Raw genomic sequence first — 71,872 nt, forward strand, 5'->3', positions numbered from 1 at the left:
ACAAATTGTCATAAAAGACAATTCCATAATAAGCTTCTAAATAAAATTATGTTATCTTCTGTAACAGATACAAGTTAAGATGGCGGATCCCAACGGAGAAAATAGCCATACAAACGAAGATGACTACGATAATGCGCAAGTGCATCTGACAGGCGCACAGCTAAAGGCTCTGATTGACAACGCTGTTCAGGCAGCTCTGGATCGTCAATACACTGAGTCTCATAGCAGAACTGTATCAAAACCACCCTCCAAACCAAAGTCACAATCCAAACCACTCTCAAAACCCAAGAAAGATGACGATAATCACTCGTCCGCTGAGAATAGTATTCGTCGTGATCGAGAATATACTGATGCATCCGGTGCCAAGGGTTGCACCTACAAGTACTTCGTGTCTTGTAAACCCCGGGAATTCACAGGGGAAAAGGGTGCTGTTGATTGTATCACCTGGCTGGATGAGATGGACACTATTGCGGACATCAGTGGGTGTGCGGAGAAGGATGTGGTGAAGTTTGTGTCACAATCATTTAAGGGCGAGGCCCTAGCATGGTGGAGAGCGTTGGTACAGGCATCCGGTAAGTCTGCTCTATACAAGATGACATGGGAGGAATTTATTGCTCTCATTAAGGAAAACTACTGTCCTCAGCATGAGGTAGAGAAGATTGAGTCTGATTTTGTGTCACTGGTGATGACAAACCTGGACTGCCAGGCCTATTTGACGAGCTTCAATACGATGTCTCGCCTGGCCCCGTACCTTGTGACACCAGAGTCCAGAAGAATCGCCCGTTTCATTGGGGGCTTAGAGCCTGCGATAAAGGCTAGTGTGAAGGCCTCTCGGCCGACGACCTTCAGGTCAGTAACTGACCTCTCCTTGTCTCTCACTTTAGATGCTGTCCGTCTGAGGACGCTAAGGAGCAAGGAGGCGGAAAAGAGGAAACGTGAGGACGACACCTCACGTAGGTCAGGAAAGAAACACCGTGGAAACGGTGAAGGCAAGAGAGGGACTGAAGCAAAGAAAGATGGGCAAGCTGGAGAAAGGCCCAAATGCAAAATCTGCCAGAAACCCCATTCTGGAAAATGTAGGTTTGGGTCGAATTCACAGTCCCAGCCAAAGTCTTTTGCCTGTGGACTATGCAAGTCTAAGGACCATAAGACGGTGGACTGCAAGAAAATCAAGGATGCAACATGCTATGGTTGCAACGAAAAGGGGCATATCAAGAGTAACTGTCCTAAGAATGCCAGGAAACCGGAAGAGAACAAGAAGACGAATGCGAGAGTCTTCCGTATGGATGCAAAGGAGGCTGTGCTGAACGACAATGTACTTACAGGTACTTTTCTCGTAAATAATATATTTGCAAGAGTACTTTTCGATTCAGGCGCTGATAAATCCTTTGTAGACCAAAAATTTTGCAAACTATTAAATATGCCTATCAGAACCCTAGATGTGAAATACGAGGTAGAGTTAGCAGACGGCACGATAGAAACCGTCTCCACTGTTCTAGAGGGATGTGAAATATCCATTAAGGACCATTCTTTTCCTCTATCTCTACTTCCTTTCAAACTAGCGGGTTTTGACATTGTTCTGGGAATGGACTGGTTATCCCGCAATCAGGCCCAAATCATTTGCAACAGAAGGCATATAGTGCTAAAGACTCCGAGTGGTGAATCGCTTACCGTTCGAGGTGACACGCAGTATGGATTCCCCGAGGACGTATCTATGCTCAAGGCTTCTAGATGCTTGAACAGAGGCTGTGTCATTTACATGGCTCAGGTGATAATTGAAGAGCCCAAGCCGAAGATAGAAGACCTTCCTGTTATTTCTGAATATTCCGAGGTTTTCCCCGAAGAACTACCTGGTTTACCACCAGATAGACAAGTGGAATTCAGAATAGATATCATACCTGGAGCAGCTCCTATAGCTAGAGCGCCTTACAGGCTTGCTCCGACGGAAACGAAGGAATTAAGGACCCAGTTGGATGAACTGTTGGCAAAAGGTTTTATCAGACCTAGTTCGTCTCCCTGGGGAGCACCTATCCTATTTTTAAAGAAGAAGGACGGATCGATGCCGTTGTGCATCGATTACCGTGAGCTGAACAAAGTTACCATAAAGAATAGATTTCCTTTGCCAAGGATCGACGATCTGTTCGATCAGCTGCAAGGAGCGAGCTACTTTTCGAAGATCGACTTAAGGTCGGGCTATCATCAGCTAAAGGTCAGAGATGAAGACGTGCACAAGACAGCATTTAGGACTCGCTACGGTCATTACGAGTTCCTAGTGATGCCTTTTGGGCTCACAAATGGACCGGCTGCGTTCATGGATCTCATGAATCGCATTTGCAAGCTGTACTTGGACAAATTTATTATAGTCTTCATCGACGATATCCTCATATATTCAAAGAACCAAGCTAACCACGAGAAACACCTCCGTTGTATTCTCGAATTGCTACAGCGTGAGAAACTCTACGCCAAATTCTCTAAATGCGAATTCTGGCTACGAGAGGTTCAATTTTTGGGTCACGTTGTAAGTGAGCGTGGTATCCAGGTGGATCCTGCTAAGGTGGAGGCAGTCATGAACTGGCAAGAGCCAAAGACGCCTACCGAAATTCGTAGTTTCCTGGGGTTAGCAGGATACTACAGGAGATTTATTGAGAATTTTTCGAGGATTGTTGCGCCCTTAACCTCCCTAACCAAGAAGAAAGAAAAGTTCATTTGGGGCCCAAAGCAGCAAGAGTCCTTCGAAATACTGAAGCAGAAGCTAAGCAACGCACCTGTGTTGACACTACCGGAAGGTACAGATGAATTCGTAGTTTACTGCGATGCGTCGCACACAGGCATGCGGTGTGTGCTTATGCAAAAAGGCAAGGTTATTGCCTATGCTTCAAGACAATTAAAGGTGCACGAAAAGAATTACACCACCCATGATTTGGAGTTGGGTGCCGTTGTATTTGCATTGAAATTGTGGAGGCATTACCTCTATGGTATTAAATTTGTGATTTATTCTGATCACAAAAGCCTTCAACATCTGTTCAACCAGAAAGAGTTGAACATGAGGCAACGCCGTTGGATGGAAACATTGAATGATTATGATTGTGAGATCAGGTACCATCCCGGCAAAGTGAATGTAGTCGCTGATGCCCTGAGCAGGAAAGAAAGGGTAAAACCTATTCGAATCAATGCCAAGAGCATTGAAGTCAAGAACAATTTGATTGAGAGGATATTAGCTGCACAGCGAGAGGCTGTGTTGGAAGCTAATTATCCTAAGGAAAAGTTAGGAGTAACTGAAGAACAGTTGACTCTTAGCAAGGATGGAATCCTTAGATTAAACGGACGAATATGGGTTCCGATTTATGGAGGACTACGAGATGTTATCCTCCAGGAAGCCCATAGTTCCAAATATTCGGTCCATCCGGGAGCAGATAAAATGTATCAAGACTTAAAGGCAAACTATTGGTGGATAGGCTTGAAAAAGTCTGTAGCTGCCCATGTAGCAAAGTGCTTGACTTGTGCTCAAGTCAAAGCCGAGCACCAAAAGCCGTCTGGCTTGCTACAACAGCCTGAACTTCCCGATTGGAAGTGGGAATGCGTAACTATGGACTTCATAACCAAGTTACCCAAAACAAGGAAAGGAAACGACACAATATGGGTCATAGTCGATAGGCTGACTAAATCGGCTCATTTTCTACCCATCAAGGAGACGTATAGCTCCGATATGCTAGCCCAACTTTATGTTGATAAGATTGTAGCCTTACACGGCATACCTGTGTCTATTATCTCCGACAGGGATAGTAGATACACGTCTCATTTCTGGAAGAGTTTCCAGCAATCTTTGGGCACGCGTTTGAACTTCAGTACGGCTTACCACCCACAGACGGACGGTCAGAGTAAGCGTACTATCCAAACATTAGAAAACATGCTTCGTGCATGTGCGATCGATTTAGGTGGTAACTGGGATAAGAACCTACCCCTAATCGAATTCTCCTACAATAACAGCTACCATACCAGCATAAAGGTTGCGCCTTTCGAGGCATTATACGGTAGGAAATGTAGATCGCCTGTTTGTTGGGCGGAAGTGGGAGAGGTCCAATTATCAGGACCGGAGATAGTTTTTCAGACAACGGACAAGATTGTCCAGATTCGGGAACGTCTCAAGGCTGCCAGAGATAGGCAGAAAAGTTACGCTGATCCGAAGCGTAAGGATTTTCACTTCGAAGTGGGTGAAAAAGTATTGCTTAAAGTATCACCCTGGAAAGGGGTGATGCGTTTCGGCAAGAAAGGCAAACTGAGTCCGAGATACATAGGACCTTTTGAGGTCATTGAACGTGTCGGGTCAGTTGCCTATAAGTTGAACTTGCCTGAAGAGCTCAATGGAATTCACAATGTGTTCCACATCTGCAATCTCAAGAAGTGCTTCGCCGATGAATCATTGGTGATCCCACACACAGATGTGCATATAGATGAGAGCTTAAAGTTTGTAGAGAAGCCTTTGTCGATTGAAGATCGACAGGTGAAAAAGCTTCGAAGAAAACACGTACCGATTGTAAAGGTCAAATGGGATGCTCGTAGAGGTCCCGAATATACGTGGGAAGTCGAAGCCACAATGAAAGAAAAATACCCTTATTTATTTGAGTAAATCTCGGGTCGAGATTTATTTTAAGGGGGTGAGGATGTAACACCTCGAATTTTTGTGTCCAATGATGTGTTAACACGTGTCATTTGTTTACACGTGGCATTGATATTAAATAAAGGACTAATATTGACAAACCTTGAAAGTATATAAATTCGAGGGTTATAAATGTCAAACAAGGGTAAATATACTGTATAGTAACCCTAAGTGGTGCTTGTACCTTCAAACGAATAAATCATGGATCGTACGGAAGCGAAACGCGGAAGAAAGTGAGAGATTACAAGCTACAGGGGTTAACTGTGTCAACATGTTTAATTATACCTCTGAGTGACCCTTTAATGCTCCCGAGGCTTTGTAACAGTATTATACGCTCACTAGAATATACTGTATAAATTCCGCGAAGTTCCGTTTTAAAACGAGAAAGTTATGATCGAATTCGTATGAGAAGGGTTAAAAGCGTCAACAATGAAAGTTAAGGCTTTCCGAATAATTAATAAACTAACCGGGGACTTAACAATGCGGGTAAATAACTCGAGGCCCTTAGTTGTAAATAATCGAGGGCCAAATCGCAAAGTTACCCCTTCAAAACCGAAAGGTCAGGTTAATAATTACGAAAGATTTCGTTATTAATTACCAGGATTTCGTCATGATTACAAAAGATTTAAAAAAAAAAAAAACCTGAAAATCTAACCTCTCGCGACCCGCGTTATGTTCTGGGTTAAGTGAAGGAGGGCCGCGAGCCCCCTAAGATACGCGCCTGATTTTTAAACATCAGGCGGCCCGCGTACAAAATGCATGGATCCTCCATGCGGGCCGCGTGGGACGCCCAGATGCAGAAACTTTGGATTTTCATGACTTTTGAGCTAGTGAACGATCAAAAAACCAATAAATGAGGCATGGGCGCCCCCTACTCGACCCATAGCACCATGGGACACCTGCCCATCATCCATGATCAGTGGTAGACCAATGTGTAATGATCCTAAGGCAAATTGAACACTATAAATAGGCATGTTTGGCTCATAACCAACACACACCTCAAACACTCAACTACTGATCATTCTAAGAGCTCTCAAGCTTTCTTCTCTGTTCTTAAGTCTTGCCTTAAGCTTCTGTAAGTATACCATACCTTCCATAGTTCTGTTTTTGCTTAGTTTAGCTTATAAACCCAACCGTCGTAACTAACGGTTGGCATGGCGATAATTCACGAATGTTCCAGTGAATTGTCGAATCAAAAGTAGTTATGAGTTGGTATTCATGTGGGTAATAAACCCCTAAAAGGGTTTCCCCTGATCACCACTCTAACTATGTCAAATGTCGAGTCAAACGTGCACACAAAAAGTCAACAGAAAGCTATATTAGCGATTCTTGTATAAATTGTAATGCAGATGATATGAAACCTGTTTTGACACTTATAAAACATGATATTAAGTATATAAACTTGTCTACGCTCGTTTGAATCGACCATTTGCTATATTGACCCGGTTCGGAGCCGAATGTCGCAAAAGTTTGACTTTTGCATTGACTTCAGTTCTGACCCGTTTTAGTGAGGTATAGATATGCCTTAGGACTCTCTTAGGACCAGGTTACATGATGGTATAACCCTCTGTGACCGGTTCATTGTTTGTCCGAGTCTTTTACGCATTTCCGTTAATCGCCTAAAAGTTGACCGTAACGGCCTTTTTAAAATAAAATGAGTATTTCGGACGCGTGAACGGACCATAACCTTGCTTACTAAATTATAAGCATGTCCTTAAAGTTTCACGTCAATCCGAGGTTTAGAATGAGAGTTATGCTAAAAAGCGCAATTAAAGTAAACTTTTGTAATAAACGGCGCAATTAGCATAACGCCTATCTAAACCAAGATTTCGTCACCAAAACTTTTACCCACTGTTGTAAAATAATATTTTTGGAATTTTAAAGATTTTTAATAATTTTTACCTTGCTCATAACCTGCGGTTATGGCTGCGGTTCGGTAAATACCGAATATGCCCTTTTCGGCCAAAACTTGAGTTCTACAAGGTCTTTTGACCCGATTCCAGTTGCTACTGATTTTAAATAATAAATAAAGTATTTTAAACTTTATAAACTGTTCGGGAAACTCAGATTTCCTGTAGAACTCGAAAAGCTCTTTAAAAGTCTTTAAAATGACCGAAAAACCCCTACGGGGCATAATATTAACTTAAACTCGTTACGGGCATCACGGAAGGTATCCTACTGATACCACAACCTCTTTTAGGCATATTAACTTAGGAAACAAGCGTAGGACTCCTACGGTTACCCGTTGCGCCTATTGCGCGCACGATTCGGCTTATGAAACTAGTTTTCATAAATTAGCCGATATGGGTCAAACCATATTATTTTGACCCCGAAATCCAGAGTGTGAACCTTAAACCCATATAAAACAAGTCTCTGAACTTGTTGGGTCAGAATCACACTCCATTCTCGGTTTTCGCCTTTTCGCGCGATTAAATCGTATTTATATTTCGGAACCAACCGGTCTAGGCTACGGCCAATATAAAGACCCGTTAGGATTCTAATAGGTAAATTAAAACCTTCGTTCCAGAATAGGAGCCCCAGTAAAAGCTATCTGTGACGTAATCCATTAAGGAATATACTTGCAAAGGTATATACTTTAACTTATTTTCCCAAGTTATAAAAGAGTTTGTGCCTCGTGCATTCAAATCAATTTTAATAAACATTTTCAAATGTGTCAGTTGAACGTATTTACCAGTGTAAACTGACGTATTTTCCCCAAAAGATTAAGTGCAGGTACTACACGAAATTTGGCTGGTAATAGCTTCCTAGCATCACGAATAGTCTCGCAAACTTGATGCTGTATCTGATTGAACAATACTTTATTTTATTTATGATCCCCTGTGGATACAATTCGACTTCTGTAATACACTTGATATTACATTCAAAAGGTTGAATTATATTTATCTTTATGCTTCCACTGTGCATTCATATAATTGTGTGGTTTGACTATATTGTTGCCAACTACGTCACGGTAGTCCCCCACCGGGCCCACCGGTGAGACACGTGGAAATCGGGGTGTGACAGTTATTGTGGATTTAGAATGTCTTAATTGAGCTTGGTGTTAATTGTAAGTTGCCATTGAAACTCTTTTGTGATAGTAAAGCTGCAATCTCAATATCTTTAAATCCGGTATTCCATGAAATGACCAAACACATTTTGATTGACTTGCATTTCTTGAGAGAAACAATTGCAAGTGGTTGATTTCTCCAGAAAAGGTTGACTCAGAAGGTCAACTGACTTATATTTTTACTATTTGGCTCATTTCTACACAACATGAGTTCTTGTGTAAAAGTCTGGGGTTAGTTGATATGTACAACATATGAATGAAGAGGGGGGTGTTAAAATATAACAAGTGTTATATATTTCATTCATATGATAAGTTATTATTTGTTGTTTTATAAGTTTTCATGAGCTTGTGTAGGTTACAATACTTGAGGGGTTTATGTGTACAAGTCCGAAAGTTATAAGGACTGGGATCATTTGTGGACAATTATGAAGGGCCTGGTTGTAGCATTCTTAGTGAGCTGATATAAAAGTGAACCTTAGGGTTTTATTGTTCTCACGTGTTTGTCTCACTTTGTCTCTAGTTGTTAGGGTTTGTTGGATAGTTTATGGTTAATCCTGAGTGATCGTGATTCGTTCTTGTATTGGTTGTTAATGATCAACTGATATTACAATTAGTTGATCCTGTTGAATATTTGCTCATTACAAATCTTGCATTTTGTAAGATCTAGGGTTTCTAGGGGGGGAGCTTTGGTTTAGGTTAATAAGATTTTGTCACGATTTGTCACTATTTCTCTTTGTTCTGTGTTGATATTACCATTCTTAACATATTTATTTCTCTTTATTTATCATACACATCGATTATAGCTATGGTGGATTTGAAAAACCAACTTTTGTAATTTAAATAAGGTTTATTCAAGAGTGATGGTTTCTAGACCACCCCTAAAATTTGTGTACATCCCTCAATATGAAACGTATGGCCCAATACGCTTCCCATAGGATTTAAAGGCATTAAATGCGACACCAATAGGAATCGTACAAGGCAATATGCTTCCTATTTGTACGATGTACCTACTCTCTGACATGCAGGTAGTTCAGAACTGAAAAGGTCTGAAAATTGACCCCAATAGGAAGCGTATAGGGCAATATGATTCCCATAGGAAGCGTATAGGGCAATATGATTCCCATAGGAAGCGTATAGGGCAATACGGTTCCTCTGTCAGTAAAGTATAGGAAGCCTATTGGCAATACGGTCCCCTGTCACTAAAGTCTAGGAAGCGTATAGGGTAATACGGTTCCCCTGGTCCCCTAATCCGTTACTGATCTTATCCCTATATACATATACACCTATCTAGGGTTGTTCAATTTGCTCAACGCTCGAGACTCGTTTGATGCTCAATCGAAAAATGTTCGAAATTTGCTCGTTCGATTTAGCTCGATTGAAAAAAGCGCTTGGTTCGGTTTGAAATGAACTGAGCATCAGCAAAGGTCCGCTCAGTTTGGTTCGACTCGGATGGCTCGAATTATTTTGTATGTATGTATGTATGTATGTATGTATGTATGTATGTATGTATGTATGTATGTATGTATGTATGTATGTATGTATGTATGTATGTATGTATGTATGTATGTATGTATGTATGTATGTATGTGTGTGTGTGTGTATGTATGTATGTATGTATTAATAAAATAACTAAAGGCGCATATTAATGACGTTTGGTCCAAGATCCAACTAGAGCCCATTTAATTATAGAATTGAAGGCTGATACCAATAGTCCATTGCCTAATAATCTAGTGTAATTGTGTCAAAATGTTAAAACACCGAAATGTGAAGTGTCGATATCGAGTGTCATTTCATCATTCAATTTAGAAGTACATTATCCTAATTAAAACCGCATCAACTATCATAATTTCAATTCTCCTTCGCCAAGACGCCAACTCCCTAAGGTTTTGCTTCAATCGGTTCATACGTATTCAAACTTCTCACAGATCAAAGGTCTGCTTCAATCAATCGACGATTCATCTTTCCGCTCAGATGATCTCGGTAGCACCAATTGAGTGTTTTTTCTATTCCTTGTTACTTGTGTTCTAATTGGAGGAAAACTTAGGGACGAAAATTGCACTTTACTGTAAAAACTAACAACCCCGTCATCACTTTTCTATTTGTTATGCGACGCTCGATATTTACTCGAAGTTCGTTCGAAAAATACTCAGATTGAAAGGCGCTCGTTTGACTTTGGACCAGATGCATGATGACAAGGGGTGGCTGATGACTGGCATGGGTGAAAACCCCGTCGTCACTTTTCTATATGGGTATATCGGTTCCACCCCGTCCACCGCCACGAGTTTATCCGGACCGGGGCCCGTTCTTTACGCAGCAGCCCGACCTATCCATGCTATCCTTTACCCAGCCCATCTCGTCCATGCAGGTATGTTATCTTATTTTTATTTCATTTATCTACGAGCAATTAAATGTTATGTAATGGGTATTTTGTTTAAATTCTTATAGGCTTACGATCCGTTCTATACACAGCCCGACCTTTCCATGCCGCATTTTCCTCAGTCCGGCCAGTATTTGTAATATTTGTTTAATTTGGATATGTTTTTTTTTTATAAGTTATAATGTATGGATATGTTTAGTTTGTTTGGATTGTTTAATTTCAATACGTCTTTTATAAAATTTATAACAAAAAAGAACCAACATCATTTTTTAACAAAAAAAACCCAACTGAATTAATTTAAAAATAATTAAAGTTCAAAGAGATACTAAGAACAATATGTTGCTCTTGCAAAAAAAATAAAATAAAATAAAAATCCTACAGGGAACGTATGACCCTATATGATTCCCCTGGTCTCTTGAAAAAAAAATTCCTTTAGGGAGCGTATGACCCTATATGATTCCCCTCGTCCCCTAGTTATTAGCTGACCAACATCTGAAAAGTTTCTACTTCAAGTACACATATAGGAAGTGTATAGCTTAATACGCTTGGACCCATAGGAACCGTATTGCCTTATACGATTCCTATAGGGGTCTTAGGGATGTACAAATAAAATGGAAGGATGTATGAATAACCAAAGCCTTATTAAGTAAACTGCCAAAATGGTCCCTGAGGTTTGTTCACTTTTGCCACTTTAATCGAAAAGTCAAAACTTTTGAATCTGGTTCCTATGGTTTCGATTTTGTTGCAATTTTCATCCAAAAGCAAAATCTTGTCATATTTTTCAGTTAACATTCAGTTTTTTTTTTTTTTTTTTTTTTTTGTCTTTTTCATTCCTTTTAATGAAGGGCAAAATGACCAGATTTTTTAGTTTGTTATAATAAAACGTTAAAAGATCATTTTGCTCTTCATGAAAAGGAAGAAAAAAGACAAAAAATCTGGATATTAATGGAAAAATCCAACTAGATTTTGATTTTGGATGAAAATGACAACAAAATTAAATCCACAAGGACCTAGATTCAAATGATTTAAGTTTTAGACTAAAGTAACAAAAATGATCACATTTCATCCAACATTTACGCACTCTGAATTATTCAAAGTCAATGGTAAAATTCTTAGTTTGGTATAAACAAATTAAAGGTATGAGGATTATAAAAAGGAAAATGACGGCAGAGCGCCGAAAAATGTACGAACGTTAAATATACAAAATTTGCTTATGCCATAACATACGTGCCTTGAAAGTCAAGATTTTGCTACTTTCATTCTTATAAAAATTAAATTTGTGACATTTTATAATGTTAGTTCCTTCTAGATTGTTTTTAAATTAATGGTTAATTAATAGATAAATGAGATTCATGTGACATATACCATTCGACAAAATGATAAGTTTTCTATACAAGAATGGATGCCTTTATGGAAGAGTTAGGTTAAGAGTTAAGACAAAATAATTTATTATCATTTCGAACTTGAAGTCCTAAAAAATGATTGAAATGTTATCGATTTAAATAAAGACGTGTTTGTACATAAGCTTCTTTTTATGTGTACTAAACATGACAAAACAATATTATGCATTTATTTTAACTTATCTTCCGATGTTATTGATGGGTTTCCAACAAGTAACGAAAGAGATTAAAAATTAATATGATAACAATTTGTCTTTATAAGGTATATTAGTGTTGGAATGGTATCACCAACGTAATGAATTTGGAGAAGGTAAGTGTAATCGATTGAAGGGTAACCCCAAATTCCCTTAGGACTAAAGTTAGGGGTGTGTAAAATTATCTGTATCCGAAAATCCGATACGAAATATCCGATATTTGAATCCGAAATATCCGAAAATTCGGATATCCGAAATTTCATCCGAATTTTCGGATTCGGGTTCGGATAGTGATTTGAAAATTTTCGGATATCCGAAAATATCCGAAGTATCCGAAAAATATCCGAAATATCAGAAAAATATCCGAAATATCCGAAACTATCCGAAAAATATCCAAAAACTTATATCCGGATATCCGAAACTATCCGGTTCCGAATATAAAAAATAATAAAAATTAAAAATTAAATTAAAAATTGGATATTTGGATATCCGATTCACTATCCGATCGGGTATCCAAAATTTCTTATATCCGAATTTTGGATATCCGAAATTTCGGATACGGATTCGGGTAGTGAAATCTGGTATCTGAAAATTTCGAATCCAAAATTCAGATATCCGGTTTTGAACAACCTATCTGGAGCTTACAGTTGTAATCAACTTCATCTCTTGATGGTGTTAATTTTCTTAATATCCTAGTGACGATGTTTAATATCCTAGAACTGCTTCGTTTTTACTAAGCATCATCTCCCCCCCACCAACCCTAACTCTCATTTATTATTGCATCATGACACTTATTCTCACATTAGAGTTTGGTCACAAGAAGATCTCCTAATCAATGACGAGATATATGTGTGCTATTAAGCTTGATAAAATACCACTTATACTATATGTGTCTTATGTATTAGAACCACTGGTTGCGTAACTCCATCATGGTAGAGTCTGATCATAACTCCATCACCCGTAGTGCTGCCTAACTCCCTCACTAGTTGTGTAAAGGCGTAACACCACTTATATTATGTGTCGTATGTATTAGAATCAATATGTTTACAAAATGTATTTTCAAGAGAAAAATGTGTCTTCTCAATTAAAATTAGAAATTATGGGTTTTAATTTAGTTTGAAAAATATAAAGTGAACTTTGTATTTCTTTTATTTATTATAGAATATATTATAATTAAGCTGATGAATGTATATTAGGATAATAGTTCATAAGGACAGAAACCTAATTGTTTTGACAGGGTTCTACTTTGATAAAGGACACTGGTCCATTGTGGTACATGGTTTCAAGTAAACCAATGGCTACAATTCTTTGGTTTCTTTTTGAATCTATCAAATCAGGTTTATAATCATTTTTAAAATTATTATTTAAATCATCTCCAACTTTTTTAATCTAACGCATGATTTAACGATGGTTAAAAACCTTGTATAAAAATATATAACAAAGCATAACGTACATTTCAAAATCTGTTTGTAACATATATATACATGTAGTACTATGGTAGTTTCCTTAACACCATTAGTATAAGGTTTTTTGAGAATAATCAAAACTGTTGTAACTAATTTTTTTGTCAATCAGATCTGTCCACATACCATCTCCTCCAAAGGTTATGTTTTCGTCTCGCTGCCCTTTTTTATTTGGAGGGCGGCTCTTACAACGTTTCCTCGTGTAGTAATTCCCACCTTAATTCACGTAGAAGCAACCCTTTAACGTGTGATAAAGCATATACGTTTGAAAAAAAAAACAGCAGAATTCTGAGGATCTTACCAGCTTTCCTTTGCTATCTACAACTGGAAGGCGGCGATATTTGGTTTCAAGTAACAATCTGACAACATAAAATTCTTCTGTAAGGTTGTTTTTAGAATAAAAATAGTTACATGATCGGAACATAAATATTAGTTATAGAGGGAGGTAGGATGAACCTAGCAGCATCCTCAAGATTAGTATTTTCGCGAACCACTAATGGCGCGGGTGTCATTAAATCACCAACTACCTTCCCATCGGTTTTACTGAGCAATTTTTGTGCCTCGTTAAACGTCTGCAATGGATTTAGCGATAGAATGGTGGAACTAGATATGATATTAAACTATACTTCAACAAGCCGACGGATAGATGGTAGATACTTACCTTCCAGGTGCTATCAACGTCCGGGAACATGCTGGTATCAGATCGCGTGGAGCCTAAAGAATATATTGGAATATCAAGATATATTACAATAATTTACAGCAAGTAGTGAGTGGTTATAAAGTTTGATATGATCAACTGTTCAAGAATATAAATGCACATAGGGAATAACCGAATAAACGTTAACAGTCTTAGGATTCAGGTCCAAATACGTAAGTGTCACATATCTACTAAAGCAATATTAATTTTGTACTTCAAGTTATGGCTTACCCGATACAGAGTCCAGTGCTAGTAAGTCGTAATCAGAAACGAGTCCAACCTGCAGCAAAACGAACCTTTTAATACTTCACAAGGAACATTATGTGTATTGGATAGGGAAAAAAACTTACCAAATTCCAGTCATCGTCGATTACAGGAAAGCCACTTATTTTGTGTTTTACAAGAGCTTCCAGAGCTGCAGATGAAAATCAGTTAGAAGAGCCGAGGAAACTGAAACGATCGATGCTATTGTTCTTAATAGAGTAATACCTTCATCTACTGGTGTTGTGGGCTTGACCACATGTAACTCGTCTTTTCTAGTCATAAAATCACCCACGTTTAGAGCTCCGTTTCTTGGCTGGAAACAAGAATGAAACTTGTCAAAGATAACGACGAAAAGAAAATTGACGAAACTTTTTGAGATCAAATAGGATTCATTTATGTCTCTAACCACCATATAGCCAGACATTTTGTATGTTGTGAGAATGTGAGTGCAATTAATAAATATAACACATACACCTTCTTGATGTATTGCAAGGTATTGCCAAGTACAAGGTTGTTTATAAGAATAGTAAAAAAATAAACTCTATTTTGATTTTTGATAGTGATTATGCTTTAGAAGTACATTTGGTGATGCATTTATGATGAACCAGCAGCCCCTTCATGAACTCCAAAAGAGTAATCAAGTATAGCATTGTCAATAAGGGAAGTTTTGCAAAAGCTACAATATGTATTGGTCACAAAAGATTATAGTTTTCGTGTTGATAATGGATCAAGGATTACACGAAAAGTGGAAAGATTTGGAAAATGCTAAAATCGGGGGAGAATCGCCAGTGAAAAAATTGGGGCTTTAATGGGTGAAATTCGGGTTAGACAGTTGGAACAAACTGTCTATGGCCGTTTGCCACATGATCCTGCTAGTCCACTGCTTTTGGGCTATGTAATTCCACTCATAGCCCAATTTATGTTTTTTTTACGTGTGGGCCCTTTCTGCCCTTGGTTTCTCTATGTCGACTGTTTGTTTTTGCAGACATAAATTGTCTGCAAGCTGATTTCACATGTTTTCATGTCTGCAACTGAAGATGTGGTCTGAAGCTTTTCAAGCTGAAAATATAAGACTGTTTGTTTTTAAAAATTGATAGTGTCTGTACAAACTACATGATCTTTGTTTTATTTTCCAAATCAAAACATCCTAAACCAATTACCTCCAAAATGTTTTAAGTTTAGAACATCCTAAACCAATTACCTCCTCTTTGCCTTCTCTCTTGATCCGGTCACCGGAGCCGGTTCCGGCCGGCACTCTGGCGCCTTTTCCGGCAAACACACCCACCCGCAAAACACCCTCCTTCTTTCCTATAACACAAATTTAATAAAACCCAAACCAGTTATCTAAAGCTCGATGTGGGGAAGATGATCATCAGCGCGCTAAAGAAGAAGCCCTATGCTGATTCAATGTGTTTATGTAAACGAATAACCATTAATTTGCAGGGCCCCTTATGTAAAGAAGATCAGAAGAGTGTCGTGAAGCATTCCAGGTGTTTGGTGTTCAACACACCCACCCGCAAAACACCCTCCTTCTTCTCGCGACGGTGGTGGTGGCCGACTGAGGCGACGGCCAGCGCCGGTGACCTTATGGCAGTGGTGGTGGTCCAGTTTTGGTTCAAATTTGAGTTCAGAACGTATATGAGGGAGGAGGGTTTTTTGTGAAGATGTTTGAAGAAATGGTGTCATAGCTTTTTTTTAAACTGAAAAAAGCTTAAAGGAAAAAAAAACAAACAGTCTTCAAGAGTAACGTCTGCACGCCTGCAGACATCAGCTCCTTTGAAGATGTTTGAAGAAAAAATAAACACAAAAATTTAAGTTTCGCTTCTTAAGAAGGATTCATCGATCAAATCTATTGCAAAAGGAAAGACGAAGTGTTGCCCTAAATATTTACTGTATTCCTAGATGGTTAATTATAAATCTATTAATGTTTGATTTTATTAAAGGGGTAGGCTAAATATACCCTCTTATTACTTTTTATACCCCTTTCTATAAAATCAAATTAAAACTTTTAATATTTACCCCCATACAAATCATCATTTTAAAAACTATTCTTTTTGTTACAAAACAAATTCAAAAGTGTAAAAAAAGATTACTGACATTTTTTTAAATATTTATTTTTTAATTTTTATTTAAATCATAGTTTTTAAAAGTTTTCATATATTGTTACTAAAGACACTTTCTCAAATAGTATTTTGATTATGTTTTTTATTGAACATCTTTACAAATAAATATTAACATTTTTCTTATAAAAATAATAAAAAAGGTTTTGAACTTTCTTTTTGAAAAAAAGTCTATATTATGTTTTTTCCTCGTCTAGTTTGTATTCTAAAGGTCTTACTTTTATATTTTTTAATACTTTTGACGTGTTTATAAAATAATTAAAACTAATTTAAGACTTGGATCGAAGTGAACACTTTTCTAAAGGAAAACAAATGGATATGGTTGATTCACAAATATTTTTTTTCTTATTCATTTAAAAAATATATCAAACTGGTTGATTTCAAAAATATATGTGGATTTTCTTGTAATCAAAAGTAGGTCATTCGAAACCAAAAGTCACGTAAAAGCATAACCTTAATTACGAATAATCATCGGTTTTCGACCACGCATCAGATACCCACTTCAAGTCATTCCAAAATAAAATAAAAACATTTTAAAATATTAAAAATAATAAATATATAAGACATTTAAAATACAAACTAGACGAGGAAAAAAATATAATGTAGACTTTTTCAAAAAGAAAATTCAAAACTTTTTTTATTATTGTTTTTATATGAAAAACGTTATTAGAAATTTGTAAAGATGTTCAATAAAAGAAAACATAATCAAAATACTATTTGAGAAAGTGTAAAAAATATCTGAAAACCTTTTAAAAAAATATGGTTTTTTAAATAAACATAAAAATAAACATTTTTTTTAAAAAACGTCTATAATATATTTTTACACTTTTGAATTTGTTTTGTAACAAAAAAGAATACTTTAAAAAATATGACTTGTTTAGGGGGTAAACATGACAAGTGTAAATGTGATTTTATGGAAAGGGGGTATAAAAAGTAACAAGTGGGGGTACGTTTAGTAGCCCCCTTATTAAATTCCATTGTGTGGGAAACATGATTTGGGTCATTAATGCCACATAGGATCATTATTGGATTGTTATATCATCCCCTTGCATCATCCACCATGATTGGCATGGATTAAACCATGGCAACCATGAGCCTTCTTTCTTTTTTAATGTTTCCTTTTCCTTTTCACAAAAATAAATTAAAATAAGAAAATAGTGGTTTGGGTCATGACCACACCCTTAGTGTAGTGATTTTGGATGATGGATTAGAAATGAGTGACATGGCGCTGATGTGAAGGGTCATGATAACCATTAGGGTCATGACCACACCCTATAGCCTAACTATAAATCTATTGTTCGATTTCATTAGTTAATTGCCTTTTAATTAAAAACAACTTAACTAACTCTTCATGCGTTAGTTAGTTGTTTAGTAAATGTTACACATTGACTCTCTAAGTATTACAACTTGACATTTCTTAACTATTCTACTATCGACATGTAACATGTATGCGGCTGATAACTGTTTAAACATGCTGGTGCCCAAGCTTATGCTACCGTTAAGCCTAAATATTTACACTAACGAGCACATACAAACATACGAAACTAAAACCCGACGAACAGGTTTAACAAATGTTCACATGTAAAAAATAAACGACACTAAATAATCGAGAAAAGATGTACCGGCAAGGTAGCTGAGGCGGCTGCGTAAATGAGGGTAGGTCTACGACTAGGTGAAAGTGATGGATGGGATGGTAGTTGGTGGTGGTAGAAGACGGTGGCGTAACGGAATTGGGGATGTAGAAGTTGAAGAAATGAGGCCATGGTTGACGTAAAAATATCTAGTTTGGCTTCTGGCCAAGAAGCCCAATGGAATTGGAAATATTGTGAATGTGGCTTTTGTTATCTTGCATTTGTTTATGTACTCGTTTGTTTGTTTGATATAACGGAAATATCTTGACGTCCGTGTAGATATCACAGCTATTTGTGTGAATATCGTGTTGGTTTATTATGATTTTTTTTTTATTTTTTTTTAATTTTATTTATTTATTTTTTTTTTTTTTTGTGGACTATGTTAATCGGGTTTCTTTTATGGGCTTTTTACTCTAGCAAGTCGTGATTTAAAAAGGGCAAAAGAAGGACCGCGTGAATATGGAGAATACGTATCAAATAAGGCAAAAGATGTTCATATGATGAAAAGAATGTCTAAGAATGTTCATATAATGGTCTGTCATGTTTGTTTGAACTTTGAATCATAACTTGTAATTATAATAAATAAAAGAGTAAAGTACACTTTCAATCCCTGAGGTTTACACCCGCTCTCAGGTTCAGTCTCTATTTCAAAAAAATCAACACTCCAGTCGTATTCAATTGTTCACAATTAAAACCCTGGCACTAACAACCGTTAGTTGACCGTTTATTTATTTAATGGTGAGAAGGGTAATATGGTCATTTCACCAAAAGTTGACTACTTTCACTTCTTTTTACCTTCCATCTTCCTTTACAAGCTACAATACACTACCTCTCTCTTTCCCAAAGTCTCCTCGGCACCCACCACAACTCCGGTAACTCCACCTTCTCCATGTTGTTGGTATGGCATTGTGTTAATTATACTCCAAATCGTTGAATTTCTTCTTGTGTGCATTGTATATAATCTGAAATTTGGTATTTCTTTCATGGATTTGTAGTTGGAATTAGGGTTCAGGTCACCCGACGCCTTGTCCGGATCCAATACCGGATTGTGTTGCGGACGGGAAGAGGGTTCAGGATTGAACTCTGTTTTAGCCGTCGAGCATGAACACGGGGGGTAGCATGAGTGTACATAGGATGCCTAACTACTAGCTTACGTATAATAATGTAAAAGGGTTATTTTGGCCACTGATCATTTTTGGGTTTTTGAAGTTAATGATCAGGATTACCCTTGTATTGTTATCTAATATCGGATATTAAACTGTGTTTTGTTTGAAGTTAATACTTAAGTGTTAATGAACCTTATTAAATTGTGTTTTGTTTGAAGTTGATATTTAAGTGTTAATGAACCTTATTAAACTGTGTTTTGTTTGAAGTTATTAAACTAATTTTAAGATCAAATGTCTCTGCCTTTGACTGTTACTTCACTATCTTTAATGTTGATATTTATGTGTTAAGAATCAATTGTAGCTTAGGGTCAAATGACACATTAGGATCAACTGAAGGTTAAGATCAACTGAAGCTTAGGGTCATTAGGATTAACTGAAGCTTAGGGTCAAATGACAGCTGCACTGCTGTACATTAGGATCAATTCACAGCTGTACTGCTGCACATTAAGGTTCAATTCACAGTTGCACTGTTGCACATTAAGTTGATGGTATTGTTTGTTTGATGTGCTTAGGATGTTTGATGCACATAAGGCTTTGGCAGGTTTATAGGATAATTTAAATTGATGGTATTGTTTGTTTGATAAGGGTGTAAGGAGCATATGACTAATGCATATTACATTCAGTTGAATAGCTGCTGCACATTAAGTATTGAATGTACATAAGCCTTTGAAAATGGAATGCACAATTGAACTTGCTTATAAGTTGAACAGGTTGTGTCGCAGCCCCCGACCCTGCCCCGGAAGCGGGCGTCGCGCGAGCGAACTGGTGGTATCGGTGTTTATTAAATTTTCAGCGGAATTAACTCCTCAGGATCGTAGTTAGGAAATAATTTCAGAGTTTGCAAAACACCAAACTTTTATATTAAATAAATGGGCTAAAACCCATATTTCATTGATATTGTGTTTATAAGGATAAACCCTAATTTGCTGAACTTATAACTACTTCTTTTATTCAGGTAATTTATAGCCACTTTATTTAAGCCTTCAGTGCTCCATGGCTGGCTTCTTAATAGCTTCACATCAAATTACCTGAAACGCATTTTAAAAATATTTTATCAGCAAAAAATACTAGCGAGTTCATTCCATTTTATAAAATGACACATTGTTATAACTTTACAGCATTAAGAGTTTTTACATTTGTTTATATCTAAAAATTTCTTAAACAGTATTGCTAAAGGGGCACAATTCCCCTGTGCTTGTGGTCATGCTACTATTGGCTAACTCTTTATCCAATAGTAACGAGTGTCAAGTAATGTATACAAAATCGCACATACAGATAGTAATTGCAGAATACAAAAACTTAATCACTCTAATTATAACTGATAAACATTTAGGGTTTTGTAAAGCATTTTAAATAAAATGGCTCCGAATAAGGTTACCAAAAAGGAGAATGACTCACTTTGTAAATTTAGGTTTTACTACAGGTTTCCTGGTAATATTTTCTAATAATTTTCTTGAGTTCCTATTAAAAATATACAATGCACACGTGTTAGTATAATAACCCAATTCAACTTTATCAATACGTCACGAGACAGAACCCCAAAGTAGTTTACAAAGCATAACCTTTATCAGGCAGCGCCTTGGCATCCGTTGTTGGGTTCAAGATCAATCGGACAGGGTATCGAATCAGTGATCAAGGATTAAAACACTTACAACGGGGCATAGCTTCGTGATTTTGGGGTATAATTTTCGTTTTAGAAGTTAAAGAGAAAGAAAAAGACTGAATGAATTGGAAAGGCAGAGTGAAGCTCTATTTATACTTGATTTTTTATTCCCTCGCGCCCTGCGACAGCCTAAGGCTGTGCCCGTCGCGGACCGCCACACCCTCTAGCTAGGGTTTAGCCTTGACTAGTCACGAGTATAGGTCCGCCACGTGTACGACACGTGTCACTAGAAGTGTCCGGCAAGCTATAGCCCTTCGCGCCCCGCAAAGGGTTCCTCTTCAGTCTGTTGCAGGCCGCGACAGGCTTATAAATCCTATTTTATTTACTTTTCAATTCAAATAACGTTACACGAGTTCGATTTTTCAATTACGGGGTGTTTTAGGGCATTTTTGATGGTTGTTATATCCTCCCTACCTTGTTTTAAATCTCGTCCTCGATATTCACTGGAATAGGAATGGATACTTCCTTTTCATTTCAGATTCTAGCTCCCATGTGTATTCTAGCCCTCTCTTTGAATCCTATTTTACTTTGACCAGAACTAATATCTTTTGTTTGAGATTCTTGATCTTTCTATCTTCAATTTGTATTGGCTTTTCTACAAACTTAAGCTTTTCATTTACCTTTGTCGTGAAGATGTATCACCAATGATTCATCAGCTAAGCATTTCTTTAGGTTACATACATGAAATGTACTCCTGCCATTTCTTCTGGTAACTATAGCTGATAAGTTATTGGCCCTATTCGTTTGATAATTTCAAAAGGTCCAACATACCTTGGGCTGAGGTTTCCTCTCTTACCAAATCTAACAACTCCTTTCCATGGTTAGACCTTCAATAGTACCTTGTCTCTAACTTGAAACTCTAGCGGTTTACATCTGTTATCTGCATAACTCTTTTGACGGTCTAGTGCTGCTTTCAATCTTTCCTTGACTTGAGTAATTTTGTCAGTTGTTTCTTGCACAATTTCAGGACCTAACAGTTGATTTTCTCCGATTTCTGCCCAACATACTGGTGTTCGGCATTTCCGTCCATAGAGTGCTTCAAATGGCGCAGCATTCATACTTGTTTGATAGCTATTATTGTAAGAAAATTCTATTAAAGGTAAGTGTTCATCCCAATTTCCTCGGAAATCTATCACACAGGCTCTAAGCATATCTTCCATAGTTTGAATTGTCCTTTCACTTTTTCATCTGTTTGAGGATGATAGGCTGTACTTAGATTTAGTCGGGTTCCCATTTCTTTTTGGAAACTTGTCCAGAAATGAGAGGTAAAACGACTATCTCTGTCAGACACAATAGATACAGGAATCCCATGTAATAAAACTATTTCATTCACATACAGCTTATTGTTCCATACTGAAAGTTTCTTTCATCAATAAGAAATGAGCAGATTTAGTCAATCTGTCTACAATCACCCAGATTGTGTCATTATCTTTTCGTGTCTTGGGTAATTTGGTAACAAAGTCCATTGTTATCAATTCCCATTTCCAAATTGGCATTTCCAATTGCTGCAGTAATCCTGAAGGTTTCTGATGTTCAGCTTTAACCTGTGAACAGGTTAAACATTTAGCAACATAATTTGCTATATCCTTTTTCAATCATATCCACCATAAATTTTTCCTTAAATCTTGATACATCTTGTCACTTCCAGGATGCATCGTATACTTAGATTTACGAGCTTCTTCTAGAATTCGGCTTCGTAGGTTTCCTTGGATAGGTACCCAAATTCTTTTCTTATGGAATATCCAAATTCCAACTGCTCCTTTTTCTAATTCTTTAATCATTCCTTTCAACTTTTCTTATGGAATATCCAAATTCCTTGGTAGGAGTAAGTTCCATGCCGCTCTCGAGTGTTTCACAAAAATAGATTTTCGGCCAAGTGTTGAGTGATCTCCCGTGAGGTATGTGAACTTGTATATAAATGGAATTTTAAAAAGGCATGTTATGCCCTAATAAGTAATTTATCTTATGTAATGTTTTAAATAAATCATGACGAATAGGATTGTAAATAAAATAAAAATAAAACCTAATAAAAATCTTGGAATCCCGACACTCTATGACAAGCCCAAAAACCTTCTCTTCTATCCATTCCATTTGGGAGTGAAAAGCCACATTATAAAGAGTTTTGCTTGAGGACAAGCAAAGATTCAAGTGTGGGGGTATTTGATGTGTACAAAATGCAACATATAAATTACATCAATTATGGCAAAAAACTAACCCCTTTTTTAGTACTAATGTTGGAAAAAGTGTGTTTTTGTCTTCCTTTTGTATTTTCAGGATTAAATGAGCTCAAATTAACAAAAGAAGCAAAAAGACAGCTAAATCTAACATAAATACAAGAAAAGAAATAAACGTGGCATGCCTGACCCCTCGACAGCATCTTCCCAAGCAAAAACAAGATAACAGAAGACTGAACACGCCACGTACTCAATGAGCATGGGGGCGTGCCCAAGTGTCAGCAGAAAAGACAAAGTTGTAGAAGCTTCTATCACCCACCACGGGAGCATGCCCAGCGGACACGGGGCCGTGGTCAACTCTAAGATTCGCAGAATCTGAGGAAATCTTGATAGTACAGATACGCTTCTGCACACGGGGTCGTGCCAAGCGGACACGGGGGCGTGGTCAACTAATGCAGACAAACTACAAGTAATGAAGAAAGAGAAGAGGGATGGATACGGGGCCGTGCCCAATGGACACGGGGCCGTGCCCGAGCTTCTGTTCAGGCTATAAATAGGGGTGCTTGGCTCACTTGCAAATCATCATTTGGCACACCACCTCTCTCACACTTCACACACATTCCACCACCACAACACCATCATCCACCACCACAACACCATCATCCACCACCATCATCCATCATCCATCATAGAGTGTGTGAGTAGTCTCGGGATCCAAGATTGATCGTAAGAGTTCTTGACAATCAAAGGCCATGTTTGCCTAAGTCTCTTACATCACTTGGTGAAGACAAGCATTTAGTGTAATACTTTTTATTTTTTAATCTTTTCGCACTTTTTATTTGGTTATGTATTAATGACTTTAATAACTAATTTTATATGTTGAAGGTGATTCTTCCTTATCATTTGTTTGTGGTGTCTTGGCATTATTTTACTGTCTATATAAAATAAAAGATTTTCACCATTCATATCTCCACGGTCTATATGGAGATATGTTGGCTACCTGGTCGGGGGTTAAGGGAATGGTTTGGTAAGAGTCTTGCCATTGTTCAGTGTATAGATCCTGCAAGGACCTGGGTCAAATTTAGTAGGACCTCCTTCAATACCAAAAGGTATTAGATGGTGGGGGTCCAAACTCTTTGATCCCCTCATATGTAAACTACTATTAAAAATTTAACCCGGCTACTTAGGACTGTATCCCTGCTGACTCAGACTACTTAGCCGAGGGTAACGTCACCTTCAAAAGAGGGGTCTGCCACAATATGCATTAATAACTTAATAAATTATCTTTCAATAATCCAACCCTTTAGGATTGTATCCTTGCTGACTCAAACTACTAGGTTGAGGGTAACGCCACCTTCAAAAGAGGGGCCTACTACAATAACTAAGATAATCTCTTAAAAAGTGCAAAAGTGCGGAAATAATCAAAGGTTGCACTAAAGGCGAGTCGGATCCAAGTGATTCATCTTATCTATCTATTCTTATTTTATTTTTATTTTCAGCATTTTAGTTTTTATTTTCTAGTTTAAAACCTTTTTCCTAAATTTTTTATTTGATTAGACGTTGAGGATAAACCGGTATTAAAAGCTCTTGTGTCCTTGGACGACCTCGGTATCTTACCAACGCTATACTACGCTCACGATGGGTGCACTTGCCCAGATGTGCATTTGGTGTTAGTAAATATCGTGTTTTATAAATTTAAAACTTGACTAAAGTGGTTAAAAAGGGCTAAAAATATACATAAAAATATAGTACACCACACACACATCAGTAAACCAGATAAACGAAGATTGTTTAACACATCATGAGGAAACAATGCCATATTAAGCTTTGATTCTTCCTCCGATTGGCATAAACTATCTAAACTAAAATAAATCTTTTCTTCACCGGGCAGACTCTCTAACAACTCTTTATTTATTGAATCCACTACTTCATTAGTTGGAGCAATAATCGCTCTTTGTTGAAAATACGTTAAATCCCACAAAAACTTATTCATGTCCCGATATATAAATGAAATGAGAGAAGAAATAGGATTGACTTGGTCATGAATAAGTAAATCATCTGGTATTTCAATATCAATCTCACCATCATTTTCTTCACCAAGCAGACCATCACCAAGCTTTAAAATCCATTCTCCAAATTCCTTTATTTCTTTCAAATCTGCTTCCTGACAACCAACTCTTAATCTCATATTCTCAGTTAGCTTTAGTACTTGACAGTGCCGCCATATATAAGAAGAATTCAAAGAAGCATTGACTATCATTGTTCTGGTACCTTTAGGGATGACCGGAAGAATTTGTCTAAAATCACCACCAAATAGATTGACCTTTCCCCCAAACGGCTTCGATTGCATGTTCGATTGACTGGAACGTGATATGTCTCTCATTGTTCTATCAAGAGCCTCGAAACAATGCTTGTGAGTCGTAGGTGCTTCATCCCAAATAATCAATGTTTCTCTTTTAATTAAATCACCTAACTCAGTATTAGGCTCTATCGAACATATTGAATTCTCATTAATGTTGATTGGAATTACAAACCTTGAATGAGTAGTTCTACCACCATCCAGCAAAAGTGAAGCAATTCCACTGGATGCAACATTCAATACAACTTCACCTTTTGATCGTAATGCAGCTGAGAATGTCTTCCAAAGAAACGTCTTTCCAGTTCCACCATAACCATATACAAAAAACACACCTCCATCACCTTTTTCAATCGCTTCCATAACAATTTTATATATCCTTTCCTGTTCGGCAGTTAAACACTTTACATAACGATCATGTTCACTTTGAAGAGCTAGTCTCTCATACGATAATTCTTTCATTATCAATCGATTGTTCGACGATGAAACATAATTGTTCGGAACACTTGGCATATCATCAAAATTTCTCACTGTACTTCCATTGGTAAGTAGCAACTTTTCAATTTCAGATAGACAGATATTTTCAAGTTCTTCTTGTTGAAGATCCAAATCTAAAACAAATGTTGAAAAAAGTATTAGTTTTTTCCCAATAACAGAGCTATTGCATAATTTTAATGTAGTTGTATATAACTTTAATAAAATAATAACATTACCTGCAATACCAGTTATCTTTCGTTGCTGATACAGAATGTCTTCACATAACATGGACTTCATTTCCGACCAAAAAACACCAGGACGAGATATCAAGTTTGACAGCAACAACATTACAAAAAGGTCCTCAAGAAATCTCCGGTTGACCATGTGCTAACTTCTTTGACAGCATTAACATATTCTTTATCATCATCCAACAGCCCCCGTGCAAAACATGCATCTTTAAATGTTTGAAAAACCTGCCCATCAACTGTTTTTATATCTTCAAAACAGGTTGGTCCCTTAATATGATTCAGTAAAATCCTTAGGTAATAACAATCACCAAGTGATGGTGGGACATAATTTATCCTCCTAATTGATCCATACGGATGCTTTCTTCGATTCCATTTGCGATTTTTAGCATTCGATATATAATATCCCGTAAACTGAACATACCTCAATGTCCTAGAAAATTCATCGACTTTATTACAATTCATCCACTCTGTAAACCTTTTCATTTTCTCAGTTGGATCAGTAACAATATCACACAAATTATCATGATCGTTATACACAATACTCTGACCATCTTCACAATGAAAAGGTAATACTTCAACAGCTGGATATCTATAATGTATATCATACATGAATATTCTCCAAGCAGCTTCACAAGCAGAGATATATCTACAATCAAGGTATGCTTTTATCTCATCTACAGCTACATTCTGTTCCGTATCATTCTTGGTGCTATTGGCTTGAAAAACAGAAGCAGTGACTCTATCAGGCCCCTTATTAATATATTTAAACAAATATTTGATAGAACCTGACTGGTTGCACCATTCAACGTTAACGTGGCACTGATACTTTCTGAGCAGGAGAGCCTTGTAAGGAACTACAAATCTATTATCAAGTGTCACACCATTCTTTACTACTGTATTACTTGTTTGATGGCGACGATAGACAAGATATCCTTCAGAATCAACACAAGTCTCATCAACATATTTTTTGGGAAACTTTTTAAAACATTTTTGCTGAACCATACATGGACAAAGTGGGTTGTCTGTACCACATGGTCCATGAATCATAAATTGCTTGACAAGCTCATATAATTCAGGATCTCTTTCTTTATCTGGTATCTCAGCACTAATAACACAATTAATATCAGATGCATTTGGAAATTTACTTTCAGCACCCAAGAACAAACATATGTGAGCATGTGGGAGACCACGCTTCTGAAATTCCGTTGTATACATAACTGAAATTTTTGAACAGTGGGCTGTTAGATAAATATAATTAGATGTTCAAAGTAAAAAATATAACTAAAGGGTACCTGCTTGTATATCACCAAAGAATTTATGTTTCTTGAAATCTTTTATAAGATGATCCAATTTACACTTGAATAATCTAGAGATAATATCCGGTCTGTTTTCAGCATTAAGAGCTTTATCGTGCAAACACCTGTAAATCTCAGGCCAGTTTGGATTACAAGTCACCATTATGAATAAATCGGGATATCTAACAGACTTGCAAATTGCCATAGCATCCAAGTACTTTTGCATCATATATCTAGAACCACCGGTAAATGATGAAGGTAAAAGTATAGGTTGACCACAACTTGAGGCATTATTCTCTCCACTTTCAACAGTAGCATTCAAGTTCTTAAGATTTTGCACTCTAAGTTTAGGCTATTGTGTCCTTATATAATTCAACCTGGCAGATTCTATCATCGTGTATCCATCAACCAAAAACTGCTGAAATAGTTTTTTCGCATTAACTAACAATGAAAACTGATTCTGTCTATCTTGAATTTTGTAACAAAAGAATTCTCTAATTGTAAGATTGGTTCTAAGTACCTCATCATCAATCGCAATCCCTCTATGTTTAATACCAACTCTATAACCATCTTCCGCATATGGGAAAATAAGTGGATATTGCAAAGCAAGGTAAGAGGGATGAAGCTCATTAATTCTTTGAAGACCACCAGACTTCTTTCTAACAACAATGTCCCGTTTATCAAATGCTCCATCAAAATCACCATGTATTAACGCAACAATTTCTGATGTTGTTGGCAAATTGTGAACTCTTCCATCCTTATCTCTTGTTCCAATAAGCTTCAAGCTTACATCTTGAAACTCATTTTCTTGAAAACAATCTCTTACCATTCTGAAGGACTGGACAAGAGGATTGCAAGAATCCAACATATCTTTAAGACCCTCTATGGTTGTACTATCAAGCTGGTTGTTTCTTGTAGTTTTGCATTCTATCTGAGAACTGCCATAAATATAAAATGTTAAAATTTAAATTCGTTTCAAATGATAATGAATGTAAATATACTGAAAAGCAAAATATATATTCTTAAATGCCACAATTATCATAAAGAAATTACCTTACTGCTTTTTGACGATTTACAACTTCGTTTTGTGAATCATATATGTAAAGCTGGGAGAATTTAGGTTCTTCCCCAACGTCCGGAAGTAGACTACCCATTCGATGATAATTCTGACCTTGTAGTCTAAATACATAAGGACCTTTACCTCTCTGATAACTTTTGTCAACCTTCCCACCAAGATATCTGAAGGAAAACATCATGTTATATGCTCGAATATTTTCCATGAAATTGTGAGACTGTGAGGTATGACTTTTATATAAATGACGTAGTAATGGAGGAGGTGTAGGCGGTCGTGGTAGCTCAACATCTCCATTTGAACAACAAAGAGAATAGGATGTTTTCTTACGTTTTTGATTTCCCCTAAACATTTCATCTTCCCAAAACATTGCATCACATTTAGAACACATAAAGATGGCATCTCCATGATCAATATAATCTACAGACTTAGTAAATTTATAAGTCAACATAAGTTTTCTACATATTGAAAACTTAACAGGAATTTACATTCGTATCTTATACATTTAGAAATTCCATGAATCTTCTTAACCACAAAATCTGGTAACATCTTATCACTCATTTGTAATTCAATTTTAGATATTCCACCTATATTGAAGCTTGTAAAATAAGATACATATAACAATTCATAAAACCTAAGATTAAACAAATCTTTTGTTTCATAAAATTTAAAACATACAATTTGTAATATCTGATAATGGAGTCCTCTCAACAAAATTGGATATTTGCTTAGTACTTCCAAAAGGAGTGTGATGAACATTCCTTCTTTCGACATTGTTGGTTGAACCTTGTAAAATAGAACATATGTAAGGATTCCAAAAACATAACATATACATACATATTTCTTTTAAATTTTGTTTACAAAACTATAACACATACCACTTGAAGTATTTGAAAATGGAATCATTTCAACAGAATCAGATGTTGATGCAGGATGACAACCTCTTTTGTTTCTCTTTTGTTGAAGAACATACTTCCTTTTTTCTCTTTCTTCAGCACACATTTGACGTTGAATTGCTTGAAGGTCAACTTCATACTTACTTGAAATTGTGTTATCTGTATACATATTTTAAAATACTTGAATGAAAAAGATTGTTGACAACTCGAGAAAAGAACTTTGAAAGTATTGTGAAAATTATTTGAAATTACCAAAAAAATATCTATAGTAAGTATACCTTTTACTTGTGTAGATGAGTGAAACAAATTACTACTAATAGGAGTAGCATAAACAGGAAGATGATACACATTCCTTCTCTCAACATTGGTGGTTGAAACTTGTAAAATAGAACATATGTAAGGATTCCAAAAACATAACATATACATACATATTTCTTTTAAGTTTTGTTTGTAAAACTATAACACATACCATTTGAAGTATTTGAAAATCGAATCCTTTCAACAGTATCAGATGTTGATGCAGGATGACAACCTCTGTTGTTTCTCTTTTGTGAACATACTTCCTTTTTTTCTCTTTCTTCAGCACAACTTTGACGTTGACTTGCTTGAAGGTCAACTTCATACTTACTTGAAATTGTGTTATCTGTATCCATAATTTAAAATACTTGAATGAAGAAGATAGTTGACCACTCAAGGAAAGAACCTTGAACATATTGTGAAATTTTTTTGAAATTACCAAAAAATATCTGCAGTAAGTATACCTTTTACTTCAGAAGATGAGTGAAACAAATTACTGCTAATATTTGGAGTAGCATAAGCAGGAAAATGATACACATTCCTTCTCTCAACATTGGTTGTTGAAACTTGTAAAATACGAAACATGTGTAAGGATTCCCAAAAGATAACATATAAATATATATTTCTTGTAAAATTTTGTTTACAAACCTACAAGACATACCACTTGGAGTGTTTAATAATGAAATCCTTTTAACAGAATCGGATTTCGATGTACGATGAAAACCACTCTTCTTTCGCTTTTGTTGCAGAACACGCTTCTTTTTTTTCCTTGCTTCAGCACAGACTTGACTTTGACTTGGTTGAAAGAACAGTTCATACTTACTTGAAATTCTATTATCTGTAGCCATAATTTCAAATATCTGAATGAAGAAGATTGTTGAGTACTCAAGAAAAAGACTTTCAAAGTATTTTGAAAATGGTTTGAATTATTTGAAAATGATTTGAATTATTTGAAAACGAAAGCTATATTATTAGGGGGTAAAATGTAAGTTCCTTATCTCAATGGCGGTAAAATGTAATTTATTATTCCAATGGCGGTTTACCTTGTTACATAGAGGCAGATAGAAACATACTTTATCTTTTTAACGACTCTTCAAATCCCCTTTACAAAATTGTTTGTCTGATCTCATAAAAAGTGCTTCAAGTTTTAATCACCGATGTCCATTTCAATATTGAATCACTCCACTTGAATTCTTCTTACTTTTGACATCATCAACAACTTCGATCAAGGTATAATAATATTTATTAAAATTTGTATATACATTAGTTTCATATGCACATGATTAACAACTGTTGTGAAGACTGTTCTCAATGTATTGCATGTTTTAGATGATATATCAATTTAATTTTACAAGCTTTTTTATTTTTTATAATGTTTCCGATTTGAAGTTTTGTTCGATATGGTGTTACATTTGGATTCTTGAAAGCAATCGATAAGGTATATTTTGTGGTTTTTCTTACTTGATATTAAAGAATATGATTAAATGACAAATCTTTTATTTATAGACTTGCAAAAAAAAAAGTTATTGACAGTGGTACTCGATTCTACAGATTTTAGAAGAATCTTTATTTATTGTTATACTCTAGATAAATCGATAAATATTAAATGCGTTATCTGAATGACATAGATATGTTAAACATTGTTGGTTCACATTTATTATCACAGTCTTTATAAATACTGAAGTATCTGATAAAATACATTGTCTCATTTTTTCTTTGATTTTTAACCAGAAACATAATATCTTGGAAGATGCCGTTTTATAAATATTTGGATTCTCTTAATTCCAAAATCTTGGTAAGATTATTACACTAAAACCATTTTCTACAGTTTTATCATTAACAATTAATTCACATATAACACTTGCCAATACTTAAATACTTGAACTCAACAGATAATACCACAAAACTTTGCAAACAATCATTTACTCAAAGAAGTTCCTGGTAACGTTGGTGTTATAGAGTGTGTAAACGGTATGAGATGGGATTACCGATTCTCAAAACACAATGGAACTTTTGCTCTAAAAGAAGGATGGTCTTCAGTTGTCTCTGACCTTTCATTGAAAGAAGGATGTCTGATGGTATTTAAAAAAACTACACCATATACAACATATCTGCTGACACCTTTTGAAAAAGTTCATCATTAACCAACAAAACTCCCAATGATTTCTATGTTCACATCAATATCGTTTGAGAGGAAGTTTGGATGTATGGATTCATTCTCCCACAATTTTACTGATGTTTGTAAGGACGTGTTGGTAAGTTTTGGTATTTTAATCCAATACTTAAATGTTACTATAGTAAATAGTGATATAGTTGTTAATTTTACTGTACCTATGTTGATTTCATAATTTTATATGTTTTTGTTCAGCTAATACCCAAGGAGTTAGTCAACGTCATTATTGGAGTTGGTAAACTTAAAGAGACATTTAAGATCTGTGTGAATCAGTGGGACGCTTTTGATGTACTACTTCAACGTGATCCTCTTCGGGATTGTTACTTTATAACCGTTGGATGGGAAAAGGTTGTACACTACATGGGTATGCAAACAGGAATTGTACTTGTTTTAAGATACGTAGCGGATTACATCTTTCTGCTTACTGCCTTTGATTTGAATGGATGTGAGATTGTTGCACCAAAATCCAATGACAGTCCGATAGACGATACTTCCTCACCCAATTTGGAAGTTCCTCATCACCAGTCGGATGTTGAAGAATCCAATGACACATATTCTGATAGTGATGATGTTGTATCGAATGAATCATCCGATGATATCGACGACGAAGATTTTGATGCCGCTGTCTCAGATTATGAAGCTGATCCTAATGGATACCCCTTACAATTCGTATGGTACTGCAGCAAACATTTTGTAAGTTTATTCTGTTAATATATTATTCCTCATTCTTTGGATATTAAATGTTTGTTACAATTAAGCTGTTTTTTGTTACTTTACTTAAATACATTATGTATTTCTTATTAATTATTGGTATTTTATATTTATATTTAGGCGTCTGAATGTGAAAGTAGCTTCTTTATCAAGGATTCATAGAACATTGAAGATGACAGTTGAAAATCTGAATGGAGTTGACACTGTAATTGACTTTCGACGGGAGAAGCATGGCAAGGGATTTAGATACGCGGCTTGTCAATTCACCAAGAAGTTCACGAAGCCCAATGGTATCTACAGAAATATGAGATGCAAATTTGTCTACTCTGAAGAAAAAGCCAAGCTGATCTTAAAGAAAGTCTACAGATAGTTGTGGTTGTTGGTATTATCTCATTTGAGATAAATTATGGGATGGTGATGTATCAAACTTCTATATTTGAAAACTTACGACTTACGAATATTTAAATTATAATCATGTATGCTTATCTTGTTATTTATATTAACTTAAACCTTTGTTGTACATTCTCCATATATTTTAATTGGCTCTTCATGATACATTAAAACTTAAATTATATTCTGTAAATTTATGCACTCAACCTCTATTTAGATAAAGTCTGACAAACCAAAAGCTCTGTCAAACAGAAAATCTGTTCAAGCAAAGTCTGTTGTTCCGAACAACTTTTGCTGATAAACACAAAGACTGTTATAGCAAATAACCTCTGCTAATAAACACAACCTCTGCTGCTGAATATGAATACAAAAGCATCATAAAGCTAACATCTGATGTTACTTAAAAGGCTTTTCTTAAAAGGCTTCAACAAATTTACGGGTGATCATTGTCATAACCTCTCTGATACAAACATCTGACTACAAACAAATTTATGCACTCAACCTCTATTCAGATAAAGTCTGTTGTTAAACACAAAGACTGTTATAGCAAATAACCTCTGCTGATAAAACGACCTCTGCTAATAAACACAAAGAATGTTATAGCAAATAACCTCTGTTGATAAAACAACCTCTGCTGCTGAATATGAATACAAAAGCATCATAAAGCTAACATCTGCTGTTGAAACAAAAGTCTGCCAAACATAACATCTGTTGATCATTTCACAGTATAAATTGCTAACATCTGCTGTGACTTAACAGATGATGCAGTTCAACAGAGGATTTCAAACATCTGTTTACACACGCCTCATGATGAACATCTGCTAATAAACACCGAGACGGTTCAAGCAAAGGTTTGCCAAAGAGAACCTCCACTATGGACTAACAGATGATGCAGTTCAACAGAGAATGTTTAACAGTAGTGCTTTAACAGACCATGATCAACAGATGATAATATAATAACAATAATATTCAAACTGTAGCAATTACATTTTCATAAATCTAACAACCATCATCGAAGTTGTAACAAAATCTAAACACCGATACACTAAACACTATTACATAAGAAAAACTGATACATAAACTGATACATAAATACTGATGTTGAATCCGCTGTAGATACTGAACCACTGTTGTGACTGAGCAGTGGTTTTCCTTTGGTTGATCAGGCCTTAGGTACATAAGTGCCTGTCTTTAACAGCTTTGTCTTCAACAGTGTCCATCTATTCAATTGAGAGGAATCATTACATTACATCCCTGTTGAAAAACAGAATCAATATATTTAGGGGAAAATGGGATTGAAAGATGATAACCCAACAGTGGAGGATCTCATTCAACAGCTCCGATAAATTCAATGGTATTCTCAAACAATGCTTCCTAGATTTTTAAAGACCGACAAAGACCAACAAATGTCCACAGTGATGCTTCTTTAGACATTTGTTGGTCTTCAAAAATATAGGAAACATTATTTGAGAATACAATTGAATTTATCGGAAATGTAGAATGAGATCCTCAACTGTTGGGTTATCATCTTTCAACCCCATTTTCCCTAAATATATCAATTCTGATTTTCAGACCTCCCAAAGCCACCTATCCGCCTCCAAAGAGATCGAGACAGCTTGAAGCACAAGCTGGACTTGCTGTCATTCCACCAGTTGAGTATTTAATCCCAATATATACCAACTGAAAATCAATCTACTGGTAATCACATGGTACACCAATGCAAGCATCTGAATAAACAATAACAAATCAAAGACCAAATCAAAAGCTACAAACATATCAAACAAATTTCATAGAATCATGATTTATTTTAAACACATATACATCTATTTTTAAACACAAACAGACATTACCTCTTCATCAATAAAGTTGAGATCCATTTTATAACCTTGATCACATTCGGAAGCTCGACCAACAAACTCAAGACTTCCACACCAAACAACAAATCCAGCAAGATCTACCTGAAGAACATTTAGCATACAAACTTTCAGTTCATGATAAAAAGAAAAAAATCAAAAAAATATCTATTTTTAAACTACCGTTCGTCTGCATAATATTCAAATCGATATTAAACATGATGAATAAACAGACATCACCAGCTTTTCTAATTTGCATTGGGATTTCTCCTTTTACAAACATATCAAAATCAATCTACTCGTAATCACATGGTACACCAATGCAAGCATCTGAATAAACAATAACAAATCAAAGACAAAATCAAAAGCTACAAACATATCAATCAAATTTCATAGAATCATAAAAGAAATTAGATCACGGATTCTTACCAGATTTAGCGAGAGAAGAATCGATGGAATCATTGGAGAAGATGACGATTTGAAGAAACTTCAATCTGGAAAACACGTAACAAAGCTCAAGAAACCACGAAGAAGAAGGAGAACTGATTACAAAGTGTATTAACAATTACCAAGAAAATAACAATTATGTGATTTATTTAAAACACATATACATCTATTTTTAAACACAAACAGGCATTACCTCTTCATCAATAAAGTTGAGATCCATTTTATAACATTGATCACATTCGGAAGCTCGGCCAACGAACTCAAGACTTCAACACCAAATAATAAATCCAACAAGATCTACCTGAAGAACATTTAGCATACAAACCTTCAGTTTGTGATAAAAAGAAAAAATCAAAAAATATCTATTTTTAAACTACCATTGGTTTGCATAATATTCAAATCGATGTTAAATGTAACTTCTCTGTCGTCTTCATCCTCTTCTCTGTATCTACAGTATTAGAGATAGAGAGTTGAGAGAGAGTGGACAGAGAGATTGAAATGGGTTTTTGAAATTATGATCGAGTTTGGATTTGGGTTTGAATTTATATTTGAGAGAGAGAAGAATTGAAGCTCTGATGACATTAAATGCAAATTACATATCCCTGTGAAGTTTTAAATTTCAAATTACCCTCTCATTTTAATGAGACATCAGTGGTTTGAAATTTGAATGAACATCAGTGGTTTCATAATTGAATTTGGGCCAGACCTTTGAAATTGAAAAGTGGGGCAGTGGTTTGGATGATAGATCTTTGAATTATGATGCCACTATGCTTCCTCTATGGCTGTCAGCTCATCGCAGATGACATAAGAAAAGCCTTGTTGGACATGCTCTCTAGCTGACACATCAGCTTTTCTTATATCACTTGGATTTCTCCTTTTATAGAAAGTATAGATAAATAAATAATAAATTAATATTAAATCTTATCATACTTTAATAAAATATTTTCCTCAAATCTAAATTGTTAGTTTAATATTTTTTTAAAACAAATACCTCTCATTCCTACTTATCTTATAATAAATATATAAATAATAAATTAATATTAAATGTTATCCTAATTTATTAAAAATATAACTTTTTATTAATTGGTATATAAAATTATATTTATTCAACTGGTGTAAAACACGGGGTTTTTAAAAATATAACTTTTTTATTATTTACTTTACAAAGTTACATTTATATAACACGTGTAATACATGAAGTTTTTAAAGATATAACTTTTTATCATTTGCTAAGTAAAATTAGATTTATTCAACACGTGTAATACACGAGGTTTTTAAGGATGCATTTTTTTATTACTTGGTAGATTTTTCAACCCGACTATACACGGGTTTTTTAAAGATACGACGTTTTTAGTATTTAATATACAAATTACATTTATCTAATATGTGTAATACACATAGTTTTTAAAGATATAACTCTTTTTAGATCTATTCAACACGTGTAGCATACGGGCTTTTTAAGGATGTAATATTTTTATGATTTGGTAGATTTATTCAACCCGATTATATACGGGTTTTTTAAAGATACGACGTTTTTAATATTTAGTATACAAAAATAGATTTATTTAATCTGTGTAATACACATGATTTTTAAATATATAACAATTTATATATATATATATATATATATATATATATATATATATATATATATATATATATATATATATATATATATATAATTACATTTATTTAACCCGTACGATATACGGTGTTCATGAAGATATAACTTTTTATTATTTAATATATAAAATTAAATTTATTCAGCCCGTGTAATATACGAGGTTCTAACCTAGTTATATTTTATACAGGATCCTTTCTCTATATATCACATAAAAATATTTATCAGCAACCATATGTCCATCCTATAATTTCTTTTATAGGCCGATAAGAACAAAGAGAGTATAACTTACTTTTTCTATAAGCCGATAAACAGAACCTTTGAATTATATTACTTTTTATAATTTGCATGTAAAATCATATCTAACAGTAATGATGATTGATGAAAGCTACACTTCTAAATGCCCATCAAGCCCCAACCTTTTTATGCGTCGACTGAACTCAGTGGCCCAACTTGCTCTTTAACTCTCGACAGTCGGCCCTATTATTTTAATAACTGGAAAATCTTGGTGATAGTTGGAATCCATAAAGAAAGTTGTGGCTTGGTGTCATTTTGTCGTGTGCCCAATTATTTAAATGTCAATAGTGAATAGCCCTACAAAAAAAGTTATTTTTCCGCATCCTTTATTTATTTATTATATACTTTTTGTGCATATTATGTTAATTCAGTTAAAGAAAATGTGATTTCATTTTTCTAACAAAATGAATATTTATTATAGTTAGTTAGTTAGCTTATATAACTATAAAGAATCTAATAGTTATTATAACTCTGAACGTACATAATGCACGGTTACATATGTGCATGAAGACGAAAGTTGATTAGGGAATTATATATAAAAAAAAAGATAAAAGAGTAAGGGAACAGTCTTAATCTTTCAAAAATTTTGATCCAATGACTCTTGATTCAAGTTTATTAAGTTAAAAGGGAAAAAGAAGGAAATCTAAATGTAAGTTTATTAAGTCAATTTTGTTGATCGATAAAAAAAACTGGTAGATACTCAGAAAATATAGTTGAAATGAGTTTTTTTTAAATGTGTTTTCTTACTAACTTTGGACACAAATAATTATATGTAATAACGATTAATATAATTATTATTTACCGAGTTTGTGTTCTATTATGTGAGAGATTCACAACAAACCAAACCTTGTTCAAAACAGAGCTAAGATGATTGTTCAGGTAGAATCATATCTAACAAGTAGAGTTATATCTAACAATAATGTTGCACTTCTAAGTGGCCCACCAAGCCCCCACCTTATTTGTGGGTTGAACTAACTGGCCCAACTTGCTCTTTCATTTTCGGGCCTCGGCCCTAAAATACTGATTTCTTTTTTTAATCTAGACAACATAATTTCAAATCTAGACAACATAATAAAATTTTGGCACTCTAACGGATGATAGTTGAAACCCATAAAGAAACAATTATTTGTTTTTTTTTTCTTTTTTTTTTTTAACGGCAAATTTGGATCACTGACGGGCCACTGGAGTATCATCGTGTCACCAGCAGAACCACCCGATCATATCCATCTCCACTAGGCAATAATGCCTATACACCAATTCAGGAGGAAACCCAATAAATCTGGGAAAACCTCCCTTTGTGGGAATCGAACCCATGACCAATGGTCATAAGCTTTATCCCACCACCAAGATACCACTAGGCTATAATGCCATGGGTAATTATTTGTTAATAGCCACACAAAGGAACAACAATTGTTTATAGTTGTGTTGTTCCCTCGAGCTTTATGGTTAGAGGGTCCGTTTTATTGAAATGATGTCTTTCAAAAAAAATAGCCCTACAAAAATTATTCTTCCTTATCCATTTTCATAAATTTTATTTTAGTTTATTTTATTTTATTACTATAGAAAACCAACGAGGTATCCACCCAATCAAATCTTGTCACATGTTTTTTTTTCTTTTAATAACATATTTATTTATCATTTAACTTTTTTAAGATAAAAATCTAAATATGCAGTTATGTTATATAAATTTTTATTGCAAACGTAGTTTTCTTCAAAATAAAATATTTTTTGTATAAAAAACTACACCGAGTACCTATACCGTTTATATGCAGTTATGTTATATAAATTTTTATCATTTAAATTTTTAATAACATATTTATTTATCATTTAACTTCGGTGGTCAATGTTTGACGTGCTAACTCCATTGTCCGGTGTTCCATCACCTCTTGGTGACCTGACGTATTTTATGGTTTGGTGATGGTAATGATTCGAAGTATGTCCGACATTAACTCTTCAGGTTGTATATTTTTGCAATCTTGTATTTTGATTCGAAGACTCTGGATTCGAGTTTATTTATTTGAGTTAAATGCTTGGTTGGTCCCTGTGGTTTGCAAAAATTTCACTCTTGGTCCTAGTGGTTTACTAATTACACGCGTGGTCCCAAAACTTGTCAAAAATGAACTCGGTTGGTCCCCAGCCCTAACATCAGTTAAATTTCTCAGTTAATTATGTGTGAAATGACTATATTACCCTTGAACAATTAAAAGAAAAAAAATATATATAAAGCCCACTGATCATCATTATCTTCAACCTCTGTCCCTCAAAAAACTCAAACACCACCACCTCCTCCACCATCACAACCCACAACAACCTGCAACTACCTCCACCACCACCATATTCTTCTTCCTCTTTTTCAAACTATTCCCCAATTATGAACAACCAATTTCCCCAATTATGATTTTAATGTGTCCAACTATGAACAACCAATTTCCCCAATTTCAAACTATAAACAACCAATTCATCAACAATTTCCCCGATTTCAAACTATGAACAACCAATTCAACAACAAATTCAATTCATACATGTTTATATACCTAACAAACTACCAGTCATAATTATTATACATGTTCATCACCGAATTTCGGTGGGGTACTGACTCAAATCTATGGCATTGTTATCGTCTTTCTTGCGAGAATTGGAGCAGAAATTGTGACGAATGAAGGCAGAATGAGGTAACCCTAACCTGTAGTGATGATTGGGGTGGTGGAGTCTTCTGTATATCCGATTGGCTAAGTGGATTGCTTTGGTAAGATAAGGCATTGGTGAGATAAGGTTATGTGTGTGGATTTAGGGGTTTTGTTGGTGGTGATCGGAAGCATAGGTGACGGCAACGATGGTGGTTTAGTTGCAAGATTCTTCTTTGTTTTGCCATAACGATGAAGAAAGAAACAGGGGACATTATCATCATTAATTTAAGATATATATGGTGATGGTGGATGTAGTTGCAGGTTGTGGTGGGTTGTGATGGTGGAGGAGTTGGTGGTGTTTGAGTTTTTTGAGGGACAGAGGTTGAAGATGATGATGATCAGTGGGCTTTATATATTTTTTTATTTCTTTTAGTTGTTCAAGGGTAATATAGTCATTTCACACATAATTAACTGAGAAATTTAACTGATGTTAGGGCTGGGGACCAACCGAGTTCATTTTTGACAAGTTTTGGGACCACACGTGTAATTAGTAAACCACTAGGACCAAAAGTGAAATTTTTGCAAACCACAGGGACCAACCAAGCATTTAACTCTATTTATTTTCAGGGCAAAAGATTAACTTTCACGTTTGCTAACTTACATGCTCTCTTGCTTATTAGTATTTTGCTCTATGGATTAGTATATGTGAAGGGATCTATGTGAAGGGATCAATTTCAGTTTTAAAAGATTAAATCAACTGTGGTGTTAGATGTTGAGGTTAGGTTGATTGTGGCAAGATAAAAAAAAACTTTCACTACTCTCACATTATTATATCTTATTCAAATACCCTTTTTTACTCTCTCTCTCTCTCTCTCTCTCTCTCTCTCTCTCTCTAGTGCTGTAGCTAATTCGTTAAGTATCCCGCCTGGGGAGTACGTTCGCAAGAATGAAACTCAAAGGAATTGACGGGGGCCCGCACAAGCGGTGGAGCATGTGGTTTAATTCGATGCAAAGCGAAGAACCTTACCAGGGCTTGACATGCCGCGAATCCTCTTGAAAGAGAGGGGTGCCTTCGGGAACGCGGACACAGGTGGTGCATGGCTGTCGTCAGCTCGTGTCGTAAGGTGTTGGGTTAAGTCCCGCAACGAGCGCAACCCTCGTGTTTAGTTGCCATCATTGAGTTTGGAACCCTGAACAGACTGCCGGTGATAAGCCGGAGGAAGGTGAGGATGACGTCAAGTCATCATGCCCCTTATGCCCTGGGCGACACACGTGCAATGGCCGGGACAAAGGGTCGCGATCCCGCGAGGGTGAGCTAACTCCAAAAACCCGTCCTCAGTTCGGATTGCAGGCTGCAACTCGCCTGCATGAAGCCGGAATTCTCTCTCTCTCTCTCTCTCTCTCTCCCTCTAAAGAGATCGAGATGAGGGATGTGTGGATATTAACTCTCTAAAAAAAGATCCAAACTTGCTTGATTCCCTCGACAGTCCTTAGGGAGGAGACAGAGACAACATATGTTACTTAGTCGGACGTGTAAGGATCTGTTAACTCTATTTTTTAATAACTTAACATGAGAAAAATCGTTTGATCATATATTTGTGTTCGATTAAATAAACAAACACGAACATATCAATTATATGTATGTGTTCAATTAGAGCATTCACATTCTATCCACCAAATCTTGAGAGATGGGGTTTTTAAATTATAAAAAGTGGTTTAAGTGGTTGTGAGTGGAGGAGAGAGAAAATGTTACTGTTCATCTGTATATTTGGGGGGACACTGTTCACCCTGTATAATTTTTTAATATATTTTAAAAGTGGTTGTGAGTAGAGGAGAGAGAAAATGTAATATATATTGAAAAGGAGAGAGAAAAAGTATTTGTTTTTAGTGGAAATATATTGATATAGGAGTTGTTTTTTAGTGGAATGTATGTATATTTTTAGTGGATTGGATGTGAATGCTCTTAGATAAACAAACATGAACGTACCACCGTTCGTGTTTTTCCAATTCGTTTAAAGCCCATCTGATTTCATAAACAAATGTTGCTTTGTTGGAAGAGAATATTTATCTTTTGATGTGGTTTAGGGCTATGGTCGATATCGTATATACATTTGTATATTGTTTTTATTTTAATTAATTTTTGAATTATGTTTATTTTAATTAACACTATTTTAAGTCAAATAAGTCTTTCATTTATATCGACAATCGCTCGAAGAAAATCCCGATATTGGTATTGTTTCATCTGTTTCCAACATACAAATATTTGTTTGTTATTGTTTCCAACATAGAAATTCATAATACCGGAAAAAAGAAAATAAAAAAAAAAGTTCTTAGAACAAAATAATCAACCCCAATCTGCCTCACCGGAACTCTCCATCTGGATCTTCCGGTTCCGGATTCTTATTCAAGTCGGGTTTCTCCTGTAACCAACAAGACTCCACTTGAGAACCACTCACATAACTCCTCTCTGCATCCACTCTAACCCCAACCTCTATCGCTTTTTCCCTTATGACCGACGCCGACATCTCATCCAACGGCCCATCAACCGCCAACAACTCCGGAAAATTGAACCTCGCCGACGGCCCACGAAGATAAAACATAGCCGTGTCATACGCACGCGCTGCTGCAACCGGTGTCGAATACGACCCTAACCATATTCTGGACCGCTTATTCGGCTCCCGAATCTCCGCCACCCATTTTCCCCACTTTCTCATCCGTATCCCCTTGTACGGACGCTCCTTGTTGTTCTTTCGCTTGCCTGAAGAACAGCTACAGGATTCGTTTGTTTTTCTCTGGATCATGGATTTTGGTTAACTGAAAATAAATAAATACTGAGAGGTTTTGATGTTGGGGTATGTAGAGGTCGGTGTGGGCGTATAAATAATGGATTAAGTGAAAAAGGTTAAACTGGCTGCCACGGATATTGCAGAGGTGGAGATTCTTAATTCAAAATTGGGTCTACTGACAGATGAAAAGGAGGAAGGGGGCATATTGGTGGGGTGAAGTGTGTCTTGATGTATATCTTCATCTCCATTTATTTATTTATACGAAAATGTATATCATCTCCATCTATTTATTTATACGGAAAATATATATGTAGTTAACTTCGGGTACAAAGAGTCTTATTGTATAAAATGTAATTGTCGTATCGTATAAAACGTAAGAAATGCATGAAAAAGCAAAATATATATATATATATATATATATATATATATATATATATATATATATATATATATTCGGGTAGTTCGATTCGATGAACACCCCTAGACTTATGCCTACTTGGCAGAAAAGGTACAATCACAAAAAAAAAAAATGAATGTTAATCGTGACCAATAGAATTCAAGATGTCATTGTTAAAATGATTATGTTCACCAACGGCGATCACACCATATGAAAGTAACATCAACCCTAAATCTCTGCTATAAATAGCCAACTTAAGGTAACATTTTATCCATTCACTCATTAACTCTTATACTCTCACTTTACTTATTGTACATTTATCTATCTTCGAGACTTCGACTAAGTAGTTATTCTCATGCTTAATGATTGTCACAGGAGGACCCCTATTCCTGTGGCGAGACTCATGGTATTCTATTTTGCAGAAGTGATCTCGAAGCCGTCATGCTGGTGCTAGGATTTCCTTCTTCACATCATGTGTAAGTGGATTTACAAGGTTAAGTACAATGCAAATGGTAGATTAGTAGTTTTTGGTGGTACTCAAAAGGCTTACATTACATTGCCACCGTAACCAAATTGAAATGGAATCTATATCAATTGAATGTCAATAATGCATCTCTTCATGATCTTCTTGATGAAGACGTATACAAGATGACTTTGGATAATAATGCTCAACTTGAAGAAAGCTTCACGATAAATGTATGAGAAGTTTTCTATGCTTTGAAATCTAAGTGATGCTTTCGTTCTCACAATGATTATTGCTCATGGGTGCTTCTATTGTTCATGATGTCGATGGTATACTTTAAACCGAAAGCAGCAGTTATTGTAATGCCCGGTTTTTGACCATCCAGTACCACACCCACAACCCGTTTTGAAAAAAAAAGAGTAAACTTCCGTTTTGCTCCCTGTGGTTTGGTCACTTTAATGGTTTTGCCCCAAACCTTTAAAAATAGTCATTTTCCTCCAATAGTTTGCTATGGTTTTTCTATTTTGCTCCCCGCCTCTAACTCCATTCAAATTGTCTGTTTTTCCATTTTGCTCCCCGCAGGGAGCAAAATGGAAAAACCATAACAAACTACTGGAGAAAGATGGCTATTTTTAAAGGTTTGGGGCAAAACCGTTAAAGTGACCAAACCATAGGGAGCAAAATGGAAGTTTACTAAAAAAAAAAAAACATATTCTATTCTCTCTCTTTTGTAACGATTGTGGGCATTTATTATTTTCAGATTACGGGACTGGACCAATCTTTCACCAAATTCTCTCGTTTTGATCAAATCAACGGCTCTCAGATTCTAAATAACATACGAGGCAATTTATGTTGTCATGCAAATGCCCATGCCCATGGCTAAACTGAACAATTCGATGATCAATCAATGGCCTGGAGATTCTGAGTTCCCCCACAAACAAACACCCGCCAAAATCATCCATGATATTCCCCTTTATTATTCATATGCTTTCTCCCTATACATATAAAAACCATCCTCATGGAGAACTCGCCCGAGAATTGCAATGTCAAGGTGGCCTTGCATATCCGTCCTCTCCTCCGCCACGAGTCCCAAAACGGCGGCCGAGAATGCTTGGACGTCGTCCCAGGGACCGCTCAGGTACATTTAACACATTATTATTCCAATTACGGATCCAATGGGTCATTTTTGCCATGCTTGTACCCTCACCTAGGAAGGAATATTCATCTAATCAACCCGGGGGGTCAATGGTGGACCTAATCAATAACACCCAGCGATTCTGGCCAAACCCTGTAAAAACTTTCGTGATTAACCCTTAACCCTAGCTACTTAAAAAAATGGGCCGAGATGGGGTTAGAACCTTTCTACTTAAAAAATTACATATAAAATTCTCAATCCGATAAATTCCGATTGATAGTTAGTATGTACTCCACCGACCGGCTAGCGCCTTATGATCCTTATAACCGTGATTTTTGGTTATTTCCTATAAATTACCGAGGATAATAATCAATCAGTTTGTCAAGTGCAGGTGTTAATGGGTTCACATTCGTTTATATTTGATCATGTTTATGGAGGAGGTGGGTCTCCATCAAAGAATATGTTTCAAGAGTGTGCTGTTCCTCTCTTGGATGCTTTGTTTCAAGGATACAACGGCACGATTATCGCGTATGGGCAGGTAATTTCGTACGCATAAACTTGTTTGTTTTTTTATTTCCTGGAGTTGGCGTAACAATTATTTCGTTTCGTTTGCAGACAGGTTCGGGGAAGACTTACACCATGGGTACCTCCCCAAAAGAAAGTTCCCACACAGGACTTATGTTTCAAGTTATGAACATAATATTTGACAAGATTCAAAAACTGCAACATGAATCTGAATTCCAGTTGCATGTTTCCTTCATTGAGGTCACTTTCTATGTTCATTTACAATTTTACATGCATATATATATGATATATGTATATGTTTTAACTTTAACTAGAGGGTTTGGATTCTAGATTTTGAAAGAAGAAGTGAGGGACTTGCTGGAATCGGGAATTACCAACGGAAATCCTGATAATAAGCATCCGTTACAAATCCGCAAAGCATCAGATGGAGCTCTGAGCCTAAGCGGGTCGACAGAAGTTAGCGTTAGCACACATAAAGAAATGTCAGCTTGCCTTGAGCAAGGATGTTTGAATCGATCAGTAGCGTCAACGGATATGAACAATCAATCAAGGTAACCGATTTTCGTTTTCATGTTGGTTATTCCACAGCAAACGGGATGAATTTCGTGTTTGTAACAGCCGCTCCCACGCAATATTCACCATAATTTTAGAGCAGAAGGATAAAAATAAAGATGAAACCAGTTCTAGCGGGCTTGTTATGTCCGAGGAGTACCGATGTGCAAAGCTGCATTTGGTAGACCTTGCTGGATCTGAGCGAGCTAAGAGAGCAGGTTCGGAAGGGGTTCGTTTGAAAGAAGGTTAGTAGGTTCCGTAGGGGCCGTTTGAATCCTAAAGTTAGGTGAATTTTAAGATTCAGTGTTTCAAGAATCGGTAGGCGTCAGTCGGTCGGTGAGGTACCGACCAGTGATTAATCAGGATTAATAGGGATTAATCGGATTGGGGATTTTATATGTAATTTTTAGTTTTATATACACACCTTTTTATATGTATTTTTTAAGAAGACATGTTTTAACTCCTCGTTGACTATTTTAAAGTAATTGGATGAAATTTATAAGGCTCGGTCAAAATTTGGCCGGAATAGAATCACCGACTATGTAGCACGGGAATGGGTACGGGGACGATACGGATACGAGGAACGACAAAACTCAAAAATCCAAGATACTGGTACGGCAAAAAATATTAAAAAATAGCTATTTATAATTTAGAGTTAAATGCTATTTTAGTCCCTGTGGTTTGGGCCATTTTGCCAGTTTAGTCCAAAGGTTTCATTTTTAACCTGTGGGTCCAAAAAGGTTTCACAGTTGCCATTTTAGTCCACTGGGTTAATTTCATCCGTTTTTTCTGTTAACGAGAAGGCCAATTCGGTCATTTTATATGGCTGAATTGCTCTTTTAGTTAACAGAATTACATACAAAATGACCAAATTGGCCTTCTCGTTAACAGAAAAAATGGATGAAGTTAACCCAGTGGACTAAAATGGCAACTGTGAAACCTTTTTGGACCCACAGGTTAAAAATGAAACCTTTGGACTAAACTGGCAAAATGGCCCAAACCACAGGGACTAAAATGGCATTTAACTCTATAATTTATATATATACTTATAATGTTAGTTTTATACTTTTTATGCAATAATTTATAAACTTCAAATGGCCGTCCCCATTTTCCCGGAAACGTTTGGGGAACGTCCCCATGGCGTTTCCGTCCCCAAACCATCCCCGGGACAAGTACTCGATGATAACAGCCGTCCCCGTGCTTCATAGATCACCGTTGACCGTCTAGCGATTAATCGTCCATTACTCGGTAAACCTCCTATTAGTGATTAATCGGAGCCTAGGCGGGATTTGTACAACCATGTTCGATAGCAGATCTCTCTCTTGGTTTCATCTTCTTCTAATGAAACAGGAATTCAAATCAATAAGGGGCTTCTTGCACTAGGGAATGTCATCAGTGCACTAGGAGACGACAAAAAACGAAAAGAGGGACTGCATATACCTTATCGAGACAGTAAACTTACGCGGTTATTACAGGCTTCACTTGGTGGCAATTGTAAAACTGTCATGATAGGTATCTATCTTCCTAACCCTATTATGTCTCATCCCTATCCTATATTCCCATGATCAGAAAACTGTTACTTTTTACATAACAAGTGCGGTTTACTTTTAGCGTGCGTCAGCCCTGCTGATTATAACGCAGAGGAAACTCTTAATACTCTCAAGTATGCTAATCGTGCTCGCAACATTCAGAACAAAGCTTCGGTAAATATCTTTTTCCTTCACTTAAATTTCCTTTGAGCTATGGTTTTGCTCACATGCCTAATGGAGCTTTTGGCAGATCCAAAAAGAAGTATTTCCTGCTGACACACATAAGTTGAGGCAGCAGTTAAGATTGTTGCAGGCCGAACTTTCTCACAGGAAGGAAGCTGAACTTGTTGAAGTGCAGGTATTATATATGCGTGTCTTCCTGACAGTATTTCCCGCTTAACACGTCTACGTCATCTTGTGGTGTCAAAATACTTGCTTGTAGGATCTTAAAAGAAAAATTGACCGGCTAGAGGCTACCAACTCAGAACTCGTTGAAAAGATGAATGAATATCATAGCAAAAGTGCACGTGTGGAGGCTACTAACTCAGAACTTGTTCAAAAGATGAATGAATATCGCAGCGAATATGCTTTTGTGGAGGTTTCTAACTCAGAACTAGTTCAAAAGACGAATGATTATCGCAGCAAATGTGTGGTTGTGGATCTTCATGACACAGATGCTAACGTACGCTCAGTTGCCCTTTACAATGACAATTTAGTGAATTTACTGATAACCTTTTAACAATCTATGTGTCTATATCTATACTAATGTAATTCAGTGTAAAAAAGCTGTTTTTATTGGGTTACTTGCAGCCTGAGATGAAGCTTCGTGGATCTCCTGATGTGGAAGCACGCGAGCGACAATCAAGGGAGAAAATCATAGCACTAGAGGAAGACAAGAGATCACTGCAGATAGAACGCGATAGGTTGCGCGAAGAAATTGCACGTCTTGAAGCTGCGGAGGTGCAAACGATGAATGCTCAGAATCCTGAGGCAGGTGATTGTGATCCTCATTATCATGCTGACATGGACTTCCTTTTTAACCATCTGCTAACTTATTTAATCAAGCCGCTATACAGATTACAGATTTGGAGGCGAAACATGAACAAGAGATTGAACTTGTAAAGCAAAAATGTCATGATGCAAAGAAACGACTACAAGATGAGCTGCGTGGTATCAAGTCCCAAAAGGTAATTTCTGAAGAAAACGTCGGTTACAGTTTCATGAAGTTCTCAGTGGTTAGTTTAAGTTTCTTGGTATTACAGGTACAGCTACAGCAGAAGGTGAAACAAGATGAAGAGCAATATCGGCAATGGAAGGCCGATCATGAGAAGCAAATGCTGCAGGTGATATATTCCGTCATCAGGGCTTATCAAGAATTTTCAAAGTAATTCTTTGTTTTTTTCTAAGCAGTTAAAGAAAGATAGCAGGAAAAGTGAAGTTGAATTGCAGAAATTGCAAGCTCTATACCAACGCCAAGCACAGGTAAGGGTATAATATTACTTATAAATGTGCCTTAGATTCAAGATATCTTTATTGATATCATATCGACGATTATTATAAACCCTATGAAATCCTGACGTCCTGTCACCTCACTCTTTCACTACAGGTTCTTCAAAGGAAAACAGAAGAAGCTGAAAGAGCTACCAAAAAGCTAAAAGAGTTGCTTAAATCACAAAAGCTAACCACAAAGCAAACCATACGCCGTGAAACTACTGGTAAATAATTATCTCAATATAACTTTTGTCCACAACCCTCTCTCCTACTTGTACTAACTTCATTATCTCACCTCTCTCTCTCTCTCTCTCTCTCTCTCTCTCTCTCTCTCTTTTAGGTCAACCAAGAGGACAAAACCGGTCCGGACAGGTAACTGTAAACCTTCTGTTCCCGCTAATATATCATCTCTTTTAAGAAAAGTTTTAATCATATTCCATTTGTAGATCAAAACTTTGAAGAGATGGCTTGATAATGAACTTGACAAACTAATGCATGTGTATAAACTCCGCATGGACCATGAAAATCGAACTTTGAGCCATGCAAAACTTAAGGAGGACTTGAGTTTTCTGAAACAGCAGGATAGAGCTTCTTCTCGTGGACGACCCGCACCTCAGAGGTATATATAAATTTGTTTTCAAAATATGTTGCATACTGGGTAATGGTGTTGAATATGGTTTTTGGTGTAAGAGGGCCTTCATTGTCACCAAACACGCGAGCGGTTAGGATTGTTTCACTTGAAAGCAAGGTGAAATCTTCTACGGAAGCTCTTTCTAAGCTATCTTCGCAGATTCAAGAGGCAGGGCGGGGACACGATCCTGCCTCTGCTGGAAGATGGAAAGCGTTACACTCTCTAGGAGATGCAAAGGAATTGCTTCAGCACTTATTCAGTATCGCTATCGAGGCAAGGTAAAAATAAGTACATTACCGCGAATTCTAATTTTCTTTTGCCTACAAAATACAAATATGTTTGTACTACCAGACGCCGGTTGTTGGAAAAGGAATATGAAGCCAAGGACAGACATGCTGGTTCAACACAAACAGCCTCTATCCAAAAATCAAGTTCGCTAACAAACAAGTTGAAGGAAATCGAAGAACGAGGTGTGAAAACCGCAAGGGATAAGACGCCTTCAAAGAGATCAAAAGGATTAGAGCTGCAACCTCTTACAATCGGCTCTGCTCCTCTAAAGGTAGAAAACCATGTTCATTTCTTTTTCGTTAGCTTTATGGCTAAACAAACCGACTTCCTAATTGTCTTTTATTAATTACTCGAATTGTAACAGGGAAGGGCTACAACTTCGTTAGATATTTTCGCAGATATGGGTTTGGAATCTCCATTGCCGTTCCCAGAATCAAGGCAACTTGACTCTAAAGCAGGAATCTGCAATAGGCCACTCAAAGTGGCTTTTAAACAAACACAAAAGGTGAACGTTTCGTCTGTCAAGATTTGGATTACATGTTACCAAAGAGTGGATATGAGTCTATAACTACTAATTTTGGTTGGTACAGATGATACCAATGGCACATGTGTCGATGAAAAAGTTGCCACTCGGTGAACAGAAGGGAAAAATCTCGAGGTGGAGGCGAAGTCATGATGAATGGCTGATACAGTTCAAGTGGAAGTGGCAGAAACCGTGGAAGCTGTCAAACCTGATCAAAACCAGCGATCAGGTCAGAAACAGTGACGATACATTAAAGGGTCAAGATTTGTCTCTCAGGCTTGGTCCAACCACATGAGTAGTCTTCTCCTTGCTAGCTTCTACCTCTTTAAGGTTGGTTATCTTTCTTCCTTTTGTTCACAAATGCCAAACTAGAAAAATATCGACTAAAACGGCTGCCACATGATCAAATAAATTAATAAATTTACTGGAAATTTCCAACAAATTAAACTGATTTATTGTATTATACCGTTACAGTAGCATCCGATATTGTATCATCAACTTTAACCTAAATTATCATAACATGTTCAATTTCCATCAGGCCGATCGGGATGATGGTTTTATCTTATGATTTTACTTGGAACAATCAATCTTGTTAGAGGTTTTAAGGTGAAGAGGAACAGAGATAATTGAGGTTAAACATACATGTTACAAATTTAAAGGAGACATTGCATCAGAGTTAGGATCAAAAGAAAACCGAAAAAAAGGTAGCTGGATAACTGATTTGTTAAGTTTTTAGTAGAATATTATTTGTAAATAGTTTTTTTTTTTCAATTGGTGAAGGTTAGCAAAATTTTGTATCATTTAGTTCAATCCCAAAGAAACGGGATTCGAACAATGTATGTATTTCCTTATCTCAAACATGATTTTACTGTCTTTTAAATCTCCTAACTGCCACGAGTCTCCTCGATGTAGACAAGTACGAATTTAAATACGAGTTATGACTGATTAAAACATAGGAATAAAGATAAGAGTGTATATATAACAGAAACTGTAGGATCTTACTTTAAATATCAATACTTAATCTTCACAGCAGCTTACCGACGGTAGATGACACGTATGGATTCACGAATAACCAGCATTCTCCTCTGGACCAGCAGCAGATTGTACAAAAAGCGTTGACTTCTCACTATCGTTCTGTGGTTGCATGTCCAAAAGTATAACCACAATTGACAATAATGTAGCCATTTCCTTGTAGCTTCTTCTCATGCTTAGCGGTTATGAATATACATTATACGTGTAATCATTGTCGGTGGTCATACAGGCAGTCTCCTTAATCTCTTGTAACATCTTCAAAACTTGTGTCATTACGGGCCTTTGTTCGGGTGATGTCATGCTACAAACAGCTGCTACTTCAACAAGCATTCCTAGCCTATTATCATGTGGCATGTCATCATTCTCCCTCATTGCACTCACCCATTCAGCCATATCCTCGGGGACTAGGTGTGGATGCTGGGAAGGAGGCCTACCCGATAGAAGCTCTAACAAAAGGACTCCAAAAGCATAAACATCAGATTTGGTCGTGGCCCGGTTGTACGATTTTCTTAATTCCGGGGCTTTGTAACCCGTGGGAATGGATTCATCCATACATGTGGGGTCCGCAAGGACCAAGAGGCAGTAGTCGGTGAGACAAGCCTCAAAGTCGGGACCGAGTAGGACGTTGGATGATTTTAGGTTGTTGTGAATGAGTCTGGAGGCTTGGTGGATGTAAGCAAGGCCTAGTGCTATATCTTCAGCAATCTTCAAACAGGATGTCCAGTGCAATGGTTTTGCCCTTGTTGATCTTGACCCTGTTCATGTCATTAAATATATAAAATGCACCAATAAGATTAAGCCGTCCAAAATACTCATAACTCATTTTTATCCCAACCGTTATCTAGGGTAAAGTTCTTGTACAAATAATCTTAACATACTAAACATACAAATTGAAGGAAAACTCAAAAAGACAAGGTGGCATTTTTGTAATTATCAATAACTATCAAAGTTACTCTACAAATATACCTAAAAAAACCTAACCACTCCCCCCACTCCCAAAAAAAACCTAACCCCCCCCCCCCCCCCCCAAAAACCTAAAAAAACCTAACCCCCCCACCCCCCCAAAAAACCTTAAAAAATCTAAAAAAATAAAAAAAACACACAAATTATTTTATTTTATTTTTTTAACATTTTTTATTAAAAAATCGCTACTTTTAGTAGCAGCAAAAAAAAATTTTTTTTTTTTTTTTTGCTAACGAAATGTAGCGATTTTTTAATAAAAAATGTTAAAAAAAAAATTTGTGTTTTTTTAGGTATTTTTTGTTGTAACTTTGATAGTTGGTGGTAATTACAAAAATGTCACCTTGTCTTTTTGGGTTTTCCTTCAATTTGTATGTTTAGTATGTTAAGATTATTTGTATTTGATCTTTTGCCCCGTTATCTATCATGAATGGGGTGAGCACAAAAAAACCGAATTACCTAACTGAAATATGCGATGCTTTTTTTATAACTGCTTTTATGGTTCAGTTATGACCATAGTTATTAAAGGCGTGAGGCGCACTAAGGGCGATTTGTTGGGCCCGGGGCCTTATTTGCGCCTAGGCGCGCCTGGGCGCTCGCTTTAATAACTATGGTTATGATAAAATGTTAATATGTCGGAAAAGTTGTTATATGACAAGTAACATATTAGTTGTCATTTCTTCTTACGGTTACCGATTTAACCGAACCATCTTTTCAAAAAAACCAAATTAATCGAACATTTGTTTTCAATAACCAAATTTTCCAACCCTTTTATAACCACAACCGATCGGTTATCAAATTCTAAATCTAAACAACGAAGCATCGGTTAAAACCAATAACCAAACTGATCAAGATCACCCCAGTCACGATGACTTCATGATTACTAGTCAACACACTTGCCAGTGAACCCATGCCCCTCCACTTTTCCAATAAAGTTCACAGGCTTTTAAGTAACCGAGTCAAACTCAGTGAGTGAACTCACACGAAACACCGGGTTCAAAACAACAGTGAACTCACCATGAATCAGGTTAAACAAACTGCCATTTGCTTGATAGTCATAAATAACAAGCCTCTCTTGATTCGCCTGAAAGTAAGCCCTGACCGGAACCAAATTTGGATGCCTAAGCCTCCCAACCACCTCCAGATGCTTCTCGAAACCTTCACCGGACGTGACCGCCGTCTTCCCGGCGTCAAGCCTCTTCACAGTCACCGTCACCTGGTTATCCATCACTGCTTTGTACGTCGTCCCGATCGTTCCTCTTCCTAACAACTCCGCCGATGCTGACATCAGCTGTTCCAGTCCGTACACCGCCGTATCGCCGTCGCAAAATATCAAATCTCCGCTTCTCTCACGGTAATGTTCAGGTAATTGCACCTTCTGATCTTTAAGTTCAACTTGTTTGTTAACAATTTGCACTGTGTTAACCGTATTGTTCGCTGAAATCGCAACAACCGCGTTTCCGTAACCGTTACCGTTTCCGTTACGGTTGCCGGTTCCGGTTTCGTCTTCTGCATCGGAGCTAAACGCAACTGATTTCGTTCGATTTCGATAACTTCGTTGATTCCAAATCGCGAAAATCAATAAAACAACTGCTACAACAGTTAAAACCGCTATTATAAACCCTAGGATTATTCCGACTCGCTTATGCCGCCGCGTAGCCGGCGGAGACACAACCAGACCTTCCGATTCACCGTTCTGCACCACCGGCACCGGAGCCGTACCACCGGAACCACCAGAACCACCGCCGGAAGCAGCATCAAAAAACGGAGACTTCGAATCACAAATTTTGTTAACAATCTTCCCGCAGAGGCTAGGGTTTAGCAAGTAAGAGGAAATGTCAAATCTCGAAAGCGCCGGCGTCACCGGCACCGGACCGGTGAGGTTGTTGGCAGAGACGTTGAAAGCCTGGAGAACGGTTAGGTTGAGAGCCGGAATGGAGCCGGTGAACCGGTTCCATTCCAGCCGGAGAATAATGAGCCTGTCTAGATAGTTAAGTTGAACCGGTATTGAACCGGAGAGATTGTTGCGAGCTAGATTAAGTGACTGGAGCTGGTGGAGTGAGGTTAGTGAAACCGGGAAGGAGCCGGAGAACGTGTTGTGGTCAAGAAACAGGGTCTTGAGGTTGATGAGGGGTGAGAGGTTTGGTATGGAGCCGGTTAGGGAGTTGTTACGGAGGCTCAGGACACGTAGGTTGGTGAGTTGAGACAATGTGTGGTCGGCGAAGATGCCGGTCAAGCCGTGGCTTTGGAGGACGAGCCGGACGACTCGACCTTGGACGCACTTGACGCCTTGCCATTGGCAGTGGTTGAGTGGGTCGGTGAGGGTGTAGAGTAGGGTGTTGGTGGTGTCGGCTCTTTGTTTGAATTTGAGGAGGGAAACGGCGTCGTTTGGAGGGGTGGTGGAGAGTGTGGTTTGGAGTGAGAGGGTGAGGATGAGGATGAGAGAGAAGGTGGTGTGGTGGTGGTGGTGGTGGTGGTGGTGGAAGGGTTTGGGTAGGGTGTGCATAGTTGAGTGGAGTGGGAAAGAGAGTTGAGAAGTGAGTTGTCTGTTTTTGTTTGCTTTCTAGCAGTACTTGATTGAGTTTTTCATCAGACAGGGGGACATAGTAACACGAACGAAGGTTTAGGAAATGACAACAAATATGGAAGATTTTAGTTGTGGGGTGTAACTAGCTGCGTTGTGTGGATGGTAATTTATCAATCCTTAAGGTCTTGCGTAGTGGGGCGCGGCCAAGGGCCATAGCGCCGCTATGGCGCCGCCCACACCGCCCCCACCGGCGCTATGAACAAAAAAAAGGGATGCAGCGCTATATCCATGGCGCCGCTATGGATGTTCTTTTCAAAAATGGACCAATCAAATTCAGTTAAGGTTTTTATAATTAATTAATAAAATTGAAAATTAATATTTAGGTAATGATGGGTAGGGGCTTTATGACTACGGGCTCTAGTGATATAACGCCCCATAAAGCCCCCGTGTGACGTGGCACGACACGTGTCGCATAACGCCCCACAAGGGGCTTTATGACTACGGATGGCCTAAGAGATGATTCGTGGATAGATTTTGCAATTTAAAAGAGGGCTGCAGTGCAATTTGTTACCTGTTTATCTGTCATTTGTTTGTAATAGAGGAAATTGCTAGTTTTGTCTTTTATCTATATACTTAATTTCAAGTGATGTCCTTTGTCTTTAAAATTGATGAGTTTTGTACTTAATGTTTTAAAATGGTACGTTATGGCCTTTAGCCTTAACTTAGTTTATTTTTTCAGTTAAATTTGTTCATATGCAAGTCACATCAGGGTATAATTGTCTTTTTACCATATTGTTTAAGAAAAAACATCTAAAAAAATTATAACAAAATTATATACCTCATTCTCCCTCCAAACAAACATTTTCTCTCTCTACTCCATCTCTAAACAAATACTTTCTCTTTCTACTCCATCACTCCTTCTGTACTTCCAGCACCACCACCTATTTCCACCACCGCCATCACCTCCTTGCACCGCCACGATCACCTCCTTCCACCACCAACACCCCTACCGGCCCCATCGCTGCAACCGCACCATAACACTATCACCATCCACCTGCATATCGCTTGGGTTTAATTGCTACAATATTTTAAGATCAATTTCTAAACTAATGGCATTTAAAATTGACAGAATACTTCATATTCCTTTCAAAGTAACCAATGGCATTTCATCAAACACTATATGTGCAATCGTATAAATGTACTAACTAATTAAGAAGATGACTAAGAGATGGAGCTGACGGACGGCAGCTACCTTGGTAAGTGCATGCCATTATCTCCACCCATAACACCATCGTCATCCACCCACATATCTGTAGTTGTCGGAATAGAGAGGGCGACCAGAGGAAAGTGTGACTGTGTGAGCGTGTGTGGGTTTCCTTGAGAAGAAGAAAAAGATGAATGTGTATAAAACTATAAATTGGGGGAAAATGGGAAATGGGGATAGTGGGTAAAATGACTTATTTGTCCTCATATGCAAGTCACATGATCAAATTTAACAGTAAAAATAAACTGGGTTAAGGCTAAAGGGCATAACGTGAAGTATTTTAAAACATTAAGTACAAAACTTATCAATTTTAAAGAAAAATGACACCGCCTGATATTTGGTATATTGATAAAGGACAGAACTTGTAATTCACTCTTTGTAACTGTAACGCCTCGTTTTTCGCAGCTTTCCATTTTTAGTAAGATTGTATCGTAATTCTATTTTCGGAAACTCGTTCCTTTGTAATCATATCTCATCTTGAATCGTTGTAAATCCGAGACTTCGATCGTAATGAAATTGATCTTTATGTGGAATATACATTACTTATACATGTTTATACATCGATTCATACACACGTTTATTAACATAGTTCGTATCATAAATTAACACGTAAACAATTCTCGTGTGATCGTAATTCATAAAGCATTTCATTCATACAAGATACTTGGTTATTCAATCGCGAAAATTATAATCATTCGACGCTTCATTATAAATTTCACCCTTGTTATCTACTTTGTGACATTAAACTTTTATAAACTTGTTCTTTTTACCAAGTAAACACTAGCATATGATGTCCATACTTCAAAAATATCATGTCACACCTTAATATATGTTAATTATATAATAAATGGCATCAAATAAACAAATATATATCATTTAACTAACAAAAATAAAATAAAATAAAAAGTGGACAGCCCCCCTTGGGCTGGGTTTAGTGGCTTGTTTCAAGGTTAATGACCCACTAATCTTGTCCAAAGCCCAACCCATTGAAACCCTAATCCCTTCCCTATATAATGAACACTTCCCCATCCTTTATCCCACTTTTACAAGCCTCCAAACACTTCAAAAATCCTCCCAAACTCAGCTGAGTTTCAGCAATATTTCAGAAAGTTCCAGCCATAAAAAGTGAGTTTTAATTCAATTCTACTTCAATTTTCTTCTCATTTCTTTCTTGAAAACACTTGGATAACCTCTAGGAAGGTTCTCACAAGTTTGCTTGGGAAAACTAAGGTGAAACCTCACCATTTTTTAGGTCCAAAGTGCACTTAAATTCTGCTCATTTTTATCTTCATGTTTTTGAAGAAAACTCATGTTTTTTAAGAAAACTCATGTTTTCTTATACATTCCTTTGTCCTTATGCCACTAATCAAGACTATGATTATGTGTGCTTAAAAACAAGGTTGTAACATACAAATTCAGAGGTTTTAATCCTCTAAACTTTCTGTTTTTAAAAGGGTTATAACCCACAAGTGATGAACAAGTCTTGAACTTGAATATGTGTGATTATTTGGATAGCTTGGGCTATCCTACTTACAAATCCACACATCACTTGATGTATTCCTTATTAGCTAGTGTGTATTTCATTTCCGTAATAATAATCCATTCAGGACCATCCTTGTTGTCTCATGGCAACTTGTGCATTGGTGAATACAAAAGAGGTTTTAAAATGGAAGATTTATCTTCCTACCTCTATGCATGACTTATATGATAATCTTTTTATACTTGATGGACTAGAACTTATAAATTATACTATATAGAATATATAACACTTATAGTAACCGAACCTTTGATGATAACCTAATGGTTATTTGTCAAAATACTAAGTTACATCATCTAAGAACTTAGTACTCGTTACGATTCTAATGGGTACTTTAACCCATGAAAACATTCCAACCCCTATGGGTTTCATAGTGTCAAAAACGAGTATTAGGTGCTAGATGGTTATTTTCTCATATACTTACTTACGATATACTTTAAATTCTGAATTCCTAATCTCCTGTTATCTTCCAAATACTCATACACCTACGTTTCCTCGTGTAGAAGGACTTGGTGTTTCATCCTCCAACAACCAACAAACTCCTCACGGATTAACAAGTGGAAGCTTGCAAAAGCGTGAGTACACTTGACCCATTTTCATTTTAACACTTTTGTGTGCAATATGTTAACCTTATAAAAAATTACAAATACTTTATTCTTTATGCAAATGCACGAAAACAATCCAAATACATGAATACTATGTTGTTATACTTGATGCATATACTTGGGTGATTCTTATGTGATAATATAGTCATTAGCTTTATACGAGCCTCCATTTAACATGTATAGCGCTATAGGATTAACGCACCACCTGTGAACGAGAGGTCATGTTAAATTTCATTCTTTATTGCGTAAACAAAGAGTTGACTAGAAATATTGCATGCCATGTTATGTTGATCTTGAATAACCTAAGTTTCCATGTGGATTCGTTTTAAAACTTTTATACTTATACTTAAACTTGTGTACTCGCCAATACATTTTTGTGTTGAACTATATTTTGTTAACATGTTGCAGGTTGATGATGTTGAATACGATGAAATCTAGTAGGGACGACACTAGAAACGCACTTGAAATTACTAGAATTTGTACTTAAATTGTTGAACTTGTTGTTTTGTTTTTGATGTTGTATTTGATTTTCATGTTGTACTTGACAATTTTATTATGATATGAAATTAATTTTGAATTAAATATCGTCGCAATAGTATTATGTGTAATGAGCAATCTATCTTTGTCCCACTCCGATGATTTCGCCATTGGTTGTGGTGTGACAGATTGGTATCAGAGCCATAACTATATGGAATTAGGTAGAATTTCCATGTTCGACCTAGTCTATAGTAGGTACCTTATTTTTGACCAATCTTGTTACATGCTTAAAATGTTTATTCTTCCTACCTAGCTTCTTTCTCTTATTTTTGGTCTTAATACTTACATAATGTCTTTCCTAAGACATTTTACACAATACACTTGAAGACTTGAAGACACCCGTAATACAAACGAGACGAGTTTACCAAAATAGGCGTGAAACCCACAATTTGGTAAACGACTCTCAATACGCTTATTCTTTATTTTGCACGAAATTACACCATTAAGTTAGGAGTGAAATCCACATCTTAATGGTAAATTTCCAATTCAAACTCTAGTGGACCCTCGTCAAAGTGTCGAAATTATATTTTGACCCGACGAGTACCAACCACATTAGGGTACGAAATCGTCAAGTTAGGGGTGAAACCCGCATCTTGTCGATTAAGTCCCATTCCTCGATTTTCAATCTCGCCAAAGTTTCGATTGTTTCGATCGATTAGAGACGTGTAGTAACTGGAAGGGTAAGATACCGTTAATCGCTTCTCGACGAGCGTATCTTACCTATAGGCCAAAGCATGTTTCTCTAATTTGAAAGGACTTTCGATTCACTTTGGAAAAGTCGACATTTCTCAACCCGAAACAATCCTATGTTTTATGAGCCTCTCTTTTATGTTATCTCAATTTTTATGTGATTTTTTTATACTTGTTACCTTGTTCATTTCAAAACCGTTACACAATTCGCACGCCTCTCGCAATCAAAATCAATAATAATTCTCGTGAACAAACTAAATTTATACTCTTTTTACGCATTCATACGTGTTTATACTTGTTGAATAGTTGTTAAATTCATGCTAATTATGTGGATAATACGTAATATGTCATGCTTACATGCTTATACATGCAAAACTTATTTTGAATTTATGATCAAGTCTCATCCTTTCCTTCTCTTTTGATTCTTAGATGTCGTCCACACTGTGTCGAAGAAGAAGAACAAGTTAAAGATGGAACCCACCTCCGACTCCAAATCGAAGAAAGATTCGACATCCACCGCCAACTCCGACACGATGTCAAAAAAGGACTGTATGAAATTCATGGCCAAGCAGATGGCTAAAGTCATACCAGACATCGTGAGCAAGCTTCAGCCTAACCCCGACTCTCCCCATGGTTCGGTTGATTCGAAGGTGGAAACGCCTAAATCGACGTTCCAGTTCAAGCAATTCATGGCCTGTAAACCTCTTGAGTTTACTGGCAAGGATGGCGCCACAGCCATGATGAATTGGTTCGACGCAATCGAACTCACCTTCTTGCAAAGTGGATGCCCCGATTACCTACGAACCCTGAATGCAACGGGGGTATTCCGTTTGAGAGCACTCAAATGGTGAACCTCTGAGCGAAACAAAAGGGGGAATGATGTAGCCCACGCCTTACCTTGGGACTAGCTTAAGCAGCTTATGAAGGACCACTTTTGTCCTCCTCACGAGCTCCAAAAGTTTAAGAACGAATTTTGGAACCTAACGCAGAAGGGGAGCGACATGGATGGTCTGATTACGCGCTTCAAGCAACTTAGCGTCCTCTGTCCTGGACAGGTCGACACCGTCCCCAAAACTATAGCCAAGTTTATTCGTTGTCTTGCACCCTCCTTGGTTAACCATGTTGCCTCCGCTTGCCCCAAAACCATTGAAGATGCCTCAATATAGCCACTGAGCTTAACAACAACTGTGTTCTTCATGGAACCTACGACAAGGTTTCAGCGAAGAATGCGGACTAAGCCATCGCCGATACCACCATCACTGTTGAACCTTCATCCTCCCAACCCAAGAAAAACCGAGGCAAGAAGCGGAAGGCTTCAAGCCAAAATTGAGCGGTCATCACTCCGCCAAACCCTCAACCTATCCAAGCAATAGCCGTCGTTACCCCCGCAACCAACGAACTACCAAAACGAGCCTACACTGGGTCTCGTCCCTAGTGTACTACCTGTTTATACCATCATCCTACCACCGTACCATGCCGCAAATGCGCCAACTATCATAGGTTTGGTCATTTTGCTGACCGATGCTGAAACATCCCACAACCCCAAAACAACCAACATCAAGCTATTGTTGCCAACCCCGCTCCTAACCAGATTCAACCTCAAGCTGCTCCTGTGCGAGCATGTTTTAAGTGTGGCAACCTCAACCATCTCGCCAATGTTTGTCCTCAACGCAATCAACCACCACCGCAACAGTAGCATCAGCCTCAACAACTAGCTCGAGGCAGAGCCTTCCTCCTCACCACTGCTCAGGCTTAGAACGCAAACGACGTTATTACTGGTACGTTCCTTATGAACCATGTTTATGCTTCGTGTTTATTTGATACTGCCGCCGATAAAAGTTTTGTATCTTTAGAATTCGAATCTTTGCTTAAGTGTAAACGCTTTAAGTTGCCTAGATCATTCGGTGTCGAAGTCGCTAATGGTAAATCTGTCGCTGTCAATTCCGTCCTTTCAAAGTGTTCCTTGATTCTTAACGATCATATGTTTCGCATTGACCTCATACCTATGCAAATGGGTAGTTTCGACGTCATAGTAGGTATGGACTGGCTTAGGCGAGTTCATGCTGAAGTTGTTTGTTCTGAAAAGTTCATACGCCTTCCTCTTCCCAATGGTGATTCTCTACACTTCTATGGCGAGAAACCTTCTCAAGGTCTCAAGCTTATGTCGTGTATTCAAGCGAACAAGTGCTTGCGCAAGGGTACCTTCGCCTTTCTTGCCCACATTATGGAAAAGAAGGACAAAGGCCCAAGCATGATTGACGTTCCTGTTGTACGTGATTTTCCTGATGTGTTTCCCGATGATCTTCCTGGTCCGCTTCCTGCTCGTTCTATTGAGTTTCGAATCGATTTAGTGCCTGGTGCTACGCCTGTCGCAAAGTCTCCTTACCGTTTAGCACCCTCTGAGATGCAAGAGCTTTCGAGCCAACTTCAAGAGCTTCTTGATAAAGGCTTTAAACGCCCTAGTACTTCTCCTTGGGGCACTCCCGTTTTGTTCGTCAAAAAGAAAGATGGATCGTTTAGAATGTGTATTGACCTATGTTGTCAAAGACGCAAGGCGTAGGCGAGGCGCATCGGCCTCGCCCGGAGCCTAGGCGCAAAAAAGCGTGGGCTTTTTTAAGAAAAGCGCACATATAGAAAAAATATAAAAAATATGTTATGCTTTGAAAATAAATAAGATTTCACATATAAAATTAAAAAAACTATTAAATATGTCATTTATGATCATGGTTGGTAGCAAAAGTTCAGGATTTATATGTTGTAAGTTTTGGGTGTGTGAATAAAAGTCTCAAAAGGTGGTAAATACTTTGTCCCACATTGGTGTGGCAACAAAGTGAGTGGTTGTTTATAAGGTAAAGCCTTTACTACTCTATTGTAGCTTTATGACATGTTTTACTACAAGTCCTACCCGCGCGCAGGGGGGGTGCAAAAATGAGTTTCTGAGCTGGAATTTGGTTGAACTCGTGCGTGCCCGCACCTGCGGACACGAATGCAGCTCCGAAAAACCCGGGCCCGCGTGAGGCAGTTTTTTATACCCAGATTCGTTTTTTCCAGTTTTTTTTCGTTTTTTCCCTTTTTTTTGCGATGCGCCTCAGGCGTTTTGTGCGCCTTTCCTGCTCCTCAGACCGCTTTTTTCAAAAAAAAAAACCCATTTTTGCGCCTAGGCTGCCACCAGGCGCTATAGCTGCGCCTCGCTGCGCCCAGGCGCCTAGGCGCGTGCTTTTTGCGCTTTTGACAACATATGTATTGACTATCGTGAGCTCAACAAGCTTACTGCCAAGAACCGATATCCTCTTCCTCGCCTTGACGATCTCTTCGATCAATTACAAGGCGCGGCCCGTTTTTCAAAGATCGATCTCCGTTCTGGATATCATCAACTTCGAGTCCTCGAAAAAGATATACCCAAAACCGCATTTCGAACACATTATGGTCGTTACGAGTTTGTGGTCATGCCCTTTGGCTTGACCAACACACCTGCTGTCTTCATGGATTTGATGAACCGCGTGTGCAAAGCGTACTTAGACCGTTTCGTGATCATCCTCATCGACGATATTCTCCTCAACTCTAAGACTCAGGAAGAGCATGAGCGACACTTGCATCTTATCCTTCAGCTTTTACGCGCTGAACGTCTTTACGCCAAATTCTCCAAGTGTGAATTTTGGTTAAAAGAGGTTCAATTCCTTGGTCATACCGTCAACAAACTTGGTATTCACGTTGACCCTGCTAAAATCGAAGTTGTGAAGAACTGGATTGCACCTAAGTCTGCGTTTGAAATTCGTTCGTTTCTTGGTTTAGCTGGCTATTATGGTTGTTTCATTTCTAACTTCTCGAAGAACGCCATTCCTGTTACCTCCTTGACCCAAAAAGAGAAACCTTTTGCTCAAGGACATGTTGTGAAATGTTCCTATCCTAGCTCTTCCTGATGGTAATGACGACTTCGTCGTGTATTGCGATGCTTCAAACCTTGGCCTTGGTTGTGTCCTTATGCAACGAGACAAGGTTATCGCTTACGCATCAAGACAACTCAAAATACATGAGAAAAACTACACTACGCGCGACCTTGAACTTGGTGCAGATTTGGCGACACTACCTTTATAGTACTAAGTGTGTGGTCTTCACCGACCATAAGAGCCTTCAACACATCTTCAACCAAAAGGAACTGAACATGCGTCAACATCGTTGGGTAGAGTTGTTAAACGACTACGACTGCGAAATTCGCTACCATGCAGGTAAAGCGAATGTAGTAGCCGACGCACTTAGTCGTAAAACTCATGTTAAGGGTATTCGTTGTCTCCAACTCATTAATGATCTTCAAAGCCGCATTCGCGAAGCTCAATATGCCTCTATTAACGAGGGTAGTCTCTCTCTCGAGATACGAGGTGGTGTTGAAGAAGATCTTAAGTCTAAATCCGATGGTATCCTATACTATCTCAATCGCATCTGGATTCCTAATCGTAATAACCTTCGAGACTTTCTGATGAAGGAGGCACACAAATCGAGATATTCCATTCACCCTGGTGCTGATAAGATGTACCAAGATATGCGTACGTCCTATTGGTGGCCTGGAATGAAGAAAGATATCGCCACCTTCGTTGGTAAATGTCTCACTTGTTCAAAGGTTAAAGCTGAACATCAACGTCCCTCTGGCTTGCTCAAACAACCAGCAATTCCTGTCTAGAAATGGGAGAGTATTGCAATGGACTTTATCACCAAACTCCCTCGTATTTCTTCTGGTCATGATAGTAGTTGGGTGATCGTTGATCGATTGACCAAATCAGCTCATTTTCTCCCCATTCGTGAAGACTTCAAAGTCGAGAAATTGGCTAGAATCTACACTGACGAAATCATTTGTCGTCATGGTATCCCCATTGACATCATTTCTGATCGTAATGGTCGTTTTACGTCTCGTCTTTGGCAAACCTTTCAATCCGCTATGGGTACTATTCTAAACCTTAGCACCGCTTTCCATCCTCAGTCTGACGGTCAAACCGAGCGTACTATCCATACCTTAGAGGATATGCTTCGTTCATGCGTAATCGATTTTGGTGGTAACTGGGATATGCACTTGCCTTTGATCGAATTCTCGTACAACAACAGTTATCACCGAGTATTCAAGTGGCACCTTTAGAAGCATTGTATGGTCGCAAATGTCGTTTGCCTATTTGTTGGCACGAGATTGGTGAAGCTCAAATCACTGGTCCCGAACTCATACAAGAGACAAGGGACATGATTTTACAGGTTCGAGACAACTTGCTGAAAGCAAGGAGCCGACAAAAGAGTTACGCTGACAAGCGTCGCAAACCCTTGGAATTCGAGATAGGTGATTTTGTACTTCTCAAGGTATCCCCTTGGAAAGGGTAGTTCGTTTTGGTAAGAAAGGGAAACTCGCCCCTCGCTACGTAGGTCCTTTCAAGATTCTGAAAAGGATTGGCAATATTACGTATCGACTAAACCTACCCGAACAACTCAACAACGTTGATCCTGTCTTCCACGTTTCAAACTTAAAGAAATGTCTAGCCGAACAAGGACTTCAAGTTCCACTCGAAGATCTTCAAATCAACGAGACCTTGCACTTCGTGGAGAAACCTGTCGAAATCATGGATCGAGGAGTCAAGCAATTAAGGCGCAGTCGAATTCCTATCGTAAAGGTTCAATGGGAAAGAAAACGTGGCGCTGAATTTACTTGGGAACTCGAAAGTGACATGAAGGCTAAGTATCCGCATTTGTTCGTTGCATCTTCCTAAATTTCGGGATGAAATTTCCTAAAGGAGGGGAGACTGTAAAGCCTCGCTTTTCGCAGCATTCCATTTTTAGTAAGTGTGACACCTGTGTCACCACGACCATCAAACAAATACCAAGCCGATGAAATATTGTATTTCATACTTGGGATCGTGTATAAATATGTGTATCTTTTGCACATATCAATTCTTGTTCAATTTCAACCTCTACAACACTTTCTGGGGAATTATACGCAAACTAGTGCGTAAACGTACTCAGTTTAATGCGACAAATACTCCGGAAGACCATCATATACTTAACATACCTTAAATAACCTTTACATAACTTAGAAATAAGTTTTGAAGGCTTTGGTGTGGCAAAAACCAGTTAATTCGCTTACAGGGACTAAACTTGACAAACTGCGAAAGTATGCCAATTTGAACTGTAACAAACATTCCGGAACATGTCCATAAGTTAAACAAACCATAAATATCCTTTACATAGCTTAGAAATAGGCTTTGAGGGGTTTGGTATGCTAAAATAAACTTTTAGGTCATTCAGGGACTAAAAGTGTCAAAAAGTGCACAAGTTTGCACTTTCGCGCATAACATACATTCTGAATACATCCGAAGATCCAAAAATTTATGTAAGCATCCTTATATTATGCCTTAGTGTTTGGCATGAGAAAAATCCATTCATCGCGCAATTTGGATCGTTTTTCGCGCTTATGCGCATTCCGTCGTAATTAACCGAACATCGCGATCGTACGGCCAAACGAACCAAATCCGACATATTTTCGAGCATGTTTCATGTCCACAATGTTTAGGCATCATTTTAGGGCCTTAAAGTTGGCTTTACGGGCCTTAGAAGTGTCGGAAATGGCTTAAACACGCAACAGGGACCAAAACTGCCATTTTTGAAAGTATATGCAGATCAGACAGGCCCAGGCGGCCCGCCTGAGTTTTGTCCAATCCTGATGCGGGCCGCATGGCCCCTTCAGTAACAGAATTTTGTCTTTCTTGCACAACTTGGCCTTTCAAACAACCCAAAGGGCAATGCCCTTTCACCAAATCAGGAGCCAAGGGTCACATTAAGCCACCACAACTTTGTGACAAGTGTACGGCTTGGATCGTGGCACGATATTCAAGAAATGATCCTAACGGCTCCACTTTTCCTATAAATACCCCCCCCCTTTGATGTAAAACCCACACAAATCTGATCAAAATGCTCTAAGTTGATGCCATTGCTTCATACCTGAGCTCTTTGATCTAGATTAGCATTCGGGGACCCTCCGTAAGTATTCTTTCGTTCTTTTATTCGCTTTTCGAGTCCGAAAGTCAACGTTTCGTTGACTTTCTACATTGACCAGCCTATGGTCAACACGAAGTTCATGGAACTTCATAACATGAGCGTGATCACGATGGTTATAGTCCGTAGTAACTATACCTACTGATTACCACGTTATCTAGGCTCAGTGACGAGTCGTAGTTTCGGCCAAAATGTGCATTCTTGCATATTTTGTAACCAAACTACTCGTGAGCATCAAAGCCGTTTGTTTTGGTGCCAAACCTGTTTTCTAAACTTAGTTAAGCATGTCCTAACATGCTTAGCTCGTCACTTTTAGTTTAGTGCATATATAGGGTCGTAAGGTAAGCGATCTAAACCATCGCTTATACTTTCGAACCCGACCCATTTGGCCGATCATTAGGATCCGACCAAACACATTAGGTGACCATAGCTATAACCTTCCGAGGTTATACCTTATGGCCACGATGTTAGGCGTTCCAAACGCGTTCTACGCGAACGACGCGTTAAGGTAGCATAAGCTACCTAAACGGGTCGTAATGGGTCGTAAGCACTTAGGTTAGGTTTCATTTTAGTATGTAGGCTTTGATTAAACCATATTACACGAGTCTCCATACTCGTTTGGTTTACGAACCCGCATAATATCCGATCCTCCGATTTAGGTCCGGTATATTAACATAGTTACCTATATTAGGTGCCGTTGATATCCGTGACCTCTAGCGTTATTTGGTTGTTGTACAAGAACTTCAAAGCAATCTCAGGTGAGTACATAGTTCCCCTCTTTTACTGTTTTCAACTGTTTTGGGGTGAAGCATGTGTACGTATCTGTTATTTTCATGATTTCAAAGTATAATTGATTATATATGTTAGTATTTATCTTTTGACAAACTAAATGACTATCTATGGTTTAAACACTGATTTCTCAAAGATTACAAAAGTAATTGTTGGAATAGTACTTATTTTGTTCACCAGACCGATTGGTAGTATGATATAGCGCTATAGGACTAGACACCCCATTCCTGTTGTCATGGAATGTCTGAAACCAATTTGTTTCTCCATCCAAATAGGGATTTCCTTTGTGGTATCCTTATAGTCTCAAAGGTGTAGTTTGATGCACTAGGTCTGAATGAATTCTTAAATCGCACCTTTAAAGTATATTTTGATATACTCCCAAAAAGTATAGTTTGATATACTCTCATGTGTGGTATTGTACAGAACCAACATATGCATTTTATCAACAAACCAAAACATATTTTTAATATGTTATTTACAAATCCAAAGTATACTGTGAATATGCTACTATAAGGTTATTCGTTTAACCTTACATTATTTTACAAAACATAACTTTTGTTTATACATTACATGGTTTACATTTAACTTGAGTTATACAATAACCTTGGACTATTGGTTTAAACATGAACATGCTATATTGGGGGTTTGGTTGAGTAAGTGATTAAGTAACGAGGCGTGTGTAATATGATACAAGCATGGTGGATACGCCGCTGGTACTTCCTATATATAAGTGTTTGTGTGGTATTACATATCGTAGCGTTATTTGAATCATTTCAATTTGAGACATATGACATTTTATACTGTAGGTCCCTTTCCGGAAGATGACGAACCTAAACCTTGTTATACAAACCCACTAGCTAGTGCGGAATCCAAGCTAGCAAGCAAACCGGGATGAGACAAGTATAAACACAAACACACAAGGATTCACCGATTAACACCACTGTATTAATACGAATGAAGGTTCCGGTTACAAGCACAATGTTTACAAATCTAACTTGCAAACTCTCTAGTGTGTGTGTGTGTGTTTTGATAGAATGCTCTCAAACTCTCTCTATGTGTGCATCTATCTAACAAGTCTCTCAAGTCTCACTTGAATCTCTCGGGTATATCTTCCTTGTGCGGTTCTTGTCTACCACCGAAAACACTTGTCTGTTTTCTTGTTTTCCTTGTGTCCGCATCCCTTGTCTCTTTATCAGTGTGTATATATATGTCAACTTTATCCACCGAAATCATTCTTAACTTTGACCTACATTTGTGCGATTGGTTAAAGGGTTGGCCCAATGATGTATCAGCCCACATGAAGAGGCCCAATCACAACCATCTTTTACGTAAAGTTCATTCCAAACATTGTAAAGGCATTTGGTCAAAGTATATGACATCATCATGACATCATCATGATGATGTCATGATGATGTGTCAGCGGGAACAGGCTCGCGGCGCTCCGTGCTTCACGTGTCGAACTCTGGGACCCACGACGGAGGAATGTCGTGACGTCGGGCTTGAGCCGAAGCTAACCGGGTCGAACCAAAACGAGTTGAACCGAGCCAAGTCGCGTCCACATAATATGTATCAACAAACTCCCCCTTGGACGCTACTCGTGAGGTTCATCTTTCATGTCTTCTATGTCAGAGGATCTTCAAAGTCTTCACGTCTTCAAAGCAGAAAGTGTATCAACAAACTCCCCGTTTCATGAAGGAAGTGTGTTGACAAACTCCCCCTGAACATAAGCTCCCCCTTGAGTTATGCTCGTGACTGAGTTGACCATTAATGCTTGAGATCCTTGTGGTGTTGATGATGGTCAGCGGCAACTCGATCATCTTCATCACTTGAGTGCCTTCACGTCGTGTCTTCATTCCGAAGCTTGTCATCGACCATGTTCTCCTTGCCTTTAGAATCTGCACATGCAAGAAATCTAAACGCGTAATGAGAACAACTGCTTGGAATATAGTTAGCATAAACAAATGACACACGTATGACCATGTTCAAACAAACTACCGTCCGACAGCTTGAAAGATTAACAAATTTGTCAATTTTAATTTCCCACTTTCAAAACTTGCAAATTTCGACCGTTTATGAAGATTTAGTCAATTCGGGTTTCGTTCAGGTTTCAGGCAACGAAGACTCGAGTTCCAACATCGTACGATCGAAAATAAAATAGAAATAAAATCTTTTTGGCTTTTATAAAGTTTATATTAAAACACACCTAAAATCTTTTTGGTATTTTTGAATTTTTCAAATGTAAAGACTGAAAGCAGTAAATAAATATATACAGACATTCTTTTTGTGAGTTTCGAGGGTAAGAGAATCATATCAGTGTATGGTCATGCCAAAACACTCCTGTTGTTCAATTAATTAACATTAAGATAAGCATCCTATAACAATTATCGGTATTGTTGTCCACTTAAGCTCAACTTATCAGATGTAATTATGGCAAGGGGATACGTTAAGGTATGATTTATACTTACCGACCGGTGTTCATCCACATCACGACACATTCCCGTATCAAGGTATGCACGAGGGTTCATCTTACCGGTGAGTATACCGATTATCATCTGTTTGACCGTATATGATGTGAGATTCTCACTTATTTTGATTTGAAAACAAGCCCTATGTGATAGAATCACTTATTGATGAGGAACTTGATTTTCATATGCATGAGGGCACAGGTGCAAGTCCGTGAACAGGTCAGTACTTCCGTACAGCAGAGAGACGAACTTGACACCCGGATAAATGTGATATTTTATCACTTATTTGTTTACAAATAACACACTTTTCACGAGACATTGTTTTACAAACAACCTATCTTATACAAACTCATTTTACATGGTTATCCGTTTAACCATACATTATTCTCTTATTTATACATATCATCTAATCTTGTCGTTTTTCAATGATTTACAAGACAAAGCAAGTTACAAGGTTCATGACTAAACATTTTCTCAAACACAAGTCATGAATCCTATTTTCACCAAACCTATGTATCTCACAGGCATTTTTATGCTGACGTACCTATTTTTACACATGTTTCAGGTGCTGTCTTGAGATGATTGTTGATACATGCTACATTTAGGATGGACTCGTGCCTTAGCAACTTTAAAACTTGGAAGATCATAGTTGTACTTATTTGATTGTATTAGAACAATGAGATCATTAAATCAATAAAACAATATTTCAATTTCCATGTGTTATGAAACAATGATTCTGTTACAACACTCCCCGACATTTCCGCCACGTTTTGTTGTTCCACGTGGTCGGGGTGTGACAGTAAGATTGTAAACAATTCTCGTGTGATCGTAATTCTTAAAGCAATTCATTCATACAAGATACTTGGTTATTCAATCGCGAAAATTATAATCATTCGACGCTTCATTATAAATTTCACCCTTGTTATCTACTTTGTGACATTAAACTTTTGTAAACTTGTTCTTTTTACCAAGTAAACACTAGCATATCATGTCCATACTTCAAAAATACCATGCCACACCTTAATATATGTTAATTATATAATAAATGGCATCAAATAAACAAATATATATCATTTAACTAACAAAAATAAAATAAAAAGTGGACAGCCCCCCTTGGACTGGGTTTAGTGGCTTGTTTCAAGGTTAATGACCCACTAATCTTGTCCAAAGCCTAATCCATTGAAACCCTAATCCCTTTCCTATATAATGAACACTTCCCCATCCTTTATCCCACTTTTACAAGCCTCCAAACACTTCAAAAACCCTCCCAAACTCAGCTGAGTTTCAGCAACATTTCAGAAAGTTCCAGCCATAAAAAGTGAGTTTTAACTCAATTCTACTTCAATTTTCTTCTCATTTCTTTCTTGAAAACACTTTGATAACCTCTAGGAAGGTTCTCACAAGTTTGCTTGGGCAAATTAAGGTCAAACCTCACCATTTTTGAGGTCCAAAGTGCACTTAAATTCTGCTCATTTTTATCTTCATGTTTTGGAAGAAAACTCATGTTTTCTTCATACATTCCTATGTCCTTATGCCACTAATCAAGACTATGATTATGTGTACTTAAAAACAAGGTTGTAACATACAAATTCAGAGGTTTTAATCCTCTAAACTTTATGTTTTTAAAAGGGTTTTAACCCACAAGTGATGAACAAGTCTTGAACTTGAATATGTGTGATTATTTGGATAGCTTGGGCTATCCTACTTACAAATCCACACATCACTTGATGTTTTCCTTATTAGCTAGTGTGTATTTCATTTCCGTAATAATAATCCATTCAGGACCATCCTTGTTGTCTCATGACAACTTGTGCGTTGGTGAATACAAAAGAGGTTTTAAAATGGAAGATTTATCTTCCTACCTCTATGCATGACTTATATGATAATCTTTTTATACTTGATGGACTAAAACTTATAAATTATACTATATAGAATATATAACACTTATAGTAACCGAACCTTTGATGATAACCTATTGGTTATTTGTCAAAATACTAAGTTACATCATCTAAGAACTTAGTACTCGTGACAATTCTAATGGGTACCTTAACCCATGAAAACATTCCAACCCCTATGGGTTTCATAGTGTCAAAAACGAGTATTAGGTTCTAGATGGTTGTTTTCTCATATACTTACTTTCAATATACTTTAAATTCTGAATTCCTAATCTCCCGTTATCTTCCAAATACTCATACACCTACGTTTACTCTGTAGAAGGACTTGGTGTTTCATCCTCCAACAACCAACAAACTTCTCACGGATTAACAAGTGGAAGCTTGCAAAAGCGTGAGTACACTTGACCCATTTTCATTTTAACACTTTTGGGTGCAATATGTTAACCTTATCAAAAATCACAAATACTTTATTCTTTATGCAAATGCACGAAAACAATCCAAATACATGAATACTATGTTGTTATACTTGATGCATATACTTGGGTGATTCTTATGTGATAATATAGTCATTAGCTTTATACGAGCCTCCATTTAA

At 37.2% G+C, this 71,872-nt stretch overlaps 6 protein-coding genes and 1 long non-coding RNA gene across 8 annotated transcripts; 2 read left to right on the plus strand and 5 right to left on the minus strand.

The window, feature by feature from the left end:
* Positions 1 to 13,103: 13,103 nt before the first annotated feature.
* Positions 13,104 to 18,118, minus strand: LOC110912540 (CBS domain-containing protein CBSX1, chloroplastic). 2 transcript variants are annotated; one of them, XM_035983833.1, is made up of 9 exons: positions 17,862 to 17,999; positions 15,321 to 15,427; positions 14,345 to 14,432; positions 14,206 to 14,270; positions 14,087 to 14,135; positions 13,820 to 13,872; positions 13,615 to 13,730; positions 13,460 to 13,517; positions 13,104 to 13,374 (listed from the first exon to the last, which is right to left on the minus strand). In XM_035983833.1, exons 3-9 carry the CDS (start codon positions 14,397 to 14,399, stop codon positions 13,300 to 13,302), a joined length of 471 nt encoding a protein of 156 aa, XP_035839726.1. In that variant the 5' UTR covers positions 14,400 to 14,432; positions 15,321 to 15,427; positions 17,862 to 17,999; the 3' UTR covers positions 13,104 to 13,299. The 2 variants fall into 2 exon arrangements, with proteins under 2 accessions (XP_035839726.1, XP_022012985.1); XM_022157293.2 differs by lacking the exon at positions 15,321 to 15,427 and having other exon boundaries at positions 17,862 to 18,118.
* A 1,942-nt stretch (positions 18,119 to 20,060) lies between these two features.
* On the minus strand, positions 20,061 to 26,003 carry LOC110914251 (ATP-dependent DNA helicase PIF2-like). Its single transcript, XM_022159056.1, has 3 exons — positions 25,943 to 26,003; positions 24,637 to 25,840; positions 20,061 to 20,064 (listed from the first exon to the last, which is right to left on the minus strand). Exons 1-3 carry the CDS (start codon positions 26,001 to 26,003, stop codon positions 20,061 to 20,063), a joined length of 1,269 nt encoding a protein of 422 aa, XP_022014748.1.
* Positions 26,004 to 26,053: 50 nt separating this feature from the next.
* Positions 26,054 to 30,099, minus strand: LOC110914252. Its single transcript, XM_022159057.1, has 10 exons — positions 29,979 to 30,099; positions 29,687 to 29,860; positions 29,496 to 29,594; positions 29,200 to 29,376; positions 29,000 to 29,107; positions 28,825 to 28,908; positions 28,303 to 28,741; positions 27,627 to 28,187; positions 27,247 to 27,482; positions 26,054 to 27,192 (listed from the first exon to the last, which is right to left on the minus strand). Exons 1-10 carry the CDS (start codon positions 30,097 to 30,099, stop codon positions 26,054 to 26,056), a joined length of 3,138 nt encoding a protein of 1,045 aa, XP_022014749.1.
* An 11,739-nt stretch (positions 30,100 to 41,838) lies between these two features.
* LOC110912541 (ethylene-responsive transcription factor ERF011) lies at positions 41,839 to 42,657 on the minus strand. The gene has a single exon (XM_022157294.2). It carries the CDS (start codon positions 42,432 to 42,434, stop codon positions 41,994 to 41,996), a length of 441 nt encoding a protein of 146 aa, XP_022012986.1. The 5' UTR covers positions 42,435 to 42,657; the 3' UTR covers positions 41,839 to 41,993.
* Positions 42,658 to 44,054: 1,397 nt separating this feature from the next.
* LOC110914253 (kinesin-like protein KIN-4A) lies at positions 44,055 to 50,827 on the plus strand. Its single transcript, XM_035984468.1, has 21 exons — positions 44,055 to 44,417; positions 44,806 to 44,952; positions 45,030 to 45,179; positions 45,270 to 45,490; positions 45,558 to 45,736; positions 46,842 to 47,003; positions 47,103 to 47,194; positions 47,271 to 47,378; positions 47,463 to 47,702; positions 47,831 to 48,010; positions 48,097 to 48,207; positions 48,283 to 48,363; positions 48,431 to 48,502; positions 48,627 to 48,735; positions 48,852 to 48,883; positions 48,958 to 49,130; positions 49,202 to 49,420; positions 49,494 to 49,701; positions 49,795 to 49,935; positions 50,021 to 50,283; positions 50,492 to 50,827. Exons 1-20 carry the CDS (start codon positions 44,298 to 44,300, stop codon positions 50,246 to 50,248), a joined length of 2,973 nt encoding a protein of 990 aa, XP_035840361.1. The 5' UTR covers positions 44,055 to 44,297; the 3' UTR covers positions 50,249 to 50,283; positions 50,492 to 50,827.
* Positions 50,802 to 54,605, minus strand: LOC110912542 (probable inactive receptor kinase At5g67200). Its single transcript, XM_022157295.2, has 2 exons — positions 52,963 to 54,605; positions 50,802 to 51,740 (listed from the first exon to the last, which is right to left on the minus strand). Exons 1-2 carry the CDS (start codon positions 54,449 to 54,451, stop codon positions 51,169 to 51,171), a joined length of 2,061 nt encoding a protein of 686 aa, XP_022012987.1. The 5' UTR covers positions 54,452 to 54,605; the 3' UTR covers positions 50,802 to 51,168.
* Positions 54,606 to 56,683: 2,078 nt separating this feature from the next.
* On the plus strand, positions 56,684 to 58,454 carry LOC118487207. Its single transcript, XR_004880779.1, has 3 exons — positions 56,684 to 56,861; positions 57,777 to 57,848; positions 58,287 to 58,454. It is a non-coding gene; the product is annotated as an uncharacterized LOC118487207 (long non-coding RNA).
* Positions 58,455 to 71,872: the final 13,418 nt, after the last annotated feature.

The sequence above is a fragment of the Helianthus annuus genome, chromosome 15, assembly GCF_002127325.2.
Source record: "Helianthus annuus cultivar XRQ/B chromosome 15, HanXRQr2.0-SUNRISE, whole genome shotgun sequence".
NCBI classification, from domain to species: Eukaryota; Viridiplantae; Streptophyta; class Magnoliopsida; order Asterales; family Asteraceae; genus Helianthus; species Helianthus annuus.

Coding starts and splice junctions, on each gene's coding strand:
- LOC110912542 (XM_022157295.2), bottom strand. CDS start 54,451: ATGCACACCCTACCCAAACCCTTCCACCACCACCACCACCACCACCAC. Junction 51,741..52,962: donor TTTGTTTAACCTGATTCATG/GTGAGTTCACTG, acceptor TGACATGAACAG/GGTCAAGATCAACAAGGGCA.
- LOC110914251 (XM_022159056.1), bottom strand. CDS start 26,003: ATGAAGTCCATGTTATGTGAAGACATTCTGTATCAGCAACGAAAGATA. Junction 25,841..25,942: donor AAAGATAACTGGTATTGCAG/GTAATGTTATTA, acceptor CATTTGTTTTAG/ATTTGGATCTTCAACAAGAA.
- LOC110914253 (XM_035984468.1), top strand. CDS start 44,298: ATGGAGAACTCGCCCGAGAATTGCAATGTCAAGGTGGCCTTGCATATC. Junction 48,884..48,957: donor GACAAAACCGGTCCGGACAG/GTAACTGTAAAC, acceptor TTCCATTTGTAG/ATCAAAACTTTGAAGAGATG. Junction 49,702..49,794: donor TCGGCTCTGCTCCTCTAAAG/GTAGAAAACCAT, acceptor GAATTGTAACAG/GGAAGGGCTACAACTTCGTT.
- LOC110912541 (XM_022157294.2), bottom strand. CDS start 42,434: ATGATCCAGAGAAAAACAAACGAATCCTGTAGCTGTTCTTCAGGCAAG.
- LOC110914252 (XM_022159057.1), bottom strand. CDS start 30,099: ATGTTTCGTATTTTACAAGTTTCAACAACCAATGTTGAGAGAAGGAAT. Junction 29,377..29,495: donor CTCATCTACACAAGTAAAAG/GTATACTTACTA, acceptor ATATGTATACAG/ATAACACAATTTCAAGTAAG. Junction 28,742..28,824: donor GATTCATGGAATTTCTAAAT/GTATAAGATACG, acceptor CTAAGTCTGTAG/ATTATATTGATCATGGAGAT.
- LOC110912540 (XM_022157293.2), bottom strand. CDS start 18,002: ATGGCCTCATTTCTTCAACTTCTACATCCCCAATTCCGTTACGCCACC. Junction 13,873..14,086: donor AGCACTGGACTCTGTATCGG/GTAAGCCATAAC, acceptor TATATTCTTTAG/GCTCCACGCGATCTGATACC. Junction 13,518..13,614: donor AATCTTGAGGATGCTGCTAG/GTTCATCCTACC, acceptor TTATGTTGTCAG/ATTGTTACTTGAAACCAAAT.